At 41.2% G+C, this 65583-nt stretch overlaps 1 protein-coding gene across 1 annotated transcript; it reads left to right on the forward strand.

Annotated features, from left to right (window-relative positions):
* Positions 1-24023: 24023 nt before the first annotated feature.
* Positions 24024-51693, forward strand: LOC121739434 (fatty acid synthase). The gene is made up of 17 exons (XM_042131913.1): positions 24024-24300; positions 26502-27499; positions 27817-28137; positions 28341-28844; positions 35931-36635; positions 36912-37874; positions 37982-38596; positions 39639-39848; positions 40610-40743; positions 40827-41247; positions 41333-41520; positions 41853-42125; positions 42380-42579; positions 42776-42973; positions 44004-44219; positions 45493-46217; positions 51255-51693. The coding sequence occupies exons 1-17, from the start codon at positions 24141-24143 to the stop codon at positions 51600-51602; spliced, it is 7179 nt and encodes a 2392-aa protein (XP_041987847.1). The 5' UTR covers positions 24024-24140; the 3' UTR covers positions 51603-51693.
* The last annotated feature ends 13890 nt before the right edge of the window (positions 51694-65583 follow it).

Raw genomic sequence — 65583 nt, forward strand, 5'->3', positions numbered from 1 at the left:
GAGCCGGGACACAAAAACACGGCACGACGTCGTACGGTGCCGTACGACGCCGTGTCGGACGCGTCGTAAAAAACCACGGCACGGCGCCGTACGGCGTCGTACGACGTCGAGCCGTAGAAACTCACGTAGAAATTCGAGATGAGTTTTTGTGTCCCGGCCCTAACGCGGTGCGGCGCCATCTCTGTAGAAATAACGTCGGCGAAGCGCACAGGCACAACCCGCGCAGGCGTGCTGTATATCTTACCATCCACTTACCAAGTTTCAATAGTATAGTCATAGCTGTTGGCTACGGAACCCTAAAAAGAGGCGCGTGTACTGCAGTGTTAATATAATAATCTTATCTTATATCTTTAAACGAGCAATTCTTGTATATATATATATATATATATATATATATATATATATATATATATATATATATATATATATATATATATATAATATATCAAACCTTGTCGAGCTCTATCACTTCTATGGTTATGGTTAAATATGGCATGGAATCTCGGAATCGGAATATATATATATATATATATATATATATATATATATATATATATATATATATATATATAATATATCAAACCTTGTCGAGCTCTATCACTTCTATGGTTATGGTTAAATATGGCATGGAATCTCGGAATCGGAATATATATATATATATATATATATATATATATATATATATATATATATATATATATATATATATATATATATATATATATATATATATATATATATATATATATATATTTTGAAATGCACGTGGCAATAAAAGGAACTAACGCTGTCATCATACAAAAATGCCATTTTTGACAGTTCTCCTTTACCAGCAGCGCCCCCGCCCACGTTCATTTATAACCTTGTTGGAACAGCTTTCTGTCAATTTCTCCGGTCAAAGTTAAAGTTAAAGCTAAATTTAGCCTTAACTATAACCATAACTTTAACCTTAACTTTAATTTTAACCACGCCTCAGGTGCAACCCACCCTTTAAGTTATTTGGAGCAACCCAACCTAAATACATATAAAATAAATATATTTGAAATGTATAAACTATAAAGTTAAAAATATCTACAATATTCCTTTAATTAACAGATAAAAATTAAAATAATAATTATAAATCTTCGTCTTTACAAAACTATTACATAATATACACAAACGCGACGCGACGTCATGTAGTTGTAAGTTGTAACTTGTAGACTAAATATTCTGTGCTTGTTGGTAAATAATTGTTTCCGCACCTTGGGTTGCCACTCGCCAATTGCAAAAGCATTGGTGTGTCATCCCACATCGGACTAGTTTTGAGTAATCGGCGTTTTAAGTTTTTTTGGAATAATCTTTATTTTCTGGTTATTTTAAGCAAATAAATGTTATCGTGCGGTATCATTTTTTTTGTTGAAATGCGTAGATTATGATTATGAAAAAAGAAATTAATTTTACATTCGTTTTTAAGAGAAAAAGTATAAAAATGGCTAATGCTATATTGCTATAGGGCTTATTACATATAACATTAATGTCCTATTATATAAAATTACCTCGTCACGCCCACACCGCTGAACCGATTTTTCCGAAATTTGGTATGGAGATACTTTGAGTCCCTGAAAAGGACATAGGATCCTTTTTATTCCGAAAAAATGTACGGTTCCCAGGCATTCAATAAAAATGATTTCTGCTTATAAGCAGTAGCGCAAGTAGCGCATGTAGCGGTATACCGCTACATGGATTTCAATGATATTTGGTATGTAGGTACGTTATGTGTCGGGAAAGGATATAGGATCCTTTACATCCGGGAAAAAGGTACGGTACCCGTATGATAAACAACAATGATTTGCGCCTAAACCGCTGAACTGATTTGATGAAAATTGGTGTGCACATACTTTGACTCTCGTGAAAGGACATAAGATAATTATTGTCTTGAAAAATGTACGGTTACCGTGTTATAAAGTTTCCTATTTTACGCCTAAGCCTCTAAACAAATTTTAATGAAACTTGGTATGGAGATACTTTGAGTCCCGGAAAAGGCCATAGGATCCTTTTTATCTCGGAAAATGTACGGTTCCCAGGCGTTAAATAAAATGATTTCGCTTATACCGCTACAATGGATTTTGATGATATTTGGTTTTGGAAAGACAGAGAGTTCTCGCTTCTTCTTCCCTTTCCGCATTTCCCGCATAGAGCTCTTATGTATTGCGCACACACTTGGGCACTATTATTTTTAGTTTAAGTTTTATTGAAACCGGCCACTGCCACCGAAACCGGTGTGGGAGTTTTTAGGGTTCCGTAGCCAAATGGCAAAAAACGGAACCCTTATAGATTCGTTATGTCTGTCTGTCTGTCTGTCTGTCTGTCCGTCTGTCCGTCCGTATGTCACAGCCACTTTTCTCCGAAACCATAAGAGCTATACTATTGAAACTTGGTAAATAGATGTAGTCTGTGAACCGCATCAAAATACAAAATTTGAAAAATTATCAAAAATTGGTTTGAACGAGATCTAGCAAGTAGTTTTTTTATACGTCATAAAACCTTAATTTACCTTTCATTAAATCAACTGAAATATAAAAATAAATCAAAAACCTTTTTATTTCATAGAAATTAACCTTATTGCTGCTGCGGAACCCTTCATGGGCGAGTCCAACTCGCACTTGGCCGGTTTTTATTTATTATAATTACCAGCATTGGACATTGGGCATAATTATTTAAATACTCGTTAGTCTAATTAAAATATGAATCTGATTGCAAACTAAAATTAGAATACATTTTATTAACTTATTAACTTACGGGTAATTTCAGATGCACAACAATTACTTCATCAATCTGATTAATTTGTAATCTGATTAAAATTACTAATTACTTTTTGCCCAACTCTGCACGTGATAAACTAATTATTTCTACATTAACTAAATTTAATCAAAATCGGTTCAGCAGTTTAAACGCAAATTAATAAAGTTTATTGCGTGAAAACCGAACATTTTCCATGATAAAAAATATTATTATCCTATGTCCTTCTCCAAAACCTTACGAAATATCTACATGTACTCTATATCGATTTCATAAGCCAAATTCATTTTTGTTGACTGCGCGGGAACCGTACATTTTCCGGGAAAAAAGTATCTAATGTCATTTTAATTGATTCAAAGTATCTGCATACAAAATTTTATCAAACTCGGTTCACCGGTTTAAGCGCAAATCATTTTAGAAACAAAGTACATAAATGCTATATACAAAACCTCACTTACAGGAATAAGCATTAACCATTTTTGGACTCTAGAATATGCTACAGTGGGTTTTCAAAAAAATGGATTTCACTGTCGTAAACCTTATGTTATAAAGAACAAAACTGCATTATGAACTCAAAATCCGATTTTATGTGGAATGAAACACTAATGCTTAACAGCAGCCATTTGATATTTGAAAATTAGGACATCTGGTCAAACTTCGGATTTTAAGTTGCCACCGAAGACCAAAACCCGAAAGAAGTAAAAACGAGAGAGACACCAACATCAGATTAAGGTACTGCGTTTTTCGTACGTCCGAAGCAACAATATTAATATTATGTCCGAAGTGTTGAGTACTCGTGGTGCGGACTGCGCTGTTTTCTGCCGCTGCGCGGTGCGCGGTGCACCAGATAAGTGGGTGACGGGTGTCGGTACGTTTTCTTCCGCGTGAGCATACTCGTATTCGATGCTAAGTTGAAGTTCACCTGATAACGAGTTCAAATATTACTGTGATAACCTGTAACTTGCCAGTGACACCGTGTACGGTGTAACACGTAACAAAGTCGAGTGCGTCGAAAGTAAAATATCGTCATTAGCTAAATTGCTGTCGCCGGTCAAATACAAAAAAATTAAAGCCGGGCATTTGGCCGAAATGTGATTACCTAATGATTATTTCCCTGGACACCTCTTAAAGTATTCGAGCTGATTATGTCTTGCCAATTTTTGTAAAACATCTTTTTCTAACAAAAATTTGTAAAATCTGATTTACTCAAGTCGAGTCCTTGAATATCGTAGTTTCCTTTATAGATTCCTCAAATTGTGATGCTGCGTATATTTTCAAAGAAAGAAACTATTTCTTCAATGGGGCTCCTGCGCGTTCTGTTGCGTCCGTGACGTGAGCGTGAATGAATGAAGACGTGCTGTGGGTCGACTGTCGCGGCCCGCGGGGCTGTCGAGTGTCGTCCGCCGCGGCCGGTCGGGCAGCGAGCACGGCGGCAGCACGCGCACCTGTCGAGTGTCGAGATCGTGGTCGGTCGTCCAGCGTCCAGCGTCCAGCGTCCTCGACCCCGCGCCCCGGTATCGCGGCTATCTCCACGGCCCCCGGCCCCCCCCCGGCCCACGCCGACCCGGCGTCACCCCGCGTGCCGCCCGCTTATGTAACATCGCTCCTACTTTGTTAACTTATAAGTGTTCCGCGATTTCGCTGATTCGCTCTCATTTTGACGGACAACATGTAAAATTTTCCATATTTAGTTTCCCAAATTATTATGTTGTAAACGGCCATCATCATTCGCATATTAATTTGAATCGTAGAACAATAGAAACTTAAATTTTAGTACATTTTTAGGGTTCCGTAATAGACAAGGAACCCTTATAGTTTCGGTCCGTCTTGCGTCTGTCTGTTCGCGGTTTTGCTCAGAGACTATAGGACCTAAGCTGTAATATTAATGATACCGACAAAATGGTACATAAAATTTAAATATATTTTATATATATATATATATATATATATATATATATATATATATATATATATATATATATATATATATATATATATAAATATACATATATATATATATATATATATATATATATATATATATATATATATATATATATATATATATATATATATATATATATATATATATATATATATATATATAAATATACATATATATATATATATATATATATATATATATATATATATATGTATATATATATATATGTATATATATATATATGTATATATATATATATATTTCCACCCCGGAGTTGATATTACGTCCTACATGGCGGTTTTTACCGATGATATTGCGTCCGACTGACTTGTTGCATCCTGTATACGGACGCAAGATTGACCATCTCTCAAATTCAGCCAGAAGTAGTGTTAAGGTTAGTACAATGGCTGGGTGAAATATTGGCATGGACGTTGTTTTGTCACCGGAGTGCTTTTCGGCGTATTTCTTAGTTCCGCTATTTGGCGCGCGAATTTTGGAGGTCGCTACTGTGCGCCGTATATCGGTGGCGTATATTCGATACTTTGTTTACGTATAACACGCCGATAATGTGGATTCCTGTATATAATAAAGTTTTTATCAATTCTAATGTGTGATTTAATTACGTCCCACAAAACGACATCGTCCCAGAGGAGACGCGTGGGTGACAGAGGCGAGGGGGCGGAGTTCGCACGCGACATGCAAGGGCATGTTTTTGTTTATATTTTTTGCCGGCCAGCGCGGACGTAATGACGCTTGTGGTATAAATATTGTGTAGTGGGGCGAATATTTGAGAGACTAAATTCATGTCTTTCTCTCAATTCAATGTAACATTACACATTTCAATGTCTAATTAACTTACAAAAATGCTGCTAAAACTATTTGAAAGTAGAGTTAATATTTCAAAAGTTATTATAAAAAAAAGTACCAAATTATGAAATTTTTGCGTGTCGTTTCGATACTGCCGCTTACAATTTATTATTTATAAAAAAAAATGAGCTAGAAAGGATTAAAAATTTAATGTTAATTTGAAGATAAAGAAGAGAAGAATCCGATACCAACAAATAACATCAACTTACATTAAATAACTAAAAATTATATTTTTAAAATGTTCATAAAATTCGCGTCATTGTCCTGCGCATTGTTTGTTTTGAATGCCTTGCCGATATACTCAACGTGACGGGTTGAAACCTATTTTGCGATAAAATCTGCTGGCTCACTTTATTTGATCGCAGTGCTTTGGTGTGGATAGAGGTCTTCGTTTTATGCTCTCTCTCTCTCTCTTTGAAATTCGTTCTACAAAAATTTCCAAATAAGACGTCATTTACATTTCTCGACTGTGCCAACATTTGTCTGTTTTTCACTACTTTTTTTATACCAAGTTATAAAGGCCCGCAACATTTATAAGTTCTTAATAATTTTCTTTATATCAATACTTAATTATAAACGAATTTAGTGAATTCCTCATTTTCCTTAACGTCTTTTTCCTGAATAGCCCTAAAAACATAATGACGATCATTCAGAATAATGATCAAATCTGTAACTGTATTTCAGGAAAACAGGAACAAATATATCGAATCGATGCAATGTCGATATTACAATTAGGTAGTTATTTGACACATTTTCGAAAAATAGTAGTAGAATAGTAAGAAAAGTAGTAAAAATGTTATCTACACTTCAATATTATAAAGCAGGAGAGGTTGTTTGTTTGTTTGAACGCGTTAATCTCAGGAACTACTGGTCCGATTAGATAGATAGCCCATTTATCGAGGAAGGCTATAAGCAATATTTTATCACGCTAAGAATAATAGAAGCGAAGAAATAGAGGAAAATGTGGAAAAAACGGAGGGAAATTATTTGAAAGGGCTTATTTGAACGCGCTTATCTCAGGAACTACTGGTCCGATTTGAAAAATTCTTTCAGTGTTAGATTGTCGTGTCAATGGTTGTCGTGATTGATGTAGATCGTTTTTTTTAAAAGAAGTGATTTTAAAAACTATTTTAAAGACAAAATAAAATGGCCTTGGCCGTCGACCCATTTTGTAATACAAAAAAAATGTTTTAATTGTGGTGCAACGACCAAGAATAATATCAATATTATTACAAATAATTTTGTTCTACCTATGAAACGAAAGAACATAAAATCGCTTTATAAATCTTCATTTTTCTGGTGCAGCATATTTATTTACAAATAAATATGCAATTTACGATCATTATCCTGACGTCCAGTGTCCTGTTTGTTGTTGAACTGTTTATATACTTACCTGTCTAAAAGTATTTTGGATCGATTGTATTAACTACTATGTCCCTACCTACATACCTACGTATATGATTTTCTTTGATAAGTACTTACCTATTGTATATTTTAAACAAAAGCCCATCAGTGACTGAGTTTAGACTGCGAATTGGGTTGGGACTAATGTATTTTTAAATATCTATACTTACTAATATTGTAGAGACGAAATATTTAATCGTTTGCTTATTACTATTTAACTTACGAGTTACGAGACTACTGAACCAATTTAAATAATTCTTTCGCTATTAGAAAGCCACGGTAATGAGAAAATAGCCCAAACAAGTGCATCGAAACTCAACGTCAAGTGGTTACCGGGTCATGGGCTAGGCTGTACACTGTACAGTGTTCTGAGATTTTTTTTAAATCTTGACCTTCTTCATTCATAAATCGACACCCTTGACAAGATTTATAGTAACTGTGATGGCATACTTATAATAATAATAATGTACTTTTATTCAGCTCGATAACATAAAAACCTTAATCTAGACAATTACAACATGCAAATTATTTTATTTTCAATAGTTTTTTTATATTAGAATGTTAAGATCGCAACCGGCAGCTTAGCTAGGTTACAGTATAACCTGTGTTAAAGCCACCGGACCCTTTCCCAACTACTGATCGCATATCGCTGATTTTACATTTCAGGCAATTAAAATTAGATTACAAATCAAATCAATGTTTAAAATTAATCAAACTTGATACAATAAACGGGGGCGGTGGTTACTCGCGTCCGTAGGAATTACTTTTTACTACCCTACACGTGTCCCCCGGGTGGTGCTAAACGAGTAACAACGCCGAGTCTCAGGCGGCGGATATGATAACCTGACTCCTAGGCAGTAGTGGCCTTGAGGACTAAATACCCTCAAAAAGTCTAGCGCGGAAAGCAACGGGAAACTACCGCGACTATAATCCCAAGAAAACCACCATGATTAAGAACGCCACCAGAGATAATATGATGTCATGCGACCCGACTAACGCTCGGCGCCAGCTTGGTTCCGGGCCGACTGGTGTGAAATTGGCTACCGGCTGCAGTTGGAAACATAACATCTTACTCTAGCAAACTAACACCCAAGGGAAGGGCAATAACAATAGGAACCTGGAATGTCCGTGGACTTTTAAGGCCAGGAAAAATCGAAGTTGTTGAAGCGGAGATGGAGCGCTATAATCTGGCTATACTAGGATTGAGTGAGACCCATGTCAAAGATAACGGATACCACATCACCCCTGAAGGAAATATGGTAATCTACTCTGACAGGCAAGACAATAGTTTTAGTGATCTGGGCTTCATAGTTGCTAGCTGGCTACGAGACAAGGTATTGGGGTATAATACCATCAACAATAGAATTATATCCTTAAAAATTTCAGCCCATCCACACCCAATTAACTTTGTACAGGTCTATGCGCCGACCACTGCAGCCACCGAAGAAGAGATGGAGGAATTTTACCACGAGCTAGAATTAACCTGCAAAGCGTTACCAAAGAAGGAATGTACTATCATCCTGGGAGACTTTAATGCTATGATAGGGCACACTGATAATGATCAACACCTAAGGAATATTATTGGGGAATACGGCTTAGGAGCCCGCAACAGTCGAGGTGAGATGTTGTTAGAGTTTTGCATTGAAAAAGGACTATTCGTAACTAACACGGCATATAAACAACATCTAAGACGCTTATGGACATGGCGATCGCCAACAGGTCATAAAAATCAGATTGACTTCATATTAATCAGCAGCAGATGGAAGTCGTGCATAACTCTCTCAAAGACTTTTCCGGGTGCAGATTGTGGCAGCGACCATCAGCTGTTAATAGCTCAATACAGAGTCCGCCTCAAAGTAGTTTCAAAGCCTCCACCATCCAAAAATATTCTTCTAACACAAGAAGCGAAAGCTTTTGAGGACACACTACAAACTCGACTGGACAGTGAAACGTATTGCCCATTTGACTCAGCCAATACATCATGGAATCAGCTTAAGGCCGCATTAGAAGAGACAACTAGAACAATCACAAATGGACGGAAAGTAAAACACCCTAGATCTGAGTGGATGACCACTTGGGAGGCAATCGCACAAAGAAAGGCTCTAAAGACTGGAGGAATTCGTTCAAAGGAAGAACAACAGCGATACTCTGAACTTGACTCACTAGTACAGCGTCTCTGTAGACATGACAAGAATGCATATATCAATTCTATATGTAGAGATATACAAACACACTCTGATACCCTACATCCAAGAGACATGTTCCAAAAGGTAAAAATTCTCACACGGGAACGAAAATCAAAATCTTGGAACATAGAAGATGAAAAGGGTAACCTGATTTTAGACAAGAACCAAGTGATGACAAGATGGAGGAACTACTGCCAAGACCTGTACAAATATGACGCTGATGAACCTGACACTAGATTAGATTTTACAGATAAAGAACCTGACATCGTTCTCCATGAAGTAGAAGCAGCTATAAATAAGCTCAAAACAAAAGCTTGCGGTGGAGATGGTATACAGGCACAAGTGCTTAAGAGCTTGGGTAAGTGTGGAATCAGAGTAATGCATTCAATATGTCTTAAAGTATGGAGAACAGGACAGTGGCCAGACGATTGGACAGAATCTCTCGTGATACCACTACATAAGAAAGGGTTTTCTAAAAAGTGTGGAAATTATCGGACCATCTCACTAATTTCACACGCCAGTAAGATTCTTCTCCATGTTATAAACAACAGATTGGCACACTATATAACTAGACAGATATCCAAAGAGCAGGCGGGATTCGTAAAGGGCAGGGGTACCCGAGAACAAATCCTAAACATCCGTCAGCTGATAGAAAAGAGCAGAGAATTCAATGTCCCAATAGTACTCTGTTTTGTGAATTACGCTAAGGCCTTTGACTGCATCGTCTGGTCCAAAATGCTGGAGGTGATGAGAGAGTTGGGCGTCCCCGATCATCTCATATTTTTGGTACAAAACCTCTATCTGGAAGGTCGATCAAGGGTGCGATTAGACAATGATCTGTCAGAGCCGTTTGCTACAGAGCGTGGTGTCAGACAGGGTTGCATCCTCTCTCCACAGCTGTTCAACCTCGTAGGCGAATATATAATGCGTCGAGTGTTGGAAGATTGGGAGGATGGTATTAAAATTAACGGATACCTTCTCAACAACCTAAGGTTCGCTGACGACACCACGCTTATAAGTACTTGCGAAGTGAAACTTGCTGAACTTCTAGCGCGGCTCGAAAAGATTAGTCGAGACTTTGGCCTCCAAATCAATCGCAATAAAACCAAACTGATGTACGTCGATAAGCTGAACCAAATACAAAAGACATCCTTACTACAAGATCTCCAACCCGTAGAGGAGTTTGTCTACCTGGGATCGTTGATTAGCAACAATGGTAACTGCGAGAGGGAGGTTGTCCGACGGGCTCAGATGGCTAAATCTGCGGTTGGGCGCTTAGAAAAGATATGGAAGAATAAGAACATCTATCGTAGCACAAAAATAACACTAATGCGTTCCCAAATCTTTTCAATATTTTTATATGCCTCCGAGACATGGACACTAAAAGCACGTACTCGAGCTAAGATTGACGCTTTTGAAATGTGGTGCTGGCGTAAAATGCTCGGCATCCCTTGGACCGCACACCGGACCAACACGTCTATACTTCAGCAACTCAAAATTACCACCCGCCTGTCCACGCTTTGTCTACAACGATCACTTGCCTTTTTTGGCCACATAGCCCGCCGGGAGCCTAATAATCTTGAGAGTCTCATACTAGCTGGGCAATTAGAGGGGAAAAGAGGCAGAGGCAGAGTGGCTACACGATGGACAGACGCGATTGTCAAAGCTGCTGACTGCACGTTCCAGGAGGCATTTCATCAGGCCAAAAATAGAGACAAGTGGAGAGCCCTATCCCAAAAAGCAAATTTTGGTGGTCACGTCCCTCAGCCATGAGGAGACGACTAGGAAGAAGAAGATACAATAAACAATACAAAAAACGATCGAAACGATCTACATCAATCACGACAACCATGATTGACTATGACTATCACAGCACAGAACGCAACGTCGCGTCGTGTTTGCTTACGCGCGCGCGTTAACCAACTACTTACGAAAAAATTTATTATTATTGTGAACTTGTATTATAATCAAATACCGTCCTCTTTTTGTACAAAACAAATAAACAGAAATAATAGGTACTATTATAGATAATAACCATAATTTAAATTTACAAACAAAGTATATATATTGTTGTGTAATTTTTGTGTAGTTGTGTAATTTTTTGAGATTTTGGACTGTTTTATCTTATTTTTGATAGGTACGTTAATAATTTTTTAAACGTTTTTATTTTTCTTTTCGACGCCTAAAGGGCCTTTTTTTGAGACTTTGTACTGATAGGTATGTCTGATATGTGATTCTCCAGGTTAATATTTTTCTAAGCATTTTTGTTTTATTTTTTTAACGCCTAAACGGCTAATAACGAATTTCAATTTGTTAAATTTTATCAACTTGTCACGTGGGCAGAGCCACGATTGAAAACTAGTATTGCTTACATACACAAGTTAACTATAGTCAATGTCAGAGTAAATTAGCCTCTCAACTGGTCGTTCTTAAAATTGTTAATTTCTTAAATTACTTTTATGTTCCTATTTCGGTGTATTTGATCTGTCCGACACTTTGATTATTATGACTATGGGTTTATTATTATACCTACTTGATTTTAAACAATAAAACTTAAAAATACCTACTACCGAAACAATTGTTTTATTTTGTGTTCATACTTAAGTTCAGAAGAAACACGCTCACATAAATAAAATGATCATATCTATCATAATTATTCTTAATATTTTTTAGTTAGCCTAGCGGACTTACCTAATTATAATTTAAAATTTAATTAATCTATGTAATATAGGGATAACTTGTTTTTAATGTCTGTTATGTACTCCAAGTTATAGAAATAAGTATTTCATTTTAATCGACTTCATAAAGAGGGATGATTCTCTATTTATACATACATATCGTCACTCCTGTCCCTCTATGGGGTAGACAGAGACCACATCACGCAATGAATTTATTGGGATCTATTATATAGGTACCTATGTATGTATCGATATAACATATAAGGTTAGGAGGAAGCAACAAACTCAACAGTTTATGGCGTACATAAAAAATAATATACGGTACCGATATAATCTCAAATATAGTAAGGAGTCATTTAATTAGTAGAATGCATGGAATTAATATAGTACAATATACGGTATCAATATAACCATACATTTAAATGGATGTAGGAAAAACGATTAAATGCATGGAACGAATACAAAAATATACAATGTGTCACATGATTTCCATCGAGAACGGAAGCAATAAACCAGCGAGAATTATTTCAAATTGAATATCTTATTTTCGTACGTAAACAAAATTTCTCGTCGACAATAGAATTCACATGACAGCAATGTAACTATATTCGCACGAATAACAATTAAAAAGTCATTGGGAATGGTAGACGCCATAGGGTTCGACTTTGAAAAGACGCAACAAGTCTTCGGCGATTTAAATATATATATATATATATATATATATATATATATATATATATATATATTTTAAAGTGGAAACAATCGTGACAATCCAGTGTCCCCCTTTCTACCAGCTAAACGGTTGCTTCTTGTGAAAAAATTCACGGGAGTAGGAAATATGCTGAAATTAAAAGGAAAACTATCACGGCTAAGAAGACTTCATAATTTATCTTATATCTTTAAACGAGCAATTCTTGTGTGTATATATATATATATATATATATATATATATATATATATATATACAATATTTTAAAATTTTTAAAATTTTTCAACAAATAGCGGTACTACGGAACCCTATATTGCGCGTGGCCCGACACGCACTTGGCCGGGCTTTGTTTTAAATTAAGTACCTATCATTTAATATCATGAGATTAGGTGCTGTGCGCTGCGCAAATTTAAATTTCCTCTTTATTTAAATTCGTAGTTTTTATTAAATTAAGGTCAGGTGGGGAAACCCACCTGTGCGGGGGGAAGAGAGACTGTAACTAATAACAAGAAAACTATAAAGCCGAGCTCCATGGTGACTACGTCCATAAAACAGTATTAGGCGTAGTTCATATATTCTTGGATAGATGAAGCTACAACACGGCAACTAAGCGAGTAAAAACTGTTTTTTAAAAACTGTTTGAGAAAAACTGTTTTCAAGCTAAGAAAGCCAAGTCTTACATCTATCAATGATAAATAGTTTATGGGTAAAGTTGTGTAATTGGAGGGCTAAATAAGCTTTAAATTTTGGCATAATATATAAAGTTTAATATAAAAAAATGAAATACTTATCGTGTGCACACTGCACAGCTGTATTGATTTAAGGGGTACCAGGGTTTTTTATAAAAGCTTTTGACACCAATTTTGTTGACATCGCGCGCTAAAAACTGAAGTCCACGCGGACGAAGTCGCGGGCAACAGCTAGTATTATACATAAAATATGTTTAAGATTTTTGAAATTTGATTTTAATACACATCCAAGACCCAGGAACATTGAAAACTTTTTGTTCCGCCTGCGGGACTCGAACCCAGGACCCCCGGGATGAGCGCTGGCCACGCGCAATACGAATTCATTTTCATCGAAATTTTCATGGAAATAAGATATTTTCCCACATCAAAATGTAGCCTATGTCCTTTCTCAGACTCTAGAATAACTGTATACAAAATTTCATTACAATCGGTTCAGTAGTTTTGGCGTGAAAGCAAGACAGACAGACAGACAGACAGACAGACAGAGATACTTTCGCATTTATAATATTAGTATGGATAGTATGGATTAGAAATGCAGTAGGAGTTCTACATAAGATAAGATAGATTGATTATTATTATACCAAGTGATAATATTATTGAACATAATATTCTAACGTATTAAAAACTATAAACAAAAACATACTAACTAATAAGTATGATTACTTCTATGTTACAATAAAGTAAAAAATAAAACGCCATCTGTTGAATCGTATTAGAACTAAAATGTTCATTCCATCGATATATTTCTGGATTTTTTATAATATTATACATAAAATATGTTTAAGATTTTTGAAATTTTATTTTAATACACATCCAAGACCCAGGAACATTGAAAACTTTTTGTTCCGCCTGCGGGACTCGAACCCAGGACCCCCGGGATGAGCGCTGGCCACGCGCAATGCGAATTCATTTTCATCGAAATTTTCATGGAAATAAGATATTTTCCCACATCAAAATGTAGCCTATGTCCTTTCTCAGACTCTAGAATAACTGTATACAAAATTTCATTGCAATCGGTTCAGTAGTTTTGGCGTGAAAGCAAGACAGACAGACAGACAGACAGACAGACAGACAGACAGACAGACAGACAGACAGACAGACAGACAGACAGACAGACAGAGATACTTTCGCATTTATAATGTTAGTATGGATAGAACCATACAATGTTCTAAGTAAATGTAGATCTTATAAATATCTACAAAAATGTCCGCGACACACTATACCTATCTATGTCAAGTGAGGCACAATAAGCATTGTTTTATTTATTTAAAAATCTTGATTTTTTTTTGGACTACATTTAAACGCATTTATTTTACTCATTAGATCCTTATCAAAATAAAAAAAATATTTCATCACTAAGTACATTTTATGTATTACTTAGATAAAAATTGGTCTTTTGCTAAGTACTCACATACGGTTTTGCTCGATAGTTTTACTCCGAATCGAAGGAAGTGACATAATATTTGAAATAATTAATTCCATCGAGCCGGCTCGAAGCGAGCCTTCGAGCTGTATGTTTTGCGGTCCACACGGTGGTTATGGTTCGATTGGGAGTAAAACTATCAAGCAAAACCGTATGTGAGTACTTAGCATTTGAATGATTAAAATTGGACGTTTGGTTAGAATTTATGGCGAAATTAAAATATTTTATATTACGATAGTGGGCGTCGCCAAGGCGAGGGTGCGCGTGCGGGAGGAAGACAATCTGTGCAGTGTGCAGCGGGCAGCCTGTGTATAATAATGACTGCGTCGTCGATGTGTCTGTCTGTCTGTGAATTGCCCTGGCAATCATTTTGCTGACCGAGTCTTTCCGAGTCTATTTGCAGCGGGCGGCGCCGCGGGCGACCGCTATAATGATTAATGAATATAAATCAAAACTGCTGAATCGAATTTAATAATTTTTTCAGTGGCTATTTAAAATTTATTCCCGTGCGAAGCCGGGGCGGGCCGCTAGTACCTAATAATATGAAAGATCACAATCAATAAGTTTAATTTTAAGTACATGAAACTACCGCTAGAACCAAATCAAAGATATTTGAGGCTCGAGAGTTGGGAGTTGGAACTCGCCAACTTGGGACTACAATGCGGCGAGTCGACTAGCGAGAACTTGACCAACATGACAGTGAAACTTATTTTTTGCGACGCAACTGGACGCAACTGTTTCGCGTGTCGCTGTGGCCTGTGACTTAATGTGTACTCATGAACTCATGTAGATAAATATTCGTAATACGTCAATACTCATCCGGAATAATTCCAAGGTTTCGCTCGTCTCGTCGCCATCGCGTCGTGTATTATGTACTACGTAGATGTCCCGCGCGGTTTCGCCCGCGTAAATAAGGGATTTTACAAAAACCGTACATTTTCCCGCAAAAAAAAAGCTAATGTCCCTTCATGTGGTCTACTCTACATCTGTGCCAAATCTTATATATATATATATATATATACTGGATTTTATATATATGTGTATATATATATATATATATATATACACATATATATAAAATTCTCGTGTCACAATGTTAGGCCGCGTACTCCTCCGAAACGGCTTTACTGACTTTAAACAAATTTTATAAGCATGTTCAGTGGGTCTGAGAATCGGCTACTGGGTACTTTATATATTGACTAGCTGTTGCCCGCGACTTCGTCCGCGTGGACTTCAGTTTATAGCGCGCGATGTCAACAAAATTGGTGTCAAAAGCTTTTATAAAAAAACCCTGGTACCCCTTAAATCAATACAGCTGTGCAGTGTGCAAACAATAAGTACTTCATTTTTGTATGTTAAACTTTATATATTATGCCAAATTTTAAAGCTTATTTAGCCCCCAATTACACAACTTTACCCATAAACTATTTATCATTGATAGGTTTAGCCCCAATTTCACCAACGTCTGTTAGTGTTAACAGCTTGTTAAAATATCCTGTCTTCTCTTTCATTCATATGAAAAACAAAACAGCTAACGTGATACTAATTCGAGCATTAACTTTAACAGTCGTTGGTGAAATTTGGTCTTAAGGTTACGTCACTGCCTGCACAGATAAAGTACTGAGTTATTTAATACCGTAGAATAGATATAACAATCGAAAAAAATCGAGACTTAAATGTAAGATGATACCACCTCTTATAGAAAGACTTTTGAGCAAGCGTCAGCGCGATGTAGAAGACGCACGGCGCCATCTATTATGAATTTTTTGAACAAATTTACGACCCTTACAACCCTTTTTTCCAGTAAAAAAGTAGCCTATGTCCTTTCTCAGGCTTTAGACTATCAGTATACAAAATTTCATTACAATCGGTTCGGTAGTTTTGGCGTTTGGCGTGAAAGCGAGACTGACAGACAGACAGACAGACAGAGATACTTTCGCATTCATAATATTAGTACAGATTATGTGCACACTGCACAGCTGTTTTTGGGTATTTTGATTAATTAAGGGCCGCGCTACACCGGAATGGCAGCGGCGAGGCGAGCACTTTCAGCGCTGCCATTCCGGTGTAGCGCGGCCCTAAGAGGGGTACCACTTACCAGGGTTTTAAAAAGTTTTTAAATTTGACACAAATTTTGTTGACACCGCGCGCTATAAACTAAAGTCCACGCGGACGAAGTCGCGGGCAACAGCTAGTTATGAATAAAAACAATAATATATAATAAAGTAGGTATGATTAGTTCTGTTATAATAATGAAGTAAAAAATAAAGCGCCATCTGTTTTCATATATTAGAATTAAAATGTTGATTGCATTGATATATTTTCTGGATGGAATATAGGCCAACACAACACACTCGAACTCCTTAGAAATGCAGTAGGAGTTCTATAAGATAAGATAGATTGATTATTATTATAGCAAGTGATAATATTATTAAACATAATATTCTAACGTATTAAAAACTATAAACAAAAACATAATAACTAATAAGTATGATTAGTTCTATGTTCCAACGAAGTAAAACAAAAAGCGCCATCTGTTGAATCGTATTAGAACTAAAATGTTCATTGCATCGCGTCGATATATTTCTGGATTTTTTATAATATTATACATAAAATATATTTAAGATTTTTGAAATATTATTTTAATACACATCCAAGACCCAGGAACATTGAAAACTTTTTGTTCCGCCTGCGGGACTCGAACCCAGGACCCCCGGGATGAGCGCTGGCCACGCGCAATGCGAAGTAATTTTCATCGATATTTTCATGGAAATAAGATATTTTCCCACATCAAAATGTAGCCTATGTCCTTTCTCAGACTCTAGAATAACTGTGTACAAAATTTCATTGCAATCGGTTCAGTAGTTTTGGCGTGAAAGCGAGACAGACAGACAGACAGACAGACAGACAGACAGACAGACAGACAGAGATACTTTCGCATTTATAATATTAGTGGGTTTTAAAAAGTTTTTAAATTTGACACAAATTTTGTTGACACCGCGCGCTATAAACTAAAGTCCACGCGGACGAAGTCGCGGGCAACAGCTAGTTATGAATAAAAACAATAATATATAATAAAGTAGGTATGATTAGTTCTGTTATAATAATGAAGTAAAAAATAAAGCGCCATCTGTTTTCATATATTAGAATTAAAATGTTGATTGCATTGATATATTTTCTGGATGGAATATAGGCCAACACAACACACTCGAACTCCTTAGAAATGCAGTAGGAGTTCTATAAGATAAGATAGATTGATTATTATTATAGCAAGTGATAATATTATTAAACAATATTCTAACGTATTAAAAACTATAAACAAAAACATAATAACTAATAAGTATGATTAGTTCTATGTTCCAACGAAGTAAAAAAAAAAGCGCCATCTGTTGAATCGTATTAGAACTAAAATGTTCATTGCATCGCGTCGATATATTTCTGGATTTTTTATAATAATAAACATAAAATATATTTAAGATTTTTGAAATATTATTTTAATACACATCCAAGACCCAGGAACATTGAAAACTTTTTGTTCCGCCTGCGGGACTCGAACCCAGGACCCCCGGGATGAGCGCTGGCCACGCGCAATGCGAATTAATTTTCATCGATATTTTCATGGAAATAAGATATTTTCCCACATCAAAATGTAGCCTATGTCCTTTCTCAGACTCTAGAATAACTGTGTACAAAATTTCATTGCAATCGGTTCAGTAGTTTTGGCGTGAAAGCGAGACAGACAGACAGACAGACAGACAGACAGACAGACAGAGATACTTTCGCATTTATAATATTAGTATAGATAAGTGCATTCGCTGAATAAATAATAGTAAATTATTACAACTCGAGACCGACGCGACTATTGTTTGTGCGACGGGACACGGGATAGCGATGGACGATGCCATACTTATTTAGTCACTTCAATAAAATAATACAGGCGAAATACTTTATATTATGGCAAAGAAATGTTTGCCGGGACAACTAGTAATATCAAAAATGCTCCAGTAGTTCGTGAGATAAACCCATTCTAATAATTTTCCCGGTTTTTCCACATTTTCCTATGTTTCTTCGGTTCTATTATTCTTAGTGTGATAATAATAACTATCTATTTGATCGAGCTTTGCTCGGTATTCGATAAAACACGAATAAAATGACATAAGTAGTAAGTTAATGTTTCAGTTGATTATTGATTATCGATAAAACACGAATAAAATGACATTTTCTAAAAATGATTCCTAGCTAGATCGATTTATCGCCCCCGAAACCCCCTTTATACTTAATTTCATGAAAATCATTGGAGCCATTCCGAGATTCCAATCTATACTAATATTATAAAGAGGTAAACTTTGTTTGTTTGTTTAATTGTAATGAATAGGCTCGAAAACTATTGGACAGGTTTTAAAAATTCTTTCACCATTCGAAAGCTACATTATTTACGAGTAACATAGGCTACTTTTTATTTTGAAAAATATAGGGTTCCGTAAGATATTTCAGTTTTTTGGAAACAACCAGAAAATTTACTTATTTTGCGTACGCTGCCTAAACTATAAAAGATAGAACTATACAATGTTCTAAGTAAATGTAGACCTTATAAATATCTACAAAAATGTCCGCGACACACTACACCTATGTCAAGTGAGGCACAACAACCATTTTTTTATTTAAAAATTTTGTTTTTTTTTATTACATTTAAACGGATTTATTTTACTCATGCTAATAATCCTTATCAAAATAAATAATTTCATTACAAGTACAGTTTATGTAGAATGAAATGAAATGAAAAATATTTATTCCTAAGTAGGTTAACTTTTCCTCTATTTCTTAGCTCCTTTTAGTCTTAGCGTGATAAAATATAACCTATAGCATTCCTCGATCAATGGACTATCTAACACTGAAATAATTTTTCAAATCGGACCAGTACCTAGTACATGAGATTAGCGCGTTCAAATAAGCCCTTTCAAATAATTTCTCCCCGTTTTTTCTACATTTTCCTCTATATTTTCTTCGCTCCTATTAGTCTTAGCGTGATAAAATATAGCCTTCCTCGATAAATGGGCTATCTAACACTGAAATAATTTTTCAAATCGGACCAGTAGTTCCTGAGATTAGCGCGTTTTAAACAAACAAACTCTTCCGCTTTATAATAATATTAGATGAGATGAGTTGTTATTGTAGACAGCTCCCGCCTCGCGCCGTCAACACGGTATGCCCCGTGGCCACAACAACACATCTGACCTCTGTTGTTTTCCTCCCTGAACTTCCCGCGTGAGTAAGTTGCGGTTGGATTTCACGCTGCACCAAAACACCAGTTACCGTGGCAGCTTTAAAAGAATGCACCTGACCCTAACTTGACAACATACTTAATTAAACCTAGATCTCAAAATCTATTTAGGGTCAGTGAAGACCCCATGCGACTACTTGTGTGACTTTTTTGATGCGCCTAATTAAGGGTTAATATAGATCTGTATTATGGCCAATTACAGCATAATATGATTTAAATAAATATTTTGGAAGATATAATTCGATTTATCAAATAATCCTACGACATATTATATGCTGACGCGCTCAGAAAACTTCAATAGCGCGATGCAGGAATGTGGGATGCAGGAGTATGGCGGTTCTACAGGGGTCTAATTACGTTAAGGCAAAAAGGAAAATGATGGTCATATCACTCGCACTGGCGGCAAAAACGCGTGGGCGTTAATCGACGCGTCGGATAAATAACGAGTGTCGAACGATTTGTTCCACATAAATGCTTGTATTTTCAGATAGTCGAAAAAAAAATAAGTAGGCGGTAGCGTAATGCCATACTTCTCGAGTGTGGCTTACAGGCTACATCCCGCCATACCGACGCGAGTACATTAATTTAAATAAAAAAATTGAACCATTTGTACCAGGCTAATTTTTGCATAGCTAGACGCAGACGAATTCCCATTTTCCTTTTTGCCTTTTGAGACCCCTGTAGAACCGCCATACTGGTACAAATGATCAAGAATTTTGTGTCACCATCTCCCGGTCTATGTAGACTGGTGCAGTGTGCACGCTGCACGCCATCATATTATTATCATAAATTAATAATTATGTATAATATATTATGTGACGGTAATTATATATTGTGATATAATTTAAATCGATTGTCTATTGTATTTTCTTACAATTGCGTAACAAATATCCATTATCATTTTTTAAAGAAAAAACTATTCAATTGGTTGGCAGAGAAGTGTTTTTATTCTTTGAATTAATGTATGTGATTAATGCAAAAGGATTAATGACTTATTTACCTACTGACATATTTAGCCCCAATTTCACCAACGTATGTTTACAGCTTGTTAAAATGTCATGTCTACTCTTTCATTCATAAGAAAAATGAAAGAGGTAACGTGATACTAATTCGAGCGTTAACTTTAACAGTCGTTGGTGAAATTAGGGTTGTATATTACATTTAATATTCTAAAGACATTTTTGTTACAATCTTTTTTTTTTCTTCGCGAAATTCGCGTCGTGGCTCTAATAAAAACGGCCACGACGCGTTCTGGCAATCACAAAAAGACCATAACGCATACACATATATATATATATATATATATATATATATATATATATATATATATATATATATATATATATATATATATATATATATATATATATATATATATATATATATATATATATATGAAAGATATATATATGAATAATAAATGAAAGAAACAACCAGTCTTCTCTTCTAATGTGCGCTTATTTATAATTTTGGACGTGGCGGTAATATAGTGGAAGTCCGCGGTAAAACGATAACATAGGGTAGTACACAGTGTGGAAATATATGAAGACGTTTTTAAATTTCCGTAGACGATAACTTTTTAACGTGCACGTTAGAGGACATCACGACGTCTACACTTCTGAACCGCATAAAACGTCCGGGGTGCGTAAAATCAAAAGGGCATTGAACGTACCCAACGTTTTGTCGTGGAAGCCGGCGTCCACGATAACGTGACGTCCAGAATTATAGAAGCGCACAATATCAAACACAAATCTTTTAGTAATAAAACAATTCTTTTGGAACTATCAAAACAACGAGGAGTCAAAATTCAGGACCTAGTTGAAAATCACAGTGCACAGTTGCTTAGGCCAGCTCCTCCTTGTTTTTACTCCGTGATCGCAACTCCGTCCGTGTCAGTCCGCGCTTCGAATAAGACGTTTTTATGCTCAAGTGCAATCTCGCCAAACTCGCGAGATCTCGCCTTTTTTTCGTCCGAGATCAATCTCGCTAAAACAGGCCGAGATCTCGCGAGAACGAGATTGCATTCCCTAATAGTAACTACATGCATATGAAATATTATCCACGTTGTCTCCAGATTCTATCCATCTTCTTCCATGCCAAAACCATCTTTCCTTTTATTTTTATTTTTCATAATATATTTTTTCCTAGCAAATTTATTTTCAGTCTTTAGTCTCCATGCTTCTCTTGCCTCTTCTTTTTCTTCTTTCTTTTCTCTTTTTACTGCTAAAAAACTAAAGCAATCGATTTTTAGATCAGACAAGGTCTAATTTATGTCAATTTTTAACCCCCGACAAAAAAGAGGGGTGTTATAAGTTTGACGTGTCTGTCTGTCTGTCTGTTTGTCTGTGTGTGTATCTGTCCGTGGCATCGTAGCATCCAAACGGGTGGACCGATTTTGATCTAGTTTTTTTTGTTTGAAAGCTGACATGATCGAGAGTGTTCTTAGCTATAATTCATCATCATCAGCCTGCTCAGTGCTGGACAATCAGGGTTTATCTGGTTCATGAAAGGCCGTTAGCAACTTGTAGTCGTTTGTTAGCGGATGTCAATGGACAAGCTACATGATATTATATTTATTTATTCAAATCAGTATATTATGTTAGTCACTATATATAATTTTAATACGTGATTATTATATTTTAAATATTAATAGGTAAGGTACTTGATTTTGACAATTAGTTATAAATGGGCGGGAGGATTATTTACTTCCGTTATAACTTCCTCTTCTCATATTATCTAAAATATGAGTACATTAATTAATATTTAGAATTATGTACTTAACTTATTCTTAGCCATTCTTAATTTTAATTTTATGATTTTGCTATATTTGAATTGTCAACGGAAGTTCGTTTCTTTTGTGTAAAATGGTATAAAAGCCAGCCATATTGCATTGATTGATTCATTCTGTAATTAACTTTGAGACATGTAAGGTAAAACTCTGCTCGAATAAATGTCGCTCAATGTATAATTCAAGACTTTTACTATTCTCTAGCACGTTTTAATGGGTTTTATATTTCATTCTAGTTCATGACATTTGTGAATATACAATATACGTATACACATAATAATGGAAAGTTGACCTGGTGCTGCAGCATCACCTGGTAATCAATAGGATACCCAACTCCTCACCAACTTAGAGCAGAGGTTTCGTGTTTGGGCTCATTTTAATTGCGACAACCAGTAAGAAGTAGATTTAAGAGAAACATTTTTTCTTAACTAATGATTTAAACAATAGAAATATAAAAAACGATTATAAACGATTAAATAATCAATTTTTTTATTATAAACACATGGCAATGTGTGTGGCCATGTGTTTATAAAAAAATGGACTATTTCGACGCTATAAAATTTTTTTTCTTAACTTTATTCTCTTGAAAGTAATATAATTTTTATTAGAAACAATTTCTTTTTTTATATTCTTTTGTGAAACTCCTAAAAAATACAAAAATGTACAAAAAAGTGTAGATTTTTTTTTTCAATTTTTATTGCACCTTTTAAAAAAAAATCTGCTCTTTGTTGTACATCGTTGTTTTTGTATTTTTGTTTATGCAAATACTTAAACGATTATTACTAGGTATTATATTTTGTAGTTAATGTTTTTATTATTGGGAGGCCGCCGACAGGTGGGGTGATCGGCAAAATTAAATCTCGGCAGTCAGCGAGTAGGTACGACGTCGTAATGAATCTTAGACGGTAAAGCCGAGGGTAACAATCTAGAACTGAGTTTCTCGGACTTCCGCGTCGGACTGCAGAAGCGGGAGCGTGATATGCGCAATAACTAAGTTCGTGTCATTAATGCGCGAGTACCAAGTACGGTTGTCAACAGCGCCGGATAAGCGCACATGTAGTATCCCGGCGGGCGGCGGGCGGCGGGAAGGTCGTAGCGGACTCGGGGCGGGCGGGGTGCGCGCGCGCCGCGACCTTGGGCGTCCTTGCCCCGCGCGGTGGAAACTCGGGGCGGTCGCGACCCCGTTATCGGGCGCATTTAACGGCGCGGCGCGCGGCCGCAGCCTCACAGTCCGCCGCCCGCCCGCACGCACCGCACGCACGCACTCCTCGCGATACCGATTACCGTCTAGTGTTCAGTGTTCACTCATCGCACGACCGTTCCAGACTCATCATGCCGGGCGCGGTGACTAACGGCGCGCGTGCGGAGGACGACATCGTGGTGACGGGGCTCTCGGGCCGCCTGCCGCAGTCAGACAACATCGACGAGTTCGCCGAGCAGCTGTTCGCCGGCGTCGACCTCGTCACGGCCGACGACCGCCGCTGGACGCCAGGTACGTGCGCGCCGGGGCCCGGCGGCGGGAGGGGCGGAGCCCATCGCCGGGCGGGGCGGCCGGATCCTCCATTGTCCACTAATCGAGCTCGGCTCCCTGCGCCGCCGGCGCCGGCGCCGCCGCCGCCGAGTCGTCTTTGTTGAAGAGCTTTAATACCGCTCTTAATTTTATTTTCAAGCGGCACCGTTTCATATTCGAGGAAATAGCAGCTAGATGTTAAAAAGATTTACGACCGCGTTATGTGGTGCAGAACACCATTAAATAAAATTTTAGTTGTATATTATTATGTAACATTTACGAGAGATGTGAGACTCCGCGGACGTCGGCGTCCGGCGACCGGCAGGCAGCAGCAGCCAGCGCCGACATCGGCCTGACCTCGACCATGACACCACCAGATAAATAGGATGTTGTACAAATTTAAAACCAATAATAAAATAATCTGTACAAATGAGAGTCTCGCGGTCATCTTGTATAGTTGTCGACTTGATATCAATCGCGTGTCGCACTTAGCTACATTACCTAGCAATCAGTAGTAAATGTAATATAAGTAATAGTTAATTGTTAATACTCACTACTCAGTCTCATAGCACAGAATACATATTAGTTTAACAACTCATAGTAGTACCTCGCCCCTCGGATTCAGTCGTAGATCATCGAGAGGCACGATTGCAACGAGATTAAAATTAGTAGAGGATGATGCCTGATGGTTCATTTTTACTATATTAGACATTAATAATAATATTTTCATCATTATCTTGTGACTGCAACGTAGAAAAATAATATTTAAACGAAGGCGCATGCTACATTGTGTTAAATTTCACCTCAATCAATATACATTTTTGATAAAAATTTATACTTCGGCCATTCTCCGGTTTGATACGTTACGGTAATTAGAAAAAAACGGTTTTTGAACACGACTTCAATTAATTTAGTCTGAATTACTTAAATTAGAAGCCTGTGTTTAAGTTTGTAGCTAGTTACGGATGCTATCTGACGTTTAATAACCTCCTCCTTTTTGGAAGTCGGTTAAAAATATGGCATACTTGCTTGGGCGTATGCCGTATTTGGGCGCGCGGGGGCAGGGGGGCAGCTGCCCCCCCTGGATCATGTTGACGTCCCTACTAAGTATATTATCTATTACTTTTATGTATAAAAATTAAGAAAACGATTTTTTTCCATTTGTTTGCAATATTAATTTTTTATTCTTTACCTAGCTTATGAAAAATCTGATTCCACTAGCGTACGTTTGTAAGACGACAGTACCATAGAACTGTCGTCTTACAAACGTACGCTAGTCGCTAGAGCGGTCTCGCCTTAAAGCGCAGAAGTGACGTCATTCGCCTTTCAGTACTAGTTATTTCTATTGTTTTGATAAAATTTAGCCAAAACGATTGCATCATCATTTATCAAGTTTTAAAACTAGAATTTAGAAAAATTGCTAATAAAGGACGCTCCTCCTTTTTGAAAGTCGGTTAAAAACAAGATGTGCGATGGCAATTTTCCTGTAGTGTTGTGTTTTTACTCGTTAGTCCTTATCAACAGGTAAATGGACGCCCAGTGACTACTGACTCATGTCCACTAGACTACTACTAGATACAGGTAGTATGGCCGGGGCTGTTGTTTCCCTGTAAACTGCATCGCACTTGTTGTTTTTCCGGTAGCGGTAGCACAAGGGCCGTGAATTAATAGTAGTGAAATCTCCTTTGCCTATTACATACTAGTAACTGAAGATTTGCTGCAAACAGGACTAGTTTACAAAACTTTTTGAACAATCAGTTATCAGTGTAATTTCCAGAAGCCCAACTAAGACTCTTTTTAAAATTAATTCTGCTATACCTAACCTAACCTAACAGGTTTTTTTTTGATGCGATAGAAACTGTTACATATTATTAATACTAGCTATTTGACCGAGCTTTGCTCGGTATTCGATAATACACGAATAAAATAATATAAATAAATTTTCAATTTAATACAAATATATTACTTCTTAGTTCTTACTTCTAAAAATACATTTCCAGCAGCTCTATTAATCAATTATTATAATAAATTATTACACAAAGATTAATTATCCATATTTAAAGTTACACACTTACAGCAGTAGAGTAGCCGGTAGTAGTAACTAGTATAGAGGATCAGTCTTAATTCTAAAATGTTTAATGTATATATAACGCTAACACCCACTATAGTATGATCTGGCGCAGGTCTCCATGGGCTCCCGGAGCGCAACGGCAAGCTGAAGGACCTGGCGCACTTCGACGCGACGTTCTTCGGCGTGCACGCCAAGCAGGCGCACCTCATGGACCCGCAGCTGCGCCTGCTGCTGGAGGTGACGCACGAGGCCATCGTGGACGCCGGCCTCAGCCCCGCCGAGCTGCGCGGCAGCCGCACCGGCGTCTACGTCGGCGTCTCCAACTCCGAGACCGAGGAGCTGTGGACCGCCGACCCCGACAAGATCACCGGCTACGCGCTGACGGGCTGCTGCCGTGCCATGTTCCCCAACCGCATCTCCTATACGTTCGACCTCAAAGGCCCCTCGTACGCCGTCGACACCGCCTGCTCCAGCTCGCTGTTCGCGCTCGCGCAGGCGGTGCAGGCCATTCGCGCCGGCCAGTGCGACGCGGCCGTCGTGGCCGGCTGCAACCTGTGCCTCAAGCCCGCCAACTCGCTCAACTTCCACCGGCTGAGCATGCTGTCGCCGGAGGGGCGGTGCGCGGCGTTCGACGCGGGCGGGCGCGGCTACGTGCGCTCCGAGGCGGTCGTCGCGGTGCTGGTGCAGCGGCGCTCGGCGGCGCGCCGGGTGTACGCGGCCGTGCGCGGCGCGCGCATGAACACCGACGGCCACAAGGAGCAGGGCATCACCTTCCCCATCGGCGAGATGCAGAAGAGCCTCGCGCGCGAGACGTTCGCGGAGGCGGGGCTGCGGCCGCGGGACGTCGCCTACGTGGAGGCGCACGGCACCGGCACCAAGGTCGGCGACCCGCAGGAGGTCAACGCCATCGCCGACCTGTTCTGCGAGGGCCGCGCCGCGCCGCTGCTGCTGGGCTCCGTCAAGTCCAACATGGGCCACTCGGAGCCGGCGTCGGGGCTGTGCTCCATCGCTAAGGTCGTGGTGGCCATGGAGCGGGGCCTCATCCCCGCCAACCTACACTACGAGTCGCCCAACCCCGACATCCCCGCGCTCAGCGACGGAAGGATCAAGGTTACTATCGTCGATTTTTCGTTTACTTTATTCGTGGTGAAACTGAATCGTCTTCGTCGCTCGTGCTGGATGTTTCTTGACCGTCCGGAGAAACCGGTCGGGCCCTCGATCTCGACAAATGAGATAGCGCGTCCAGCACTCTCGGCTCGTGTTCGGTTGCTGCAATTTCTAGTTTAAAAGGATAGGAATATTAGTAGCGGAATTTACTTTAATTTAGAGCAACAAAATTGTAATTTATTTTGCCCTGAAGATATTAATAATAGTCTTATAAGTGAACATCGGAATAGAATGTAAAAAGTGTGGGGTCTGCGCTTCAGGTGGTGGACCGCAACACGCCGTGGGACGGCGGTCTGGTGGCGGTGAACTCGTTCGGCTTCGGCGGTGCCAACGCGCACATCATCCTGGAGTCGCAGCCGGCGGGCGGGGCGGCGGGCGCGGCGCGCTGCGACACGCCGCGCCTGGTGCTGGCGTCGGGCCGCACGGAGGAGGCGGCGCGCGCGCTGCTGTCGCACGCGGCGGCGCACGCCGACTCGGCGCCGCTGCACGCGCTGCTGGACGCCGTGCACGCGCACAACATCCCCGGCCACGCCCACCGCGGGTACCGCCTGCTCACGGAACCTGCGCACGAGGAAATATTTGTGAGTCGATCTGATTTTTAAATAAATATATAACAACTTAATACTATATAAGTATAGCTTTAAGTCATAATAGAGTTGTAGAGACGCGTTTTATCTAATTATTTATTTACTGAAGCTGTTTGTCTGAAAATTGATAATACTTTATTGTGTGAAAGGGAATATTCTGGGGATGATATAATTTCACATTATATAACGTTGTATAGGAGGTGGAGAGCGGGGCGGCGCGGCCGGTGTGGTTCGTGTTCTCGGGCATGGGGTCGCAGTGGTCCGGCATGGGGCGGGCGCTGATGCGGCTGCCGCTGTTCGCGCGCAGCGTGGAGCGGTCGGCGGCGGCGCTGCGGCCGCACGGCGTGGACCTGGTGCACGTGCTCACGGCGGCGCCGGACGCGGCCTTCGATGACGTCATCAACTCGTTCGTGTCCATCGCGGCCGTGCAGGTGGCGCTGGTGGACGTGCTGCGCGCGCTAGGCGTGCGGCCCGCCGGCATCCTGGGCCACTCGGTGGGCGAGGTGGGGTGCGCGTACGCCGACGAGACGCTGACGGCGGAGCAGGCGGTGCTGGCGGCGTACTGGCGCGGCCGCAGCATCACGGACGCGCGGCTGCCGCCCGGCGCCATGGCCGCCGTCGGCCTCACCTGGGAGCAGTGCGTGCAGCGCTGCCCGCCCGACGTAGTGCCCGCCTGCCACAACTCCAACGACAGCGTCACAGTGAGTACTATGAGTAATATATATTTTTTTTACTTATTTCGTCTGCCAGCAGGTCTACATCTTATAAAAAACTTATTTCACTTAGATTACAACACGAACCTTATTGAGGTGCAGACCCAATTACAGGCAGACTCAGCATGCAAATAATATATTTATAGCGAAATTGATTTTATGAGGTCGATGATGACAATATCGCACATTTATTTTATTTTTATTTTATTTTAAGATACATGGAAATTTTACAGCTATTGTTACAATGAAATTAAAAAAACGGAATACATAATAAGGAGCCAATTAGAAGTTTTCACTAAAAGTAATAGTTTACAGTATATTGGCTTAAATATTTTTTGGATACCTAGTACGAGGGCTGCTATTTATGTATCCGGAATTAAAAAAAGAAACAAACATATATCATTTAATATGGTTTTATTGCTTTTCAAAATATTCGCCGCGATGATCGACACACTTTTGCATACGCTGGAACCAATTTTCATAGCACTTTTTCCATTCTGATTGAGGTATCTCCAAAACGTGCATTTTGAACGCATCAACAGCCTCTTCGCGGCTCGAAAAACGTTGACCACGTAATTTGTTCTTCGCGTATGGAAATAAAAAGAAATCGTTAGGTGCCAAATCAGGGCTGTACGGCGGATGACCAGTCAATTCGATCTTTTGACCCTCCAAAAACTGAGTTGTTTCAGCTGAGGTGTGACAGCTAGCATTGTCGTGATGTAATATGATTCTGCGTTGTCGGTTGTCCTTTCTTATTTCTTCAAAGACTTCTAGTAAACAAATGGTCGTATACCATTCAGAATTAACCGTTTTACGATTCTCTAATGGCACTGTAGCCACATGTCCATTAATTCCAAAAAAACAGGCGACCATTTGCTTCAAAGTACTTTTTGCACGAGTAACTTTTGTTGGTTTCGGCTCATCTTGGAACACCCACACCGTTGACTGTTGTTTAGTTTCGGGGTCATATGCATAGATCCAAGATTCATCACCTGTGTAGATATTATAAACGGCTTTTGACGTACCACGGTTGTATTTTTTTATCATTTTTTTGCACCAATCGACACGAGCCCGTTTTTGATCGATTGTCAAGTTGTGCGGAATCCAACGCGAACATATTTTTTTTACAGCCAAATGTTCGTGTAATATCTTATGTATGCTCGTCATACTTATGCCTAAGGACGCCTCTATCTCGCGATATGTAACATGACGATCACGCATTATTAGTTCCCGCACAGCATCTATATTTTGTGGGACAACAGCTGTTTTTGGGCGACCTTCTTTATTTTCATCCGTGAGCATAGACCGCCCACGATTAAACTCACTGTACCAGTGATAAACAGTGGTTTTTGATGGTGCTTCATCTCCAAAAGTTGCGGTGAGTTGAATAAAGCACTGTTGTTGATTTAGCCCACGCCGAAAATCGTAGTAAATCATTGCACGAAAATGTTCACGCGTTAAATCCATGGCAAATGAAGACACGCAATTTTCAAAATGACGCCACAATGGAAAAATAATTGACAGTCACATGAAACAAAATGTATTCTTCAACCAAAGAGTTCTATTTTCAAATGTTGTAATTACTTTTTAAATATTGTTCTTGTAAGTGGCCAGTTCCGGATACATAAATAGCAGCCCTCGTACTACTGCAACACAATTTACACTTTAGACAAGAATATCAGTTATTTATTTAGTGTTATCTTATTTCTTACATTACAATACAGAAGAGATAAACATCAACAATCAATTATTTTTGATCGACAAAGTGCTTGCATAACGATCTTTTTAGAGCTGAAACATTACAATTGAAAATATCAATATCCATATTGGAACCGAGTTAAGTAGCTTGCTTGCACGATACATGAAGGAGTTCTGTCTGTAGTAGGTGTGGGTAGTGACTAGTGGGTAGGAAGATAGGGACATGACGACGGTAGGACTTAGTAGGAATTTTAAAAGACAACTTAGATAATAGGTTGGGGCAGTCAAGATTATTCGAAGGGATTTTTACAAGAAAAGACACATCAGCAATAACACGACGGTCCTCTAGGGTAAGTAGGTGGTGTTTAGTATAGACCGACTTATAATTAAAACTACTAAACCGTTGATTAGTCTTAAAACACAGGTAACGTATAAATTTTCTTTGGATGTTCTCAATTCTAATAATGTAAATTTTATGCCTAGAGTTCCAAAGGAAGGCATACTCGAGGTGACTTCTAACTAGAGAGCAATAAAGAGCCTTGATGATTTTTGCGCGAACAAATTCTTTAGAGTTTCGCTTTAAGAAGCCAAGAGCTGTAGATGCCTTTGATAATATGACATGATCAATATGAGAATTAAATGATAGTTTCGAGTCATGGATAACTCCAAGGTCCCTAATGGTGGTAGTTCTGGGTAACGGATGATTTTTGAGACGATAATTGTAAGTAATGTTATTTTTCTTTCGCGTAAAGGTAACAACGGAACATTTTGACGGGTTAAGGTCTAAACGGTTTGTGATACAATAAACTTCCAGTGCACGGAGATCTGCCTGAAGACGATGAGCGTCATTGAGACTCGTTATGCGCTTGTAGATTTTCATATCGTCGGCAAAGCACAATAATTGGGACGAGCTAAAACATTGGTCAATGTCATTAACAAATATGACGAATAAGAGGGGCCCAAGCAGGGATCCCTGCGGTTTAAGTTGGGTAGGGGATTTCTGCTAGCACTCGCTTAAAAGGGGCAAGTTTGTGAGTGGTAATGTCAACATCAAACTCCTTGTACAGCTTGTTGCCTAAATTGGTTCTGTAACCCTTTACAGAAAACACCTCTCGCTTTCTAGAGCTAGGTCTCGGAACAGAAAACATTATTCGTGACAGGAAGTCAGGACTGTTATATAAGTTATTTAACATTTTAAAAAGAAACATCTGATCAGTTATCCACCTACGATACTCGAGTTTCTGGATATTGAAGTATTCTAATCGTTCGTCATATGTATTTAAAACATTATACTATTGGCGAACGTAGTCACAAATAAATCGACATAAGCAATTTATAACTAAAAAATACCTCCTTTATAGAAGAGGCTTGTAATTAGCAAGAAACGTAATAACTTTTATGTAATTTAGATTTCCCTTTGAAATTGCCTATATTTATTATTTTACTCATATCAATGTGATTTTCTCATATTATATTTTTTTATTTATGTAGTGACGTAATTTCTCAGATACTTATCTACATACTGCAGGCATTTATGGCGACGCCTCGATAATTTGGCTGTAGCGATATCGATTTTTCTCAGCAATGACTAAAGCTAAGAAATTAAAGTTCATTGTCAGTATTCATCATGTTTTTGTCTTTGAATTACCCATAGCATAACATGATTGGTCAACTTTTATAACACAGAATAATCAACCAAAAAGACCTCTGTAAAAATGGATTCCTATTTTGCCAACAGAGGAGAGTGATTTAAGCTTCCAAAATTTGTACATAGATTGTCTGTGTCATGTGTGTTCAAACATACACTTTAATTTGCCCATAGGCCATAGCTTATATGAAATGCATTTATGGTTTTTAAATTACGCGACAAAAACCATTTTGTCGCTACGCCCTTTCCATTTTTAGTGCTGCCGGGCCGGCCTCTCATAGAAAACAAGCAATCTAAAAACACACGGTTTTTTGCTTTAACGCGGCGTCATCTTAACTCGTGTTAGCGTGGTTATTCACGGGAGGTCGCGATACCAAACAAGGGGCATTACCAAAGAAAAACATCGCCGATAAGGAGCTATAATGCCAGTTATCGGCTAAATAATATTTGAAGACATGAAAGTGCAAAAACAGTACAGCTTGAGTCGTAAAGTTATAAGCGACTCGGCAGATAGAACAGATTTTCGGTTTTATTTCTTTTATTTTTCTTTATTTAGAACTAGCTGTTGCCCGCGACTTCGTCCGCGTGGACTTCAGTTTATAGTACTTTATAGCGCGCGATGTCAACAAAATTGGTGTCAAAAGCTTTTATAAAAAAAACCCTGGTACCCCTTAAATCAATACAGCTGTGCAGTGTGCACACAATAAGTATTTCATTTTTTTATATTAAACTTTATATTTTATGCCAAATTTTAAAGCTTATTTAGCCCTCCGATTACACAACTTTACCCATAAACTATTTATCATTGATAGATTTAAGGTTACGTCACTGCACAGATAAAGTACTGAGTTATTTAATACCGTAGAATAGATATAACAATCGAAAAAAATCGAAACTTAAATGTAAGATGATATCACGTCTTATAGGAAGACTTTTGAGCAAGCGTCAGCGCAATTGTGAATTGTTGGAACTAACTTAATTTGAACAAATTTACGCATTTTCACCCCCTTACAACCCTTTTTTCCAGTAAAAAAGTAGCCTATGTCCTTTCTCAGGCTTTAGACTATCTGTATACAAAATTTCATTACCATCGGTTCGGTAGTTTTGGCGTTTGGCGTGAAAGCGAGACTGACAGACAGACAGACAGACAGAGATACTTTTGGCGTTTGGCGTGAAAGCGAGACTGACAGACAGACAGACAGACAAAGATACTTTCGCATTTATAATATTAGTATAGATTATGTGCACACTGCACAGCTGTTTTTGGGTATTTTGATTAATTAAGGGCCGCGCTACACCGGAATGGCAGCGGCGAGGCGAGCACTTTCAGCGCTGCCATTCCGGTGTAACGCGGCCCTAAGAGGGGTACCACTTACCAGGGTTTTAAAAAGTTTTTAAATTTGACACAAATTTTGTTGACACCGCGCGCTATAAACTAAAGTCCACGCGGACGAAGTCGCGGGCAACAGCTTGTTAGTTAATATTAACGTGTATAACAATCGAAAGAATCGTAAAACCTACCTCAACATGGTACCACCTCTTATAGAAATACGCATGAGCAAGCAATAGCGCGATCTAGGGGACTCTTGGCGCCATCTGTTTTGGGTTTTTTGGAACTAAGTTAATTTAACCAAATTTACGCATTTTCACCCCCTTACAACCCCTTTTTCCAGTTAAAAAGTAGCCTATGTCCTTTCTCAAGCTTTAGACTATCTGTGTACAAAATTTCATTACAATCGGTTCAGTAGTTTTGGCGCTGTTGTTTTTGAATTTGATGTCTAAGTTGGTAGGTGAGTTATTAGTTAATAACGTGTATAACAATCGAAAGAATCGAAAAATCTAGCTCAATATGGTACCACCTCTTATAGAAATACGAATGAGCAAGCAATAGCGCGATCTAGGGGACTCTTGGCGCCATCTGTTTTAAGTTTTTGGAACTAAGTTAATTTGACCAAATTTACGCATTTTCACCCCCTTACAACCCCTTTTTCCAGTTAAAAAGTAGCCTATGTCCTTTCTCAGGCTTTAGACTATCTGTGTACAAAATTTCATTACTATCGGTTCAGTAGTTTTGGCGTGAAAGCGAGACAGACAGACAGACAGACAGAGATACTTTCGCATTTATAATATTAGTATGGATTAAACATCATATTCTAACGTATTAAAAACTATAAACAAAAACATACTAACTAATAAGTATGATTAGTTCTATGTTACAATAAAGTAAAAAAAAAACGCCATCTGTTGAATCGTATTAGAACTAAAATGTTCATTCCATCGATATATTTCTGTATTTTTTATAATATTATACATAAAATATGTTTGAGATTTTTGAAATTTTATTTTAATACACATCCAAGACCCAGGAAAATTGAAAACTTTTTGTTCCGCCTGCGGGACTCGAACCCAGGACCCCCGGGATGAGCGCTGGCCACGCGCAATGCGAATTCATTTTTATCGAAATTTTCATGGAAATAAGATATTTTCCCACATCAAAATGTAGCCTATGTCCTTTCTCAGACTCTAGAATAACTGTATACAAAATTTCATTGCAATCGGTTCAGTAGTTTTGGCGTGAAAGCAAGACAGACAGACAGACAGACAGACAGACAGAGACACTTTGGCATTTATAATATTAGTATGGATACATACAGTCACAATATAATAAAGTACTGTTACATATAAGACGTATACAATAAAAAGACCTTATACTATTACGTTAGGGTAACTAGAATGAGTGTTCATAAATAAAATCCTTTTGCTAACTGGATTACGTTTATTACGCAAGCGAGCACTCGGGTTGCCGCACCAAGAACACTGATATTTTACATGTTAGTTTACCACATGCATCGAACATCGATATAATATAACGACACATGATCACATCGATATACAATATATTGTGTCCCCACATTATCATAGTTATAATGTACCATAGCCCTCCGACAAAGTCTTGGGATCAGAAACTAGTTCTGCAAATTTACAGACACTCATAACATATTATACACTAATAAGCAACATCATGTCGTATGACCTGCGGGGCTAAAATGGTCACATTTAGCAATTCCTCTCAATCAATTCAGCAAATAAATTGTCAAAACTGACAATTTGACAAATGTCAAATCAGTACAAAAATACAGAAATGAATTGCAAGCAGAGTTGCATTTTGCGATTTTAGAAAAATGAATCATATTATGAGTCATATCATGATTCTTCAAAGCGACCATTTTAGGCCCGCTGGTTTTACAATTTATTGTTATTAGTACTTCATTAATTATTTTAATATTTCGGTTTTATATGTTTTTATTTTATTAATAGCATTGCAAAAAGGGTCTATATGGTGTAAATTCTAATTGCAATGGTTGGGTACTCGCCTGAAGAGGCTGTGTTTCGCGTAGTTTGAGTGGGCATAGTTTTAGTTTATATGAAATAAATTATGAGAACGTAAGAAATGACCTCAAATGCGTTATTTTGTTATTTTCTCTAACAAGGTCTGTGAGTTAACATGATTTTTAATTATTTTTAAAAAGAAAATGCAGTTTAAATATATACGCCTGTCCTTAAGTTTAGTTAAATTAAGTTGTTTGTTGGAAAATTCGAGTTAGTGTAGTGTATATTACTGGTGTCGAATTATTTGGTCTAAGTACAAAAAAAAAAATGCTCGACGATTATAATACGTTATAGAACGTGAGCAGTAAACGAGTAACAAACGTACCTTTATCACACAGATCTCGGGGCCGGCCCAATCCATCGAGAAGTTCGTGGGGCAGCTGAGCTCAGAGGGCGTGTTCGCGCGCCGCGTCAACAGCTCGGGCTTCGCCTTCCACAGCAAGTACATCGCTAGCGCCGCGCCGCAGCTGCGCCGCAGCCTCGAGAAGATCATCCCCGAGCCCCGGCCGCGCTCCGCCCGCTGGATCTCCTCCTCGCTGCCCCGGGACCAGTGGGACGCCGACGTCGCGCGGCTGTCGGACGCGGCGTACCACGTGAACAACCTGCTGTCGCCGGTGCGGTTTGCGGAGGCGCTGCGCCACGTGCCCGAGCGCGCGCTCGTGCTCGAGCTGGCGCCGCACGCGCTGCTGCAGGCGGTGCTGAAGCGCGCGCTGCCTGACGCCGCGCACGTGCCGCTCGTGCGCCGCGACGCGCCTGACGCGCTCGTGCACCTGCTGTGCGCGCTCGGCCGCGCGTACGGCGCCGGCGCGCAGCCGCAGGTGGGCGCGCTCTACCCGCCGGTGGCGTGGCCGGTGCCGCGCGGTACGCCCCCCCTCGCCTCCAAGGTGCTGTGGGACCACTCCGTCGAGTGGAGCGTCGCCGACTACGGGTCGGCGCGCTCCGGCGAGAACGTCATCGAGTACGACCTGTCCAAGGCCGACGACGCCTTCATCGCCGGACACGACATCGACGGCCGTGTGCTCTTCCCCGCCACCGGATACCTGGTCAGTCGATACGTTTTATTTTCAGTTACTCGATGACCCAGTGATTTTTGTATCGTTTCCCTCTCTACAGTGAATATTTCGAGACTACAATTTATAAATAGGATCAGCCGTTCTCGAGTATTAGCGAGACTAAAAAAATTTTAAATTAAATTTTATTCGTATAGATTACAATACCTGAAATATAGATAAGTATAAAGAGTATTTTTTATGTTAAGACAAATTCACACTGCGAAACTAGTGACTAGAAACTAGTTTAATGACATTAATGATCGGCAGACCCTAGTGTGGCGCACCGTGGCCAAACTGCACAACAAGAAGCCGGAGGAGACGGCGATCGTGCTGGAGAACGTGCAGTTCAAGCGCGCCACCATCGTGTCGCGCGACGCGCCCGTGCGATTCCTCATCAACGTGCTGGAGGGCACCGGCGAGTTCGAGGTGGCGGAGGGCGGCGGCGTCGCCGTCACCGGCCGCGTGCGCCTCGCCGACCCCGCCGCCGCCGAGCGCCTGCCGACCGCCGCTGACACCGCTGCTGCCGCCGACGCCGCCGTCGACGAGCCGCCGCTGCAGGCCGACGACATCTACAAGGAGCTGCGCCTCCGCGGGTACAACTACCGGGGCGTCTTCCGCGGCATCGTGTCGTCCGACCAGCGCGGCACCGTGGGCAGGCTCGCGTGGAACGACAACTGGGTCTCGTTCATGGACACGATGCTGCAATTCTGCATCATCGGCGTGGACACGCGGCAGCTGTACCTGCCCACGCGACTGCAGCGCGCTGTCATCGATCCAGCGGCGCAGGTGCGCGCGCTGAAGGCCGCCGCGGCGACCGGCTCCGAGCTGGAGGTGCGCGTGCGCCGCGACGTCGACGTCATCTCGTGCGGCGGCGTCGAGTTCCGCGGCCTGAAGACGAACCTCGCGCCGCGCCGCGCCAACCCGCAGCCCGCGCCCAAGCTGGAGCGGGTCGCGTTCGTGGCGAACGATGCCGGCGCGACGAGTTGCGAGGACGCGGCGCGGTCGCGGCGCGACGCGCTGGCGGTGTGCCTGCAGCTGGTGATGGAGAACTGCGGCTCGGTGAAGCTGCGCACGGTGGAGGCGGCGCTGGACCGCGCGGGCGAGGCGCTGCTGTCGCCGCTGGCGTTGGCGGTGCTGGAGGGCGAACCGCAGGTGCGCGCCGACGCCAGCGTCGCTGCTGGCGCCCAGCACGCCGCCGCCGCCGCCGCCATGCAGCCGCACGGTATTAAGGTGAGCACGCCGACCGTTGCTCTTATTGATCGAACGTATTCTTGCCGTAAAAGAGTAACGTCCGAGTGAAGTCTATTTCGCTACAAGCCATCTTCTTCCGGCTGCAGGTGACGAACAAGGACGCTCGGACCGGCACCCCGGAGACGGATTGCCAGCTGGTGCTGGCGGCGGACGTGCTGACGCGGCACGGCGCGGGTGTGCTGGCGCACCTGGCGGCCGCGCTCGCGCCCCGCGGCCTGCTGCTGCTGGAGGAGCCGCGCGGGGCGCTCGCGGAACGAGGGGCGCGGGAGCTGCTGGGTGGCGCCGGGCTGCTGGTGGTCGCGCGCCAGGCCGCCGCCACTTGCGAGCTGGTGCTGCTGAGGCGTGCACCCGAGCCCACCACCGCCACCGTCGTGGTGGACGTTGACGGCGAGAAGTACGAGTGGGTGGACACGCTGCGCGAGGCGCTGGCGCGGGCGGACGCGGAGCCCGGGCTGCGAGTGCACGCGGTGTCGCGCGCGCCGACCGGCGGCGTGCTGGGGCTGGGCACGTGCCTGCGACAGGAGGCGGGCGGGCGCGCGCTGCGTGTGTGGCACGTGCCGGGCGGCGCGCCGTTCGCGCTGGACGCGCCGGCGTATGCGAAGCAGGCACAGCTGGACCTGGCCGTCAACGTGCTGCGCGCAGGCGCCTGGGGCACGATGCGCCACCTGCCGCTCGCCGACGCCATGGACGCCCAGCTGCAGGTCGGTCGCGTCCCCCACTCTATTTTTATTTACTTTATTTTATTCGTAAAACTTACAGTTTGCAGAAAATACAGTAAGAGTACAATTTTAATAGAAAACATAAAGCCAATTATAAAGTTTTCGCAAGTAAAGGTAAAACGTAAAGTATAACATAAGCTATGAGTCAAGTGACTCCACATGAAAAGTATAGGTAAACAAATTAAGAAACAACAGTCAATATCAGTAAGAATATTACAAAATTTAAGAAATAATACACCACAGCACTCACAAAACCCAATAACAGGTAATTGAAATTATTACTCAATACAAAGTATGTAACAATTTTTATTTTTTATTTTTAAAATAGGCATTTGATAAAAGCTTACAGTATTCAGATGTTTTTATTTTAAAAATGTCGTCAATATTATTATCTAAATAAAAATTATTAAAACGTGCGCTAGCTCTACAGACAAATGAGTTGCGGCTGTAGAATGTTTTATAGGGTGGGACATGGAACGGTACGTAATTTCGAAAGTATCTTCTGGGGACATTGAAATTAAATTTAGATAATAGATCTGGAGCATCAATAATGTTGTTCATATTTTACTTAAATAAACCAAATCGGAAATGTCTCTGCGATGATATAAGGGCAGGAAATGAAATTTATTACATCTTGCCTCATAGTTAGGAAGGTTTAGATGGGACTTAAATTGAAGAAACTAACGAAATTTCAACTTGATAGCATTTGTATTTTTTTTGTTATGCGCCTTCAAAGTTGGATATTCAAGTCGATTTTTTTTTTCAATTAAATTTCCTAATATTTGTATACAATTCGATAACTTATGCAATTAAAAGCAACTTTTGTTATGAAACCACTTTCATAAACGCAATATTTAATATACCTGTCGAACAAAGTTGTCTCCCGGTGCGTACAAACTACGAAAGACTGACGTCATACTTTCGTAGCACTTTGTATGCAGCGTTTCGGGCAGATCTTTTTATGAGATATTTGAATTATTGTAATATAATAATATGACTGAATAACGTATCGGATGTCGCGCAGGTGGAGCACGCGTACGTGAACACGCTGACGCGCGGCGACCTGTCGTCGCTGCGGTGGGTGGAGAGTGACCTGCGGCACGCGGCGCTGTTCGAGCGCGCGGCGAGCACGGAGCTGTGCCGCGTGTACTACGCCACGCTCAACTTCCGCGACATCATGCTGGCGACCGGCCGCCTGCCGCCCGACGCTCTGCCCGGCAACCTCGCCGAGCAGGTACCTCTACCTAGCTGACACTCCCTCTACGACTCGGAGACTATCGTTGCTAATGTTTCTTATAGAAGTAGGAGATATTATTTATTTGTTTAATTAATTATATAAACGAAATTAAGAGTTAAATATTAATGTGTATATTGTATAATGTATTTGTGGGATGGCGAGGTATTATGCTCGTTCAGGCCGGAGCCCTCGTGATACATTTCAGCTGTCGTATATATACTGACGCGCTCAGAAAACTTCGATAGCGCGATGCAGGAATGTTAGGCGAATAGGGATGATGACAAGGTCAAAGATTAGCGAATTTTGTTAATAAAATAAAGAAATCACGGTAAAAAATAAGTGGTCCCAAAATTTCAGCTTGATAGCATTTGTATTCTTTTTTTCTTATGCGCCTTCAAAGTTGGATATTCAAGTCGAATTTTTTTTTCAATTAAATTTCCTAATATTTGTATACAATTCGATAACTTATGCAATTAAAAGCAACTTTTGTTATGAAACCACTTTCATAAACGCAATATTTAATATACCTGTCGAACAAAGTTGTCTCCCGATGCGTACAAACTACGAAAGACTGACGTCATACTTTCGTAGCACTTTGTATGCAGCGTTTCGGGCAGATCTTTTTTATGAGATATTTGAATTGCCAAATCTTGGTGAATTTTTAAGCTATCAGAGTCATTCTTTCAACAATGTTTCTATTTTTTAAGTGTCTTTCAATTGCCGATAAGAAAAAAAAAATATTATTATTCACCCGATAGGATTGCATCATGGGCTTGGAGTTCAGCGGGCGGTCGTCGACTGGCAAGCGCGTGATGGGCATGATCGAGGCCCGCGGCCTGGCCACCACCCTGCAGGCCGACCCCGGCTTCCTGTGGGAGGTTCCCGACAAATGGTAGGACGCCTACCCTAGCTGCGAGGATCTCGTTCGCTAGATGCAGAAGCGACAATTTCGCTAATCGTCGTTTTCCGCCGCAGGACGCTGGAGGAGGCGGCGACGGTGCCGGTGGCGTACGGCACGGCGTACTACGCGCTGGTGGTGCGCGGGCGCATGCGGCGCGGCGAGTCGGTGCTGGTGCACGCGGGCTCGGGCGGCGTGGGGCAGGCCGCCATCGCCATCGCGCTGCACGCCGGCTGCACGGTGTTCACCACGGTGGGCACGGCCGACAAGCGCGCCTTCCTGCTGGAGCGCTTCCCCGCCCTGTGCCCGGATAACATCGGCAACTCGCGCGACACGAGCTTCGAGCAGCTGGTGCGGCGCCGCACGCGCGGCCGCGGCGTCGACCTCGTGCTCAACTCGCTCGCCGGCGACCAGCTGATGGCCTCCGTGCGATGCCTCGCGTCCGGCGGCAGGTTTCTCGAGATCGGCAAGCTCGACTTATCCAACGACACCGCCCTGGTGAGTCGCTCGCGCCGCCGTACGACGCATTAACTTGAAGACGCTCGGGGCGTTGGGCGATTTTAACACGACGCTATCGTCGCAGGGCATGGCGATCTTCCTGAAGAACACGACGTTCCACGGCATCCTGCTGGACGCGCTGTTCGACGCCGGCGACGACAGCGAGGACAAGCGCGCGGTGGTGCGCTGCGTGACGGAGGGCATCGCCAACGGCGCCGTGCGCCCGTTGCCCGCCACCGTCTACGGCGATCAACAGCTCGAGCACGCTTTTCGGTATGTTTATAAATTGCATAGGTTTTCAAAAGGTACTCGTAAGTCATAACAACAAAAATACATCAAACTTATTTTTTACCATCGTCTCTAGTTGAATCAGAAAAGTCTGACCTCGTCGACATCCCTATTGTAACATTTTAAACTTTAAAGCATAATATATTGGATGCTCGTTACATACATAAAATAAAGTATATAAAACAAAACGGCGGAACTCAGTTAGTTACAAATTATCTAGGGGTTCCTTCTACAAACTACAAAGTTATGTGAGTCAAACTACGGTTTTCTTATGAGTCTACCGATAACTCACCTTCGATGACCACTTCCGTGCGCAGGTTCATGGCGACGGGCAAGCACATCGGCAAGGTGTTGATCCGCGTGCGCGAGGAGGAGGGTGCGGGTGCGGGCGCGGGCGCGGGGGCGGCGCGGCTGGTGGCGGCCGTGCCCCGCGTGTACATGCACCCCGCCCGCAGCTACGTGCTGGTGGGCGGGCTCGGGGGCTTCGGCCTGGAGCTGGCGCAGTGGCTGGTGACGCGCGGTGCGCGCGCCCTCGTCTTCAACTCGCGCTCCGGCGTGCGCACCGGCTACCAGGCCTGGTGCATACGCAGGTAAACTTGCTGCTTTTTATACCTTTGCCCCTTATCAATAAAAATATTCGAACGGCGGATAACTATGTATGTTCGTCTTTGTCTAGCATTTTGGGAAAGTCGTAAATTCAATCTATTTATATTGTATTTAATTGTCAATCCATTGTACAAATTTCATTCCTGGCGATTCTGGGATTTTCTACATCCTATAACATAGCATCCAGGCGCGATTTTTCATGGAAAGTCATATAACCCGACCCCTGACGTGATCGTAGATGGCGGTCGCGCGGCGTGGCGGTGGCGGTGTCGACGGCGGACGCGGCGACGCCGGCGGGCGCGCGGGCGCTGCTGGGCGAGGCGGCGGCGCTGGCCCCGCTCGCCGGCGTCTTCAACCTGGCCGCCGTGCTGCGCGACGCTTTCCTCGAGAACCTCACGCCCGATGACTTCCGCGCAGTCGCCCGCCCCAAGATCGACAGTACGTACCGTTTTACGTGGGGTAGACTAGCACGACTAACTCTGTATACTCGATATTAGCGAGTATACCTCCGTATACTCGCCAATAGCGAGTATACAGAGCTACTCCTATGAGTATACAATATCGCTAATAATAATTCATAGATCGACTAATTGTGATGTTTCAGAAATGTTCATTATTATTATTATAATCTCAGCGACGCTGGCGTTGGACGCGGCGACGCGCGCGCTGGCGCCGGAGCTGGAGTACTTCGTGGTGTGGTCGTCGGTGTCGTGCGGGCGCGGCAACGCCGGCCAGTCCAACTACGGCCTGGCCAACTCCGCCATGGAGCGCATCGTCGAGCGCCGCCAGGCCGACGGCCTGCCCGGCCTCGCCGTGCAGTGGGGCGCCATCGGTGAGTACCGCCTTTACATGAATTTACCTGATGCCCACTGAAACAATATTTTCGCGTTACCATCTCGAATGACTAGACGAGAGAAGTTTTGACTTAAAAAAAGTCGACATTCGAGAACACCCAACATTGCTAACCAATTACAATGCAAAGTTAAATAAATAATAGTAGTTTAATTTGTATCTATTTAATAGGCAGCCGTCGTGGCTGTCTACAGTCAGGATTTGTGGGTGACCGTGAAGTTAAAAAGATCACGTAAATTAAATCTCCACCTGTGTGTTCTTTACTTATGTGCCGAAGCATTAGGTTATTCTTTTCATAATCAACTGTCCACCTTCTGTGACAAATTTGAAACGATTATGGCAACAAGTCCGCAGAATAGATTCCTGGTTTTGGGTGCGTGACTTTAACCTGAGTAGTATAGAATGGAGTCCCAGTAGTCAAGAATATATGCAAGCACTCAATGTATCAGGCACCCACCAACCAGGTGGGTTGGTGACTTGCTGGACACACTTCAAGTTTGCGGACTATACCAATATCAGGAACTTTTAGCTACCGACTGGGACAATAATTTGTTAAACGTCGATATCGATCGAGCTGTTGACCGATTTTACACTATTATTTCAGATCTTTGTAAAAAATACATACCTACATACTCAGTAAAGACCAGCAAAGATCACCCTATCTGGTTGTCCAAAGAGCTTATCAAATTGCTCAAAAATATAAATATCACAGGAAGTACAGTAGATACGGTAACGTTTCTGATAAATTGGAGTTTGAACGCTTGCGAGAGATGACGAATGACCTCTCGAAATTGGAATACAATACCTACTTGCAATCAATTGAGGAATCTCTTACAACCAATCCAAAAGGCTTTTGGCATTTCATTAAAAACAAGTCTAGTAGCAGTGGTATGCCATCGTCGATGTCATACCAACAGCAAACCAGTGATTGTGGGTCCGATATTTGCGAACTATTTGCCTCCCAATTTTCGTTTCCTAAATAAATTATAATGTAACACGTGTCTGGGCAGGTGAGGTGGGCCTGGTGGCGGACATGGCTGGGGCCGGCGACGACGAGGCGGTGGTGGGCGGGACGCTGCCGCAGCGCATCTCGTCGTGCATGGAGGCGCTGGGCGCGCTGCTGGCGCGGCCGCACGCCGTCGCCGCCAGCATGGTGCTGGCCGACAAGCGCCGCGCTGCCGCCGCCCCCTCCGCCGACCTCGTGCACGCCGTCGCCAACATACTCGGTCAGTCGAATTTACATTGTCATAGGCTTCAAATTAGTTTTATGCCGTTAATTTTATAAAATATGATTTTACGCATAAAACATTTTCATAATGTATGCATCGTTTTTGCGACATGATATATAAAATTTTATTCCTGTATACCTATCTGGATAGGCATATTTTTTTGTAAAACTAAGGCTGGTTTTACAGTCACGCGTTTCGCAGCGCCGTTGGAGCGCGCGCGTTCGAAGCTGTAACAAACGTATGGACGAACGGCGCTGCTCAAGCGCGCGGACTTTAAAACGCAACTACTACCCCCATACATATCCGAGCGCGCGCGCTCCGACGGCGCTGCCGAAACGCGTGACTGTAAAACCAGCCTAATGTCACACGAGTACTATAGTAGGGGAGGGGAAGGTGCTAATTTTGTAGTCACTCGAGTGTCATTGAAACCTAGTAGAGTTTTTACATTAGGTAAAACTGATAAAAAAATAATAAGAGTGTTTTTTATTTTAGCGGTGGGTTCAGAAACTGCAGCCATTTTAAAGTTTTGAAAAAGAAAATATATCCAGAAAATTACTTATTTAGGTTAATTATAAATATATTTTAGACAACAAGAACTAAATCATTTAGTTTAGTGCAAAATAAAATACCTGCGAAGCTTAGTTAGGAAAATATGAAGCTTTATTTTTTTATATTTTAAAATGTCCCTACCGGCTTACCTAACCTTTGAATCGTCAGTGCTTTATATGAAAGCTTCTTTGGGGTATACTAAACATCCCCAGCTTAAGCTTGTATAGGCTTCCAATATATGTCTAGTTTTCATGGTATAGATTATAGAAATCAGATTTCTCACAAGGTGGGTTATTTTTTTTTTAATATTGAAATGTCATCGGATCTCGCATTTGCCCGCTAGAAGCGTTGTAAAATTTGCCATACTAAAAATTTACGGTAGTCGGTATCGAGTATCGAAAAATACTATAGCTTTAAACTCATGGTAGAGCTACAGTTGCTGGGATACATTAGAATAATAGACAATAGTTCAAAACTATATGTAAAATAAATGTGATAAGAAGGTTAACATTTCCAAATAGCTAAGCAATGTATGCGTGCATCGTTACTACTGTGATAATATTGTGAATGTAGTAAGTTGTGGTAATAATATTATATTTTTTTATTATACATGCATTAGCGCTCCATAATATTTCTCTTATTTTTGTATTCGAACACAACGCGAAAGACGCGAGTACACGAATAGAAATTACGACGCTCACTAGTATTATTTTTCACTCAGGAATCAAGGACGCATCCAAAATATCAGACAGCGCCAACCTCGCGGAGCTGGGCATGGACTCGCTGATGGGCGCCGAGATCAAGCAGACGCTGGAGCGCGGCTACGACGTGGTGCTCGGCGTGCAAGAGATCCGCGCCCTCACGTTCGGCAAGCTGCGCGTGCTGGCCGGCGGCGACGACGCGCCCGCCGCCGACGTCGCGCCCCCCGCCCCCGCCGCCGCGCCCGCCGCCACGGAGCCCGTGCAGTTCGGCGCGACGGGCGAGCTGGTGCCGGCGCAGGTGCTGGTGCGCCTACCGAGCGCCGCCGACGACGCTGACCCCGTGTTCATGGTGCACCCCATCGAGGGCGTGGTCGACCTGCTGCGGCCCGTGGCGGCCGCCGTGCGCGCGCCCGTGATGGGCCTGCAATGCGCCGCCGGCGCGCCGCTCACCGATATGGCGGCGCTGGCCGGCTACTACGTGGAGCGCGTGCGCGCGCAGCAGCCGCGCCCGCCCTACACGCTGCTGGGCTACTCGTACGGCGCCGCCGTCGCTTTCGAGATGGCGCTGCAGCTGGAGGCCGCCGGCGCCGACACGCGCCTCGTGCTCGTCGACGGCTCGCACTCGTTCGTGGCGGCGCACACGATGCGCTCCACCAAGAAGCGCACGACGCGCAACGCCGCCACCGACGAGGCCGACGCGCTCACCTACTTCGCGCAGCTCTTCAAGGACGTCGACGCCAACAAGGTACGGGCCGTCCGGGCTAGTTCACTCGGCATAATTGTATTAATAAAAATTTGATTTAATTTAATATACTTAATTTAGTTTAATATTATTTACATTTTTTTTATTATCTTTCTACTTAGCCGATTGAAGAAAATACCAGTTACACTTTCATAAACCTTTATTAACATCCAATCGTACAATCTCTATCACTTCCAAATCACATCTGCCTTGATGACAGCATCTGTCATCTAATTAGTCTATAACTAGATTCTACATACCGCCCACCATGAATGTATGTAATAAATACATTCGTAACCTTGATAAAACCGCCCACCGTGAAACAGTACCGAGGGCCGGTGACATAACAGTGCTAATAACAATCATTATAATATTGTTATAACAAGTTTCAACTAAATTTCTCCCTGCACAAACACTCTAAAATAAACTGTTCATAATATACTACCAAATGTAAAAATACACAACGCCATTCTCTTTAATAAATGTTCTCCAAAATCAAATTATAAATAACATTAATCTATCCTACCTTAAATTCTTGCGACATCACTGGGACCCTACTAGATAATATCCATCCAAAATGAGTATTTTGCGCCGTTAAATTGTATGACGTATCTGGAAGAATACCATTTCTTAAAATACGTCCATAAATTTCAGCACCTAATATAACATCTATTTTACCAGGCTTGTCAAAACGAGGATCTGCTAATTTTAAGGATGATAACTCTGGCCAATCAACGATGTGTGTAACTTCTACCACGGGGGTTGACGGTAGATCACTCAGAACATAGGCTTGTATGTTACAATTAAAATCACTAGCAGTGGACTGTATATTAAATTCTACCATTTTTTTGATAGCCACGTTCTAATCCTCTCCCCCTACACCAGTTACAGCTCCTTCTACCGGTATCCTTTGAAGACTTAAAATTTCTGCCATTCTCTCGGTGACAATTGAAGCTTGAGAGCCCTGATCGAGTAATGCTTTCAAGGTCGTACTGGAATTCTCAGTGTTCACCTTAACTAGGGCTGTGGGCAACATTACCTGGGGCAATTGTCGGTTTTTGACCTCGTCATTGTTATAATAATTACTCTCTCCGTGAACCTCATCCAAAGGCCATATACCTGTCTTTGCTAAACCACACCTGGCAATCGTCTCTCATTTCAATTACAACGCTGACATGCCCTAAGACGTCTGCATGATGATGCTTTATGATACGTGCTAAAGCAATTAAAGCATAAATTATTATTTCTTATAAATTGTAATCTAGTGTCAAAATCTTCTTTATAAAACGATGTACACTGGTCCAACGTATGGTTCATCTTACAGTATGAACATTGCATAATCACGGCAGTTGTGGCAAAGGCATGTGTCTTTTGTCTCTGATCTACAATCGTCTTCCGCTCTCTCAGCTCTAAAAATTCTAAAGCTCTAAATCTGTTTTCCAAAAATGTATAAAATTCATCTAAAGTTGGTAAATTCTCTAAATCATTACTAATATTGTGCTCCCACAGTTTTCTAGACTCTCCGTCCAACTTCTGTGTAACTAAGTAAATAATTAAAAGATCCCACGTCACGATACCTTCCAGAAAACGTTGGTAAGTTAATGGTAGGCAGATTAATTGACAGTGTGTCTCTTACTTTAGTCGAAGAAACGGTGGGGTCAATAACTTCCTTTATAAGAATATCCTCTAGCTCTCCTTTATATTCATAGTACACTTCTTTAATTTTATCAAATATTTTGTCTGTTAGGTACTCAGAATCGTGTGGTAATTCCCCCATTTCTATCAACTCGTAATTATTGTCTTCGAAACGAGACCATGCCTTCTCTAAGCTTTCGAGCCTTACTTTAATATGAGATCGTGTAACTTTACCTTTATTAGACCCTTGGAAATTTTCATAATCATTCAAAATTTGAATTTTAATATGTTTTTGTACTCGAATAATTCCTTCCATTGTATACAAATATATCTTCTACTTTATCCAATACTATGATATTATATTATAAACATTGATCCAATATTTTCAACTCTTGTTTACTTGTTGCCAAGGTAGCCCGGCAAATATTTCCTTAAATTTTAATAGCAACAATTCTTACATCATTTTTTTCATTCTTACTCATGTAACTCCGCTTACAATATTTCCATAGTATAGGCCAGCTCATCTGTTATCCGGCTCCTGATGGACCATGAAGAAAATACCAGTTACACTTTCATAAACCTTTATTAACATCCAATCGTACAATCTCTATCACTTCCAAATCACATCTGCCTTGATGACAGCATCTGTCATCTAATTAGTCTATAACTAGATTCTACACCGATTTTAATAGCAAGATGTATATTGCCTCTAATTAAAAGTGCAATAACCGTGATTCAATATTTAATCCATGTTTATATTATGCACGTACGATTGTAACTTTTGTTGGCTGTTCATAGCAAATAAATAAATAATATTATTAGGTCCTTACATAATATGAAATTGGCGTTTTGTATGGGAGGAATATAAAGTCGATTTTTTTTGTATAATAAATAATAATATACTTACCTATTTAAACAAAGTATGTACCATTGTTATCGATGCATTTTTGCCATCTTAAGGGTAGTTCGCTGATCCCTTTGCTAAAAAAACGGAGGGACGAGAGTCAATAAATTCTTTGAATGCGGTTTGGACTGCCACATCAGAGTTGAATTTTTTCCTTGTACGAAGTTTTCCAAATTCCAAAAAAAATGATAACCTGTTGGAGCAAGGTCCGGGGAGTACGGTGGATGTCGCAGACATTCCAATTGCAGCTCCTCCAGTTTTGCGGCCGTCTGTTGTGCAGTGTGTGATCTAGCGTTGTCCTGAAGCAGCAGTGGCCTAGAGCGATTGACCAGCCTTGGTTGTTCAGCAGCTAGTTCTTCCATCATGGTTTGCAGTTGCTGACAGTAGATATCTGCCGTAACCGTTTGGCCAGATTTTAGAAAGCTGTAGTGAACGACACCGGCACTAGTCCACTGTCCACCAAACACTCACAAGTAACTTTTTCTGAGTCAATTTTCGCTTAGGGCAGGATTTGTCTGATTCTCCAGGAGACAGCCGTTGCGGCGAACGCTTCCGATTATCGTAAAGGATCCGTTTTTCATCACAAGTAATGATCCGATTTAAAATCCCTTCATTATTGTGTCGGTTGAGCAATGTAACGCAGCAGTCGACGCGTGTTTTCTGCTTTGCTTCACTCAATTCATGAGGTACCTTTCAAATTTTTTATCTTCCCAATTTGCTTTAAGTGGATTAAAGCAGTTTTATCACTTACACCTAAGCCTGCTGCTAACTCTGAAGTCGTTTGCGATGGATCCGCTTCCACAATAGCATACTTCGTTATTCATTTTGGCCTCGGGTCGTCCCCGGGGCTTGTTCTGAACACTGAGCTAATAAGTACTATGTATTAAAGCCGCTATTGCAAACAAAAAACAAGTCGCACTTGAGGCATGAGCGTGGTGGGACCATGGGAGGCAGGGTGGTGATTGCTATTATAGACCAGTACCGCAGAAGTGACACAGTTTTGTGCCTACACTCGAATGAATGCAGAATCTATTTGAATAAGGTTGGGTTGCACCGGAGGCGTGGTTAAAGTTATGGTCAAAGTTATGGTTATAGTTAAAGCTAATAATTTAATTTTAACCTTAAGGTCAAATTCTGTGGTCAAAATTAATTTTGACCACAGAATTTGACAGTAGACGTTGCTGGTCCGACAAGGCTTTATAAAAACGTGGGCGGGGGCGCTGCTGGTAAAGGAGAACTGTCAAAAATGGCGTTTTTGTATGATAACAGGGTTAGTTCCTTTTTTCGCCACGTGCATTTAAAGCCTTGTCGAGCTCTACGGTTATGGTTAAATATGGCGTCTTGATGGCGTCCATTTTTAACTTTAACCAAAGATTTGACATTTTGCATTGTAGTTAAAGTTATAGTTACAGTTATAGTTAAAGTAAGTTGGTGCAGCCCACCCTAAGTGGATAAATTATATTTTTTAAATTACTTAATATTTTCAAATACAATAATAAAATTATTATAATGTACGTAATATTTTAAATATTACTTACCAAAATACAAACTCGTCTACGTGAGTACTTCATTCATCGTCTTCTTAACATGATCTGTATTCTGCCTACATTACTCTCTGAATCTACTACTTTAATTGGAAATGATTAAATAAGAATGCTAATACCGATGAAATGTTATTCCGTTGCATTCAAAGTGTTACTGGAATTATTTTTGCATTATCTTAACACACACCAAGGCATTTTTGAGACTTTTATTTTGTTTTTATTTTAATTATTGTCGTTCGTCTAGTGCGCAGAAGAGCTGCGGTAGTAACATAAATTTCATCATTGAATGTACCAAATAAATTAATATATAATTTTGAATTTGGAATTCTTAATCAAAGAGGAGGTATTTGAGATCAAAGTGGCCTACAACAAAACGCCAATTCCATAATATGTAAGGACCTAATATTATGTTCATAATTATTTTCAACTTCATAATCTGGGAGATTAGGTCTTTAAATGTGTTAAAGACCACATTTCTGGATCCTTGTGGTATACCAGATAGCACCGACATCCAGCTTGACAATATGAACCCTTTATGGGCTACTGCTTGCGACCTGCGTATGTAAGACGAAAACCATCGATAAAGGTTCTTTATGTATAGCTGCGATAGAATATTTCTGCAATAAGATAGAACGGTCGATTTGATCAAATGCCATACTAAAATCTGTAAATCTGTCGATGCTATCATCGACTCGAACTCCCGCACATACCCGATCGAACTAGAAGATTTGATATAGTAGATCGACCTTTTTAAAAATTCCATGCTGATCAGCAGGGCGATTCACGATTCTCGTTCGACTCGGATTCGGAAACTTTACCGTGCGGTCATCGGTCAATGCTTAGGGCGGCGATCGTTTATTGGATGTCGCGCGATGAAATTTCCGAATCCGAGTCGAATTACGCATTGTGAATCAGGGCCCTCGAGTGAATTAGCATGTGTTGTTATTTTATTTGCAGCTGGCGACGGAGCTGGAGCGGCTGGGCAGCTGGGAGGAGCGGCTGGGGCGCTGCATCGCGCTGCTGGGTGGCGCGGGCGAGCCGGGCGCGCTGCGCGCCGCCGCCGAGTCCTTCTACCGCAAGCTGGTGGTGGCGCACGAGTACAAGCCGGCGCGGCGGCTGCGCGCGCCCGTCACGCTGTTCTCGGCGAGCGACAACTACGTGGCGCTGGCGGACGACTACGGCCTGAGCGAGGTGTGCTGCGGACCGCTGACGGCGCGCCGCCTGCCCGCCGACCACCGCTCCATCCTCGCCGGCGACAACGCGCGCACCATCGCCGACCACGTGACCGCGCTGCTGCGCCGCTGAGGGCGCCGCGCCCGCCGCCGCCGCCGCCGCCGCCGCCGCCGCTGCGGGCCCGCCGAGCCCTAGACTCTCAGTGTGGGACGATGTCGTGCCGTGTCGTGTTGTGCGTCGGGACCAGGCGGAGTTACTCGTTTCCGCGGGAGGATTCGTCAGTGGGAGCTCAGCTCGACGCCATGTGATATTTTACAGTGATAAATTATTACATTTTAATAGTGAACTAAACCTCCGGGGGGTACTCGCTGCGTCGAGAACGTATGTACTCTTGGAATTCGATGTATTCCTATATTGTAATCTTAGTGGGCATTTTGTCTGCAGCAGTACTCGCTCCTCGACTCCACCGGCAGAACAATATTAGTATATTTTATTCACAGTAAGTAATATTTTTATTTAGGGTATATTATTAGGGGTTCGCTAAGCGGGCGGGCGGTTCGCCGGCGGCAGCTTCCATGGCAAGCTGCCGCCCCCGCCCCCGCCCCCGCCCGCGCCGCTCCCCCGCGCGTGGCGCAAGCACTGCAGCGAGTACACTTTGCAGATTTATTTTGTATATATTTATATGGTTTGTTCGGTTGTAGTAGTTGTAATAATTTATTTCTGACATAATACATTTAATTACTATTGTTTAACTACGTACTCGGCATTCGGAACGACTTTTTGTCGTGTAAGAAATTTGTTTCTTTTATTATTATAAAAGTATCGGATACACTCGGTCGTTCTGCAGACCGCCACGCGGCAGGCGGCCGCCCGCCGCGGTCATATATTTGCATGTACACGAAAAATATCCTTAAAGTACGATACAAATAGGTGCACAAGCGCTCGTGCCACTCTGTTACATTTTAGCCGACTATGACTAAAAGACAGGATAATAATGTAATATGAATTTGTATTTGAATAAATAATTATTTATTTTGTATTGAGAGGCTTCTTGCTAAATTAAAACATTGTCTTCCTGCGAAATGGCCGAGTGTGACGAACGTTTCATTTTTATTTATTAGGTTTTTAAATATGTAGTAACTAAGAATGGTGTTATGACAAGGTGATACAGATTATTTGATAGGACTCAAAACCAAAAAAATATTGTGATTATTTTGATAAAAATAAATGCAAATTATATAAAAATCAAACAATCGCATTTTATTTCGCTTTTGCTACGAGTATCATAATTAAGACCGGGCTGGTAAAATTTCTAACCACGCTAGCCCCGCCTACACACCCCGCTATCCTCCAATCGTGGTATAATGATTCCAAGAATCGTGCCTGCATGAATTGTACTTTGCGCTACAGCTAATAGTAAACAATATCGCGTAACAACGGTTCCCGCATTATAGCATGAAAGTAAAAGTTGTAAGTCCCAAAAATGTTTTACAATACTAATATTTCCTTTAGCCTAAATAACGTTGTTAGTGGCGGCCGAAAAGGAAGATCTTCCGACCGAGAGAGATAGCATGCTCGGTCCTGTGGTATTCTTCGATGCGCGTGTGTTGTCAGGTGTGGGCCGAAGCTACGCGTGCAATGACCAGGAGAGGGACCCCGTGCTCTGCTTGTTGACCGGTCGTTGTAGCCTATGGCTGCCCCGTTCAAGCCAGACACGGGTTCGACCGGCGCGGAAGCCTAACGCGGCTTATGGTCGAGGCGACTTGATGTCTGCTGACGTGGTGCAGAGGGGCGGGGAGTGTTGATGATGATTGATGTCCAGAAGGATGCGTGTTCTTGTCGGTGGTCACCAATTTAATGTTGTTAGTGGCGGCCGAAAAGGAAGATCTTCCGACCGAGAGAGATAGCATGCTCGGTCAGGCCGAAGCCCACTGACGTCATTTCAGACGTTGTATATATCTTGCCGATCTCCGAAACTATAAAATAAATTATTAGCAAAAAGCTTTTTGGAAAAAAGGTTTTATTTAAATGCTCTGAAAAGAAGAAAATAAACTCCTAAAAATTCCAATAATAATTAAGTTATAACCTCAATATATTATACAATTTGCATGATAATAAAAGCTTGTCGCGAGACTTAACAATCTGTCAGTATTTAAATCTATACTATAATATTATAAAGCGGAAGAGTTTGTAAGTTTGTTTGTTTGTTTGAACGCGCTAATCTCAGGAACTACTGGTCCGATTTAAAAAATTCTTTCAGTGTTAGATAGCCCATTTATCGAGGAAGGCTATAAGATATATTTTATCACGCTAAGATTATTAGGAGCGAAGAAATAGAGGAAATTGTGGAAAAAACGGGGGGAAATTATTTGAAAGGGCTTATTTGAATGCGCTAATCTCAGGAACTACTGGTCCTATTTGAAAAATTCTCTCAATGTTAGATAGCATGCTTATTGAGGAAGGCTATAAGCTATATTTTATCACGCTGAGTCTAATAAGAGCGAAGAAATAGAGGAAAGTCTGGAAAAAACGGGGGAAATTATTTGAAAGGGCTTATTTGAACGCGCTAATCTCAGGAACTACTAGTCCAATTTGAAAATTTTGTTTCAGTGTTATATAGCCCATTTATCAAGAAAGGCTATAAGCTATATTTTATTACGCTAAAACTGATAAAAGCGAAGAAATCGAGGAAAGTATGTAAAAAACGGGGGAAATTATTTGAAAGGGCTTATCTCTAACTAAATTTATTAATATCGCCTAAAATTTTAAATAATTTTACTTATATAATTATGACCTTGTTTTAAAATTGTGTTTATATTTTCCAACTTTATTTCATCTAAACTGTTCTTAGTTAAGATTTAAATGTATTGTCATAGTTTTAAGTTATTTTTTATTATGTTATTTAGTTTGTTATCACAGTAATAATTATTTGCATGAAATTTTATTTAATTCATAATCATATTTAACGATTTAATTGTGTTTAGTTATAAAATCAAATTTTTGTTTTTTATTATATATTTTGTAGAGCTATATTCGTGAATGCTGTGTCGCCTGTTAAGGTACATGCATCGGTACAAATTAGGTAATATTATTGTGTCAAGGTTTTAATGTATGTACTGTTTGGTGTCCTTAATTTAAATAAATAAATAAATAAATAAATCTCACGAACTACTGGATCAATGTTTCGGTTATTTGGCACAGATAAGAAGTAGACCACGTGAAGGATCATAGGCTATTTTTTGTGGACTAATTTGTCTGTGAAATATCTAATTTACGCGGGCGAAGCCGCGCGGAATGTTATATTTCGCGTGGTCACGACATCACGCGTAAGCGGCTGGACCCATATTGCTGAAATTTGGTATAAAGATACTTCGAGTCCCGAAAAAGAACATAGGATACATTTTGTCCTGGAAAATGTACGGTTACTGCACAATATACTTTTATGATTTGCGCGTAAACTATTCAATCTATTTTGATGGAATTTGGTATGGAGATACGTTGAGTCTCGGGAAAGGACAAGGTATACTAATTTTGTCCTGGAAAATGTGCGATTCCCGCACAATAAACTTTTATGTTTATCGCCTAAGCCCTAAACTATTAAATCTATATTGATGAAATTTGACATGGAGATTGGAGATACTACTTTGAATCTGGGACAAGGAATATTTTTTGTCCCGGAAAAATGTGCCGTTCCCACACAATATACTTTTCTGATTTGCGCGTAAACGACTCAATCGATGTACGGGAACAACTTTACTATAAACTAAAGTCCACGCGGACAAAGTCGCGGGCAACAGCTAGTACTTAATAATAAAATAATAAAATAAAAAAATATAATATTATCAATTAACTCAGTTAAATTGGTACTTAATACTTTATTATCATGCAAATTGTATAATATATTGAGGTTATAACTTAATTGTTAGAATTTTTAGGACAAATTTATTTTCTTCTTTTCAGACCATTTAAATAAAACCTTTTTTTCAAAAAGTTTTTTGCTTATAATTTATTTTATAGTTAACTATTATGATTTATGACAGATTTAGAACATATTCCTTATCTCGTTATATAAAAATCGAAATACAACAAAACAAAAATTTCGAAAATCGAATCACAAACGGCGGAATAATCGTTGAACATACAAAAATAAAAAATAAAAATAAAATAAAAAATATCCACAGCCGAACATATTTCCTCCTCGTTTTTTGGAAGTCGGTTAAAAATATTTATTGTTTGTGACTTTTGGATAGTTTCAGGTAGAGCGTTCCATAGGCGTAGAGCAGAAATAGTGAAGGAAGAGTCATAGTGAGCGGTATTGTGAGAGGGAAAAGCAAGAGTATGTTTTTTGGACGACCGAAGAATAGGGTTATTATGACCAAGAAAAGTGAATTTATCTTTCAAATAGTGAGGAGATCTGGGATTGAAGAGAATGTTATATAAGTAAAAGATGAAGTATGTGAGAATTCCGACGCATTCTGACAGGTAGCCACTCTAGTTGAGTCCGGTATTCTGATATATAATCATATTTCCGGAGATCAAATGCGGACCAAATAAAGCGGATGCATAGGTTTTGTAGGCGTTCGATAGAGGATAGAAGTTGTTCACTGAGGTCGCAATAGCAAGCGTCAGCGTAGTCCAGGAGTAAGTTGTCTTTATCGTATTTAATTTGTTATTAGATTCCCTGTTAGAGAAATAATAATGATAGGTGATCAATTAATTGTGTCTTGTCTAAAAGGGCCAGTCACATGCCTTATTTTAGGAGAGTTTTGAAAATTTAAGCATCTAGGGACGACTTTGATTAGGGAATAGGGACAGATATATTTTGTTGATCTGGGGAACATAAAATAACTGCTTAACCCGTATCTCATAATTGAGTCGTTGTGCGTTAGTGCGTTACTTCCAGGCATTACACGGCCATTTCAAATATGAAAATACTTATAAATTGTCGTGTTTCGTATTGAAACTGGATTTAGTTAAATTTGATTCTATTTTGAGGATACTGAATCAAATGCAATTTAGATGAACTTTTGTATAAGTATTAGTTTTGTAACAAAGGAACAGCATTACAGTGCACAAAAAGAGAAAATGGACGATACAAGAATATGTCGACTATCGCCTACCAATTAGCAAAAATAAAAATAATTAAAACGCCTGTAAAAATTACATAGCAAAATCATGATTTTTAGAAACAAAACCTAAATTAACATTAAAAAGATTTAGGCGCTGCAACATGTCGTTTGGTCTGTTTGCAAAAGCGGGACAATTTTGGCCTCGCGGGGGACGCCGCGCGCCGGGGTCCGGGACAGACTGCCCGAAAGCGGGACAGTCCCGCCCAAAGCGGGATGTATGGTCACGTTAGTATGGCGCTGAACGGACGCTTCTCGCGCAGTGGCCGCCAGTCGTGGCCAGCGACACTCATGACAGTGAGCCGCAACTGCATGCCCATTGCCCTCCGCTGTGAAACTGATTAGTGCGAGTTGTAGTCAGAACTAATTCACAGCCGAATAATGTAGGTACCTACCCTTTTTTTTGGAAATCGGTTAAAAATCGCTTTCAATTCTCGAGCAGTGCAATAGAAGCTAGAGCCTACTGCCGAAGGTGCTGTCGAGTAATTTTTCCCTGCATGGCATAGGCATATTACAATATGTTTATGTAGGACACTCCACTAATTCTGAGAAATCCTGAATATTCGAGGTAGGCAGACGAGTAGAGGCTATCGGCGCGGCGACGTAATGGAATAACGTGACGATGGAAACCGTGAGAGTGGCCCTCGCGGCACAAAGGGGAAAGCGCCCGTCGCGTGCCCAATTCACACTCACTACTCACAACATATTATTAACATTTAAAGTAAAATTAGTCACGTAATTACTAATTAGTAATGACCCTACTAAATCCATCAGTAGCGGTTAGAAAACAGAGGCTGGCGTGTCCACTCCCGCCACAGCTGTACATGACGGGTAAATACTGGAGGCCAGTTCTCGTGGAGGGAACGGAAACGGCACAGGAGCGGTCGCGCCGGCCGTTTGGAAAAACTGCGCGATTCCGCGCACGCCGCACCGCACCGTCCCGTTCCTCGCCGCTGCGGGATTCACCGGAAAAAATGTGAATGGCTTTATCGAGAAGGGCCCGTGACGTGATAGCGGGCGCGGGGGGCCGGGGGAGCGGGGGTGAGGGGTGGAGGGGAGGCTAGTTCTTGCCTGTTTTATTGTGCGATTGATGGGCGAGCTACGAGGTGGAAATGTCGCCGTCTCGTTAACTTATTACATGCCCATGGAGGGCGCGTCGGCTCGCTCGCTCGTTAATTTATATTATGTATGTCGCAGCCGACTGGTTTAAATAGCCGTTCAATCCAACAGCTAGCCCTTTGACTGAACAACGCCAACGCCACACGGCTATACGTCGTTTAGCCGACTTGTTGACTACAACGTTCAGCACTACAGCTAGACGACGCTTGGCCAACTGGTTTAATGGCAAATTAACTAGGACGACTATTAGCTTATTATGCAATTTGGGAGAATAGGAGAACTTTTTGTATTTTATTGAAAGATTATTATTCTCGGATTAAGTTTAAGGTGTGACCAAAAGTTTTATGCAATAAGTAAAAATAAAAAATTCTGAGGCGTGTTTTGTGACGGTCGCCGGCTGCTGCCGCAGCACAGTCACAGTTCTAACCTAACCTTCTTTTGGACCATGTGGATTGTGGTGTGTTTGTTTTGGCGGGGGGCTGTGCCCCCCGAACCCCCCTTTCGGGAGGGCTGCGTCCATCCATTTCATAATCCCGTAATTTCTCCTCGAATATTTGTTGAAATTTTGATTCACTCGTATGTGTTTCCACAATTTTTGTCTCTTTAATAACACTTGTTACTTTTATTAACTACTTTATTTCCGTAAAACAACCACAAACACCAACAAACACCTGCTAGTTGACGCCATATTGTAAATAAAACGCACCTAGCGCCGCAGCGGTGCGCGCTGAACTACTTCAATTAGACGGCGGCTTTTGAATCATCTGTAGTGTTGAACGTTTTGAGCGACTAAAATATTCAATATAAAAGCTAGACGTGTTATTGAAATTTGAATGGCGTTGTTCAGCCAAAGGCTAGCTGTTTGATTGAACGGCTATTTAATCCAGTCGGCTGCGACATGTATATATGTCGCAGTCCACTGGTTAAAATTATATAGGGTTGATTGAACAGCTGTTTGATTGAATGGCTATTTTAACAAGTTCGCTGCTACATATTATATTATACATGGGCGATTCCGCTAGAGACGACCCTCAACACGAATTTTAAAGTATAGCATTTGTTACATTTTTTTATTGAATTATAAATAAAAAGATCTATATTTACTAGCAAAAGAACTTTTATGAGTAAAAATTGTAATTTGAATGATTTAGAGCATTTTGAAGTGATATCATCTAACGGCGCGAGAAAAACTGCTTATGCCACACATGATCATTTTTACTCTAAATCACTATCTCGAAGTTGAATTTCATTAAGTACATACTATTGACTGTATAACATAAGTTTCTATTTCGGTGCAAAAAAAAAAACAATTTTGAAATAGTTTTCAAACATTATTAAAGGAAAATTGCCATGGTTGCACCCGCGATAAAAAGGTACAAAAGTTTAGTTTTCTCGCTAAAATATGTTGTTAATAATTTAAAACTTTATGAAAGTAAGGAGAGATGTGAGGGAAATTAGAATTAATCATTGGAACAAACTATTTATAAAAAAACAGAACATTTAAAGTGGTTGCGCCCGCGATCGAAGCAGTACAATTGGAAATGCAACAAATTATTTTTTGACTATTACGAGGGCTGCTATTTATGTATCCGGAATTAAAAAAAGAAACAAACATATATCATTTAATATGGTTTTATTGCTTTTCAAAATATTCGCCGCGATGATCGACACACTTTTGCATACGCTGGAACCAATTTTCATAGCACTTTTTCCATTCTGATTGAGGTATCTCCAAAACGTGCATTTTGAACGCATCAACAGCCTCTTCGCGGCTCGAAAAACGTTGACCACGTAATTTGTTCTTCGCGTATGGAAATAAAAAGAAATCGTTAGGTGCCAAATCAGGGCTGTACGGCGGATGACCAGTCAATTCGATCTTTTGACCCTCCAAAAACTGAGTTGTTTCAGCTGAGGTGTGACAGCTAGTATTGTCGTGATGTAATATGATTCTGCGTTGTCGGTTGTCCTTTCTTATTTCTTCAAAGACTTCTGGTAAACAAATGGTCGTATACCATTCAGAATTAACCGTTTTACGATTCTCTAATGGCACTGTAGCCACATGTCCATTAATTCCAAAAAAACAGGCGACCATTTGCTTCAAAGTACTTTTTGCACGAGTAACTTTTGTTGGTTTCGGCTCATCTTGGAACACCCACACCGTTGACTGTTGTTTAGTTTCGGGGTCATATGCATAGATACAAGATTCATCACCTGTAAATTATAAACGGCTTTTGACGTACCACGGTTGTATTTTTTAATCATTTTTTTGCACCAATCGACACGAGCCCGTTTTTGATCGATTGTCAAGTTGTGCGGAATCCAACGCGAACATATTTTTTTTACAGCCAAATGTTCGTGTAATATCTTATGTATGCTCGTCATACTTATGCCTAAGGACGCCTCTATCTCGCGATATGTAACATGACGATCACGTATTATTAGTTCCCGCACAGCATCTATATTTTGTGGGACAACAGCTGTTTTTAGGCGACCTTCTTTATTTTCATCCGTGAGCATAGACCGCCCACGATTAAACTCACTGTACCAGTGATAAACAGTGGTTTTTGATGGTGCTTCATCTCCAAAAGTTGCGGTGAGTTGAATAAAGCACTGTTGTTGATTTAGCCCACGCCGAAAATCGTAGTAAATCATTGCACGAAAATGTTCACGCGTTAAATCCATGGCAAATGAAGACACGCAATTTTCAAAATGACGCCACAATGGAAAAATAATTGACAGTCACATGAAACAAAATGTATTCTTCAACCAAAGAGTTCTATTTTCAAATGTTGTAATTACTTTTTAAATATTGTTCTTGTAAGTGGCCAGTTCCGGATACATAAATAGCAGCCCTCGTATAGTGATTTTCGTCTTATTTCATATTATTAAGGTAAACAATAACATTAGATTATATTTGTTATTAATACTGTTACGGTACATGGTATACGGACACGTGGTGCGCAAGTACATACTCGAACCTTCTAAAAAGGTCCAATGTTTGTTTACGTGTTTACCCTTTATTTGTTAGCGTGTTTGAATTTAGACCTTATGACTGAGTCCATAAGGTCTAAATTAAATTCAACTTACTGCACTTATCGCAAGGACGGCAGTTTTATTGTGGTACATGCCCGAGCCGCCTAGAAATTTCCCACGGTTGTTTACTTGTTTATGTGAATCGGGAAATTTCTGGAATTCGTCTCGCCATATAAAAAGAGCCGCAGGCAGGCCCGGCAAGTCAGTTCAATCTGAGCGATCTTCAAGGCGACATCAAGTGATCAATAGTGAGTGAACCAGTGAAACCTGCGACTTGGCTACGACCTAGGACAGTGATAGTGCTTAGTGATTGGACCTAGTGATTAGTGTTCGGACTTAGTGCTAAGTGTTGTGACCTAGTGTTTAGTGCAGTGTTAATAAAGTCTTCAAGAGAGTCACCAGGTCTTTCTCTCCAAATCCTCGAACCCTAGCACGTAACAACTGGTGTCAGAAGTGCGATTTGGAGATGCCATTGACTCCGAGAGAGGACTTCAAGGGGAGTGTCAGGACAAGGGCGCAGCGAGCTGCTGCCATTGACTCCGAGAGAGGAGTTGCGGAGGCCACACCCACTGGGGACCAAGCTCCGCCCACTGAGGGACAGGCCCCACCCACTGGCCCCGCCCACATGGCTCCGCCCACTGGCCACGCCCACCAGGCTCCGCCCACTTTGGACATGGCCACGCCCACTGGCTCCGCCCACCGGGACACGCCCACTGGCCACGCCCACTGGCCACGCCCCTCAGGCTCCGCCCACTTTGGGCATGGCCACGCCCACTGGCTCCGCCCACCAGGCCACGCCCACTCAGGCCACGCCCACTAGCTCCGCCCACCGAGCTCCGTCTGCTCAACCCCTGCCTACTGGCTCCAGCCACCATGCATCGCCCGTAGCTTCTGCGGCCCCTCAAGTGGCTCCCCAATTACAAAGCCTAATTGAGTTAATTCAGGCTCTGCAAGAATCACAAGACCGCAAGTTCGGCGCTTTGCAGGAGTCTCAAAAAGCTGAAAGTCAGGCGTTGAAAGATTCTCAAAGAGCTGAAATTCACGCTTTGCAAGAGTCACAAGACCGCAAGCTCGGCGCTTTGCAAGAGTCACAAGAGCAACAAAAAGACCTCCAAGAAAAAGCGCTTGGAGCTATAAAGGATGTCAGTGACACGGTGGTTAAGCTTCGAAAAGATGTCGACGTAATGAAACAACGAGTTACTGGGTTAGAGACGGTTGTAGAAAATTTGAAAACCGGATTCACAGAACTACAGAAGAGAGTAGTGCGCCTAGAAACTACGGGAGTTGCGGTGTCTAGTGGAGTCACTGGTGTGGCGCAAGGACCAAGAGTAAAGGTGCCACCGTACGACGGCACTACTTCTTGGAACGCTTATCGTCGGCAATTTCAGACTGTTGCTACCGCAAACGGATGGACGGAGGAGCAATGCTTGACCGCTCTCACTGTTGCACTCAGAGGGCAAGCTGTGTCGGTTCTGGAGGCACTGCCACATACGGGAAATGGTTTCCAAGACCTGATGGAGGCACTGGAATCCAGATACGGGGAGCGACACCTGGAGCACGTGTTCCGTGCCCAACTGCGTGACAGAGTCCAACGTTCAGGAGAAGGACTTCAACAATGGGCGTTGGAAATTGAAAAACTCGTCAGGAAGGCATATCCAGGAGCCGACACCAAGATGGTCGACACAAATATTGTTCAAGGATTTGTCGACGGAATCAAAGACTTGGAGGTCAGGGCTGCAGTAAGACTTGGTCACCATACCTCGCTAAAGGAAGCATTAGCGCATGCTTTGGAAGTCGAGGCTGTGCGCCATGACATACGGCAGACCCATAAGATCCACAAGGTCTCTGAAGAAGTCAAGGAAGTTAAGGCTTCTACGAGGAAAAGACTTGAAGCCATGTGCTATAAGTGTGGTGAGAGGGGCCATCTTCAGCTAAACTGTCCGCAGAAGAAGACCCAGATGGCAAGGATAAAAAGGATCGAGGAACAAATGGAGGAGTTGAAGAAGCAAGCGGTTTCGTCCCCTACCCGGAGTCATGGGAAACGAATAGAATCCAGAACTAAGGGGCGAGTACTGGATGACGCGGAGAAAGCCCCGGTAACTGTTACCTCCCAGGCACGGAGCGGAACAAAGAGAACAAGTAATTTGGGGCACATGGAGAATGAAGCTATGAGAAAGGCTCAAGAAAAAGATGACGACCTTCGGCACATCATCACATGGAAGAAACGGGGTGACATAAAACCAATCTGGAGTGAAGTTGCACCCACTGGCGCTGTCACTAAGGCGTACTGGGAGCAATGGGACAGTCTGATACTTCAGGACGGACTACTCTACCGGAAATGGCAGAAGGCTAACGGCAGAGAGTTCTATTTTCAGATAATTGTCCCAAGGGCAAGAGTACCAGATGTTCTCCGCGAGATACATGAGGGCGTATCAGGGAGTCATCTAGGAGTCAAGAGGATGCTAAGGAAAGTGCGAGAACGATTCTTCTGGTTGCATTGGAGAGATGATGTGCAGGATTGGTGCCACAGATGTATTACTTGCGCTGCTGTAAAGGGACCACAGACCAGGAGTAGTCGTAGGAACCGTCTGGCGCGTTACCATGGCAGTAACAATGATGCTCGGGACGAGCATCTCTAAGAGGGGAGTAGTGTTACGGTACATGGTATACGGACACGTGGTGCGCAAGTACATACTCGAACCTTCTAAAAAGGTCCAATGTTTGTTTACGTGTTTACCCTTTATTTGTTAGCGTGTTTGAATTTAGACCTTATGACTGAGTCCATAAGGTCTAAATTAAATTCAACTTACTGCACTTATCGCAAGGACGGCAGTTTTATTGTGGTACATGCCCGAGCCGCCTAGAAATTTCCCACGGTTGTTTACTTGTTTATGTGAATCGGGAAATTTCTGGAATTCGTCTCGCCATATAAAAAGAGCCGCAGGCAGGCCCGGCAAGTCAGTTCAATCTGAGCGATCTTCAAGGCGACATCAAGTGATCAATAGTGAGTGAACCAGTGAAACCTGCGACTTGGCTACGACCTAGGACAGTGATAGTGCTTAGTGATTGGACCTAGTGATTAGTGTTCGGACTTAGTGCTAAGTGTTGTGACCTAGTGTTTAGTGCAGTGTTAATAAAGTCTTCAAGAGAGTCACCAGGTCTTTCTCTCCAAATCCTCGAACCCTAGCACGTAACAATACTAAAGTATTAATAACAAATATAATCTAATATAATCTAATCTTGTAATTACATGTAAACATGTAATTACAAAATTTATAAAAATTTGAATGAAGTCACATCGTGTTTTATATTTTTCGAAATATTTCATGTATTACTGGACAGATGTTTTAAAATGATGATTAATATTCTTTTATTTTTAAATATTTTAGAAAAAATGCTACAAATGACTGGAAAAATCATAAATATTTAATAATTTTCTTTAAAATAAATATTTTTACTTATAATTCTCCCCTATTCTTTTAAATTATAAATATTAATTTTGAATTAAAGGTGTGCTGTTGTTCGGTTTTATAACAATACATCAAAAAAGGTTTGCTTAAGTTACATTATTTAATTGTTTTTAGTGATTTAGATAATTTCTTTTCTCAGATCGATAAATGACTGATAATTAAAAAATAATAAAATTTTAAATAGTATTATTACAATTTACTAATAATATTATGTATTGCATATCAAAAATGTAGAGATTAGTCGCAGACTTATGAATAAATTCAATTTCTTTAGACTCGTTGCGCCCGCGATATTCTGATGTTGCACCCGCGATCGTGAAAATTGTTAATAATTCCTAGTACTAATTACTTAAATTAATGTATCTAGTTAAATCATTTCTTTGTCTTATACACTTTTGAAATATGGGTTACTAAATTACTAAAACTCGTCCGAGTTCTTAGTAGAGGACCAATTTGGTTGCACCCGAGATAGTACTTCAAACATGTTTTGTGGCTTTTCTTAGATTTAATTTTAGTTTTCATTTACAATTTATGATTGAACTTGTTAAAATGTATCCCTTTAAAAGATAATTTATTAATAAATGTGTTTTATTTTGTCAGTAGGACGCTTTAAGTGCGTCAAAATGTTGCACCCGCGATAATGGAATCGCCCATATATAGGATTTACATGTGTCGGCTTCCGCTGTATAATTTCGATCGCCTGACAAAATATAATAGTCTAGGTTGCTTAAATAATTTTTCAAGCGTCGACCTTCAATGACTGTCTACTAGATCTAGATCTTATAGCCTGGATCGTTTCAGCACGTAAGAAATCGACTATATTAATGTTTACACAACGTGACTGTACGGTCTACACCAGTGTTTTTTTTAATATAATAATTAAAACAATAAAGTAATGTGGTTTGTTGTATTTATATTATTTCAGGTGTTATTATTTTCGATTAGAATGCCACTATCGCAATATTCATAACTATTATCCCTTCAACATTGTGGCTGAGCACTTCGAGCGCCCGGCGTTATAATAGTTCTCTGTTGTTATTCCAGCAAATAAAACAAAAGGCTGTCGAGCGGTGTCGACCGGCGCCGGCCGACAGTCGCCGACACCCGATACCGCCGCGACACCGACACCGGACACCGGCCGCTATCTGCTCCGGCATCTAGCCTCTAGTATTGACTACATACAAAGAATCAAAGAAAAATCACATGGACCGGGCCCTTGTCCTCTGCAACAGCCATGTTTTTTAAATAAAATTCTTAAGGCATTATACCTAAACAAAAATCCTCCTTGGATTGTTTAGATACGAATACTTACACGTTCACTGCTCTATGTTCTAGTTGCATAAAAAAAACACGAGTAGGACGGCC

The sequence above is a fragment of the Aricia agestis genome, chromosome Z (genome assembly GCF_905147365.1).
Source record: "Aricia agestis chromosome Z, ilAriAges1.1, whole genome shotgun sequence".
NCBI classification, from domain to species: domain Eukaryota; kingdom Metazoa; phylum Arthropoda; class Insecta; order Lepidoptera; family Lycaenidae; genus Aricia; species Aricia agestis.

Excerpts from the sequence above, each read along its gene's own strand:
- LOC121739434 (XM_042131913.1), top strand. The coding sequence starts at position 24,141 with ATGCCGGGCGCGGTGACTAACGGCGCGCGTGCGGAGGACGACATCGTG. Across the intron at positions 39,849-40,609 it reads CCGGCAACCTCGCCGAGCAG|GATTGCATCATGGGCTTGGA; the intron begins GTACCTCTACCT and ends TTCACCCGATAG. Across the intron at positions 40,744-40,826 it reads TGGGAGGTTCCCGACAAATG|GACGCTGGAGGAGGCGGCGA; the intron begins GTAGGACGCCTA and ends TTTCCGCCGCAG.